This window comes from Oncorhynchus gorbuscha, linkage group LG06 (genome assembly GCF_021184085.1).
Source record: "Oncorhynchus gorbuscha isolate QuinsamMale2020 ecotype Even-year linkage group LG06, OgorEven_v1.0, whole genome shotgun sequence".
Classification (NCBI taxonomy): Eukaryota; Metazoa; Chordata; class Actinopteri; order Salmoniformes; family Salmonidae; genus Oncorhynchus; species Oncorhynchus gorbuscha.
The window spans coordinates 31174184-31246272 of NC_060178.1; positions in this window are offsets into that span (position 1 = coordinate 31174184).

The window sequence follows — 72089 nt, forward strand, 5'->3', positions numbered from 1 at the left end:
TGGGGATCATATTGAAACAGCGGATATACATTTCTATGCAGATGATACTGATACTGTTCTTTATTCAAGTGGTAGTAGATTATCTTTAGCAGAATAACTATACAACAGAATCTGTATGATTTGAAGCTGGTTCTGAATTCTGGAAAAACAAAATGCATGGTATTTTCAAATTTTCAAATCATGTTATTGCTACATTGGATGGACATACTATAGAGCAAGTCAAAGTGTAAAACTATTTGGGAGAGTGGTTGGATGACAAGCTGAGCTTCACTTTTCACGTGGACAACTTGATAAGGGAGCTCAAGCTGAGAATAGGTTTTTATTAGCGGCATAAGGCTTGTTTTCCTCTGGAGGCCAGGAAGGAGCTGGCGGCTTTAGATTTCAGTGATGTTATATACGGTGCCTTGCAAAAGCATTCATCTCCTTGGCATTTTTCCTATTTTGTTCCTAGTTTTTTACAACCTGTAATTTAAATGGATTTTAATTTGGATTTCATGTCATGGACATACACAAAATGGTCCAAATTGGTGAAGTGAAATGGATAAAAAAATAACTTATTTAAAAAAATTCTACAAAATAAGAACAGACAAGTGGTACGGGCATATGTATTCACCCCCTTCGCTATGAATCCCCTAAATCTGGTGCAACTAACTACCTTCAGAAGTCACATAATTAGTTAAATAAAGTCCACCTGTGTGTAATCCTAAGTGTCACATGATCTGTCACATGATCTCAGTATATATACACCTGTTCTGAAAGGCTACAGAGTCTGCAACACCATTAAGCAAGGGGCACCACCAAGCAAGCGGCACTATGAAGACCAAGGAACTCTCCAAACAGGTCAAGGACAAAGTTGTGGAGAAGCACAGATCAGGGTTGGGTTATAAAACATATCCGAAACTTTGAACATCCTGCGAAGCACCATTAAATCCATTATTAAAGCATGTAAAGAATATGGCACCACAACAAACCTGCCAAGAGAGGGCCGCCCACCTTAACTCACCGGCCAGGCAAGGAAGGCATTAATCAGAGAGGCATCAAAGAGACCAAAGATAACCCTGAAGGAGCTGCAAAGCTCCACAGCAGAGATTGGAGTATCTGTCCATAGGACCACTTTAAGCCGTACAATTCACAGAGCTGGGCTTTACGGAAGAATGGACAGAAAAAAAGCCATTGCTTAAAGGAAAAAATAAGAAAACATGTTTGGTGTTTGCCAAAAGGCATGTGGGACTCACTAAACATATGGAAGAAGGTACTCTGGTCAGATGAGGCTAAAATTGAGCTTTTTGGCCATCAAGGAAAACGCTATGTCTGGTGCAAACCCAACACCTCTCATCACCCCGAGAACACCATCCCCACAGTGAAGCATGGTGTTGGCAGCATCATGCTGTGGGAATGTTTTTCATCGGCAGGGACTGGAAAAGTGGTCAGAGTTGGAGGAATGATGGATAGCGCTAAATACAGAGAAATTCATGAGGGAAACCTGTTTCAGTGTTCCAGAGATTTGAGACTGGGACATAGGTTCACCTTCCAGCAGGACAATGACCCTAAGCATACTGCTAAAGTAACACTCGAGTGGTTTAAGGGGAAACATTTAAATGTCTTGGAATGGCCTAGTCAAAGCCCAGACCTCAATCCAACTGAGAATCTGTGGTATGAATTAAAGATTGCTGTACACCAGCGGAACCCATCCAACTTGAAGGAGCTGGATAAGTTTTGCCTTGAAGAATGGGCAAAAATCCCAGTGGCTAGATGTGCCAAGTTTATAGAGACATACTCCAAGAGACTCCCAGCTGTAATTACTGCAAAAGGTGGCTCTACAAAGTATTGACTTTGGAGGGTGAATAGCTATGCATGCTCAAGTGTTCTGTTTTTTTTTGGTCTTATTTCTTGTTTGTTTCACAAGAAAAATCTTCAAAGTGGTAGGCATGTTGTGTAAATAAAATGATACAAACCCTCCCCAAAAAATACATTTTAATTCCAGGTTGTAAGACATTAAAATAGGAAAAATGCCAAGGGGGTGAATACTTTCGCAAGCAACTGTATATGCAGGCCTCAACCAGTACCCTGAGAGCACTTGATTCAGTATATCATGCAACCCTCAGGTTCATTACCAATCAAAAACGTTGTTTGCTGTTTTCAGGCTTAAACACTGGTATACACTGATTTACAAGGCAATACTGGGTAAAAGGCCACTTTATCTTTGTTATTTTTTAAATCGGGTCAGTAAATACACTGCTCAAAAAAATTAAGGGAACACTTAAACAACACAATGTAACTCCAAGTCAATCACTCTTCTGTGAAATCAAACTGTCCACTTAGGAAGCAACACTGATTGACAATAAATTTCACATGCTGTTGTGCAAATGGAATTGGAAACAGGTGGAAATTATAGGCAATTAGCAAGACACCCCCAATAAAGGAGTGGTTCTGCAGGTGGTGACCACAGACCACTTCTCAGTTCCTATGCTTCCTGGCTGATGTTTTGGTCACTTTTGAATGCTGGCGATGCTTAACACTCTAGTGGTAGCATGAGACGGAGTCTACAACCCACACAAGTGGCTCAGGTAGTGCAGCTCATCCAGGATGGCACATCAATGCGAGCTGTGGCAAGAAGGTTTGCTGTGTCTGTCAGCGTAGTGTCCAGAGCATGGAGGCGCTACCAGGAGACAGGCCAGTACATCAGGAGACGTGGAGGAGGCCGTAGGAGGGCAACAACCCAGCAGCAGGACCGCTACCTCCACCTTTGTGCAAGGAGGAACAGGAGGAGCACTGCCAGAGCCCTGCAAAATGACCTCCAGCAGGCCATGCCCTCCATGTGCTCGCCAGAGGTAGCCTGACTGCAATTAGGTACCGAGATGAGATCCTCAGACCCCTTGTGAGACCATATGCTGGTGCGGTTGGCCCTGGGTTCCTCCTAATGCAAGGCAATGCTAGACCTCCTGTGGCTGGAGTGTGTCAGCAGTTCCTGCAAGAGGAAGGCATTGATGGACTGGCCAGCCCGTTCCCCAGACCTGAATCCAATTGAGCACATCTGGGACATCATGTCTCCCTCCATCCACCAACGCCACATTGCACCACAGACTTTTCAGGAGTTGGCGGATGCTTTAGTCCAGGTCTGGGAGGAGATCCCTCAGGAGACCATCCGCCACCTCATCAGGAGCATGCTCAGGCGTTGTAGGGAGGTCATACAGGCACGTGGAGGCCACACACACTACTGAGCCTCATTTTGACTTGTTTTAAGGACATTACATCAAAGTTGGATCAGCCTGTAGTGTGGTTTTCCACTTTAATATTGAATGTGACTCCAAATCCAGACCTCCCATGGGTTGATACATTTGATTTCCATTGATAATTGTTGTGTGATTTTGTTATCAGCACATTCAACTATGTAAAGAAAAAAGTATTTAATAAGAATATTTCATTCATTCAGATCTAGGATCTGTCATTTTAGTGTTCCCTTTATTTTTTTGAGCAGTGTAATATAAACGATGGTCCCATTCTCATTTGTTTTTAACAGTACCAAGATTTAGAACAGGTCATGGTAGAAATAGTTTTAGTTTCTCAGCTCCGTGGTCCTGGAATTCTCTCTTGAACATTTAAAAATGTGGTGATCTCGTCACGATGGTGGAGTTTAAACACTTGGTCGATGTAAATATCATAGAAGAGTGTAATTGCCTTTAGGATAGCTCTTTTTTAGTCTTTACGTAATATGTCATTGTTGTACTGTATGTGTGTCTAAAGTTTTGTTCGATGTTGTGTCAGTGTATGTAAGTTGTTTTGTCTGAAACTTTGGTCCCCCTGCTGCTGTTGGACCAGGTTTCTCGTGAAAAAGAGATTTGATCTCAATGAGAAAAACCTGTATAAATAAAGGTTAAAAAAAAAGATTTTAAAAAAGAGTGATGTTCCCAGAACCCGGCCTGGTGACTCAGTCATTCATTGAAATGGACTGATATCGCTCTCAGTTCAGTCATTGTTCTACAAGATTTTTCTACAACCAAAGAAAACTTCCTCCTTGCGTTTCTCAGCAGCACAATGTTCTTCATACGTGGTGGGAATACAGTATTATACAATATTAGTTGGGGTTTTTTGTAACACAAATTGAACTGTGAGATGCTAGTTATGTTTTCTATTGGAAACAGGTTTAACAAGGTACACCTGTTAATTGAAATGCATGAAATCCAGGTGACTACCTCATGAAGCTGGTAGAGAGAATGCCAAGTGTGTTTTAAGCTGTTATCAAGGCAAAGGGTGGCTACTGAAGAATCTCAAATATAATATATAGTTTGATTTGTTTAACAATTTTTGGGTTACTACATGATTCCATGTGTTATTTCATAGTTTTGATGTTTTCACTATTATTCTACAATGTATAAAACAGTAAAAATAAAGAAAAACCCTTGAATGAGTAGGTGTGTCCAAACTTTTGACTGGTACTGTATGTTTGACCTGGGTGTCTCTTTGAAGAGGGTTTCCCTGAAGTGAGGACTCCCTATGGGTGAAAGGTCAGGTGCAGAGGGAGACAGGGGGAAAGATGGGTACATGTCATGGAATCTGTATAAACAGAAGTGATGATGGCTTGATGGCTGGCTGTCATAACAATACCTCAGGCTCTGGTTACTGACTACAGAAGAGAGAGAGAGAGAGAGAGAGAGAGAGAGAGAGAGAGAGAGACCAGACACGTAGAGATAGATGGGTTATTGAAGACACAGAGATAAACCTCTGCCTTTGATGGCCCAGTATAACAGATCTGTCTCTCATATGAATTTAACATTAATATAACGGCTAAGCTAAACTATTAGTTCTATGTATTGCTTCTAAGAAAGCAGTACATGTTCTGGCCTGGTGTTGATCAGTGGGTTGTAACCTGGTTAGGTTGTTCACAGCGTGACTAACAGTACCAACACTGACACACACACACACACACACACACACACACACACACACACACACACACACACACACACACACACACACACACACACACACACACACACACACACACACACACACACACACACACACACACACACACACACACACACACACACACACACACACACACACACACACACACACACACACACACACTCAATTGTTTTACTATCCTTGTGTGGACCAAACAATTGATTCCTTTTTACAATCCTATTTTCCCTAACCCTTAACCAAACCCTAACCTTCACTCCAAAACCCTAACTGTAACCCTAAACCTAACCTTAACTCCTGACCCCAATTCTAACCCTAACCCTAATCCTAACCTTAACTCCTGACCCTAATTCTAACCTTAACCCTAAACCTAACCTTAACTCCTGACCCTAATTCTAACCCTAAACCTAACCTTAACTCCTGACCCTAATTCTAACCCTAAGCCTAAAATAGCCTTTTTTACTAGAGAGGACCGGCCAAATGTCCTCACTTCTCTGAATTTTAGTTGGTTTACAACTCTTGTGAGCAGTTATTGTACTCACAACTATAGTAAAACATGAACACACACACACACAGGTCTCTGTGGACCAAACTGGGCTACGGTACATTGGGTGTGTTGTACAGTTGATTACAACTACCTCTAGCTTGTAGGCCGGAGAAGAAATGCGGCAGAACACTAAAGAGAAGTTAATCCTTCTATCATCCCTCTGGAACCAAACGGCCTTCCTTTTTAACAGTAGTCTTCAACCCAGGGATAGTATAGTTCACCCTTATTCGTAAACATACAGTACATTAAACTCCCCGGCCACACTCATAACAGTCATATGCACACACTCAGTTGTGCACATTGCAGATGGCACTAGCAGTAGTTATACAAATAGCGTCATGAACACTTGTGGACTGTGTCATGCTGCAGTGAAGACGTTTAACTCACAGATGTTAAGACCAACAGTCTTCATCGTCAGTCAGAGTCACACTTGAGGTGTGTGTGTGCTTTTGGGTTTACTGTTCTTGTAGGGACCAGAAGTCCTCAAACGGATGGTAAAAGAAGGAACATTCCACCGGTCCCCACAAGGAAAAGGCTATTTTAGGCTTAGGGGTTTGTTTTAGGCTTAGGGTTAAGGTTAGAATTAGGGTTAGGGTTTGAATTAAGGTTAGAGTTGGGGATAGAGGTTAGGAGTTAGGTTTAGGGTTAGGGTTAGGGTTAGGATAAGAGGTTAAGTTCAGGGTAAAGGTTATGGGTTAAGGAAAATAGGATTTTGAATGGGAATCATTTGTTGGTCCACAAAAAGTCCTCACAAGTATAGTAAGACATAGATGTGTGTTTGTTTGTGTGTGTGTCTGTGTGTCTGTGTGTCTGCTCCCTCTCTCCCATTCTCTGTGCCTCTCTTTTTCTCCTTGTCGCTGTGTCCCTTTTAATGTGCTGAGAGCAAAACAAACTCATTTGCTGAAATATGAACTCTACCAAACCATAAGTTAATGGCCCATATGTTCCAGATTTCATCAACCAATTCATATTTGATCATTTATCGTTACAAGTGATTGATTCATGGTTGGTTTTCTGTTTGAGGGTGGGACCAGTGGATGGGTGTGTCAGTTCAATATAAACCAATACAATCGAACCAGGTCAAGGGAATCATACACACTAACACAACAGCCATACACACATGCTGTAAACACACACACACAAACGCACACACACGTCACGACAACTTTTAAGTACAGAACAATGAACCTCGTCCGCCCACTTCCACCTTTTCTCCCTGTCTTCCCCTGCCCTGTACTGTGCCTCTGATTCTACATTCTGTAAAGATTGTCTCCACATGTTCCTGAGGAGAAACCAGAAAACACACACACTCAGTCAGGGTGCAGAAGTCAGTCCTTTGTCAGTCCGGTGTTACCTAATACCAGCCGACATGAAGTGTGTGAACCGAGACTGGGAGTCCTTTATAACGTTACTGTAGGCCGAGTTTGACCAACTGAAGCGAGATACGACGTGTTGCTGCCACTTTTCTTTATTCATTTCATTACATCTCCATCCTTCCATCCATTCTCTCCCCTCCACCCAAACCCAGTCATCACCCTCTAATGAGAGAACTCTAAACATGTTTCTCATTTTCCAATGTTGACTTTCTCTCTCATTTTCCCCGTTTTTCAACTGTTTCAAACTAATTGCAAACATTTGTTGCTCATTGTTCCCATACATCTAGTTTACAGAGAGGAAAACAGTCCTGTGACAGGCTAGAGTTACAGGAAGAGTGGAAAGAGAGGATGCCAAGTCAGTTGCACAATTGAAATGCATTCGACCGAAATGTGTCTTCCGCATTTTAACCCATGCTCTCTGAATCAGAGAGGTGCGGGGGGGGGCTGCCTTAATTGACGTCCACGTCATTGGCGCTCAAGGGCTGAACGGCAGATTTTCACATCTTGCCGGCTCAGGGATTCAAACCAGCGACCTTTCGGTTACTGGTCCAACAGAAGGGAGGAGAGGTGTAGATAGGAGGAGAGGTGTGGATAGGAGGAGAGGTGTAGATAGGAGAGGTGTAGATAGAGGGAGAGGTGTAGATAGGAGGAGAGGTGTAGATAGGAGGAGAGGTGTAGATAGGGGGAGAGGTGTAGATAGGGGGAGAGGTGTATATAGGAGGAGAGGTGTAGATAGGGGGAGAGGAGTAGATAGGAGGAGAGGTGTAGATAGGAGGAGAGGAGTAGATAGGAGGAGAGGTGTAGATAGGGGGAAAGGAGTAGAAGTAGATAGGAGGAGAGGTGTAGATAGGAGGAAAGGTGTAGATAGGAGGAGAGGTGTAGATAGGAGGAGAGGTGTAGATAGGGGGAGAGGTGTAGATAGGAGGAGAGGTGTAGATAGGGGGAGAGGAGTAGATAGGAGGAGAGGTGTAGATAGGGGGAGAGGAGTAGATAGGAGGAGAGGTGTAGATAGGGGGAGAGGTGTAGATAGGAGGAGAGGTGTAGATAGGAGGAGAGGTGTAGATAGGAGGAGAGGAGTAGATAGGAGGAGAGATGTAGATAGGGGGAGAGGAGTGGACTGGAGGGTTAGAGAAAGGGGACACAGGCAACAGCAACATCTGGAACACCGATGGATTTTTATGTCTTGTACCAATTACACCATCTCACAGAGAGACCAGAGGGGAGGAGGGGAAGGATGAGGGCAGGTTGTTAACTAACTAACCATAACGCCTGGCTGAGTGGTTCCATTCTCTCTGACGACTTTCCAGTAGATGAGAGAAACATGGATAAAATAGTGAGTATCAGTAGATCAGAGTAAGTTGAGGCAAAAGACAAAAAACCCACCAATATAACAGGGCTTCAGATGCTGGTTCAATTTTGATATGGGGATGGTTAAGTCAAAGATACTACAGCACTGACAGTCACAGAGGCCTCCTTACCGTTCACCCCTATCAGCCCAGAGCGCACAGAGAGAGAATATACTAAAGATCAGGAAGTAATATTATTTCTCAAACCACAGATGTCAGAAGCACCGTCAGAGAGAGGAGTATGTGCGTGTGTTCACTGTCAGAGACGTCATTGTTTCTCCTCCACTCATCTGACTCACAAGTCGGTTCAACAGCAGATGATGGATGATGACTCCAGGAGATAAAGTTAGTAATTCAAGACAAAGAGTTGATCAGTCCTACATGTCCATATGTTTTACTCCCTGGCTTTACTGTGGAGCTGTTCACACACACAAGCTCCTGCAGTGTGTATACTGCTGGCCAGATTCTGGTTTCAGTTAACTTCCTGACATTAAACAACTGATCCCCCTTCCTGCCAAGAGAGTTCAAATGCACACGCACACACACACATGCGCACGCACACACACACACGTCTTACTATAATTTTGAGGACTTTCTGGGAAACAACAATTGATTCCCATTCAAAATCCTATTTTCCTTAACCCCTAACCCTAAACCGTACACTAACCCTAATCGTAACCCTAAACCTAACTAACCCTAAACCCTAAACCTTAACTAAACCTAACTCCTAACCTTAACCCTAAACCTAACTCCTAATCTTAACCCTAAACCTAACTCCTAACCTTAACCCCTAATTATAACTCTAATCCCTAACCCTAAAATAGCCTTTTTCACAAGTGAGGATCGGCAAAATGTCCTCACATCTCTGAATTTGAGTTGCTTTGTATTATTGTGACGACTTCTGGTACTCACAAGTCTAGTTTGGAAGCAGAAGAAATGCACACCTGGTTAGGTGAGGTGCTGGCTAATGGAGTAGAACACTTGGTTAGGTGAGGTGCTGGCTAATGGAGTAGAACACCTGGTTAGGTGAGGTGCTGGCTAATGGAGTAGAACACCTGGTTAGGTGAGGTGCTGGCTAATGGAGTAGAACACCTGGTTAGGTGAGGTGCTGGCTAATGGAGTAGAACACCTGGTTAGGTGAGGTGCTGGCTAATGGAGAACACCTGGTTAGGTGAGGTGCTGGCTAATGGAGTAGAACACCTGGTTAGGTGAGGTGCTGGCTAATGGAGTAGAACACCTGGTTAGGTGAGGTGCTGGCTAATGGAGTAGAACACCTGGTTAGGTGAGGTGCTGGCTAATGGAGTAGAACACATTAAAAAGAAAAGGAGAGCTGCACACTCAAGGATCTCAGATGCAATCATTTAATACCAATGTTTCGACAGCCAAGCAGTCTTCATCAGGTATCGTAAAACGTGTACGCACGCACACACACACACACACACACACACACACACACACACACACACACACACACACACACACACACACACACACACACACACACACACACACACACACACACACACACACACACACACACACACACAGCGGTAATAGCAGGGATTACAGCTCATGATCCTTACAGAGCCCCCATGAAAATCAGGCCCCCCAGGCAGCGAGGCTTCTGGGAAGGAAGAGGACCAACGCAGAGCTACTGGTCTCCACCAGAGAGAAGCGGACTGAATCAATGTGTGTGTGTGTGTGCGTGCTGCATTTGTGTGTGTTTGTGTGTGTCAAATCAAATTGTATTTGTCACATGCTTTGTAAACAACAGGTGTAGAGTAACAGTGAAATACTTACACATGAGTCCATTTCCAACAATGCAGAGTTAGGATAAATCAAAACAATTAAAGAAAACATTTAAATAGTGACAATAAATAATTAAACAGTGAATAACAATGACAAAGTACAAATAACATGGCCAAATACAGGGAGTACCAGTACAGAGTGAATGCGCAGGGGTTCGAGGTAATTGAGGTAGATATGTACACATAGGTAGGGGGTAAAGTGACAAGGCAACAGGATAGATAAGACAGTAGGAGCAGCTTATGTGGTGAATGTGTATGAGTGTGCCGTCAGTATGCAGGTGCGCGTGCTGTGTGTGTGTGTGGGCATATGTAGTGTGTGTGTGCTTGTATGTATGTGTTGACATGTCAAGGTAAGTATCTGTGAGTGTGTGTGGGTAGAGTCCAGTGTGTGCGGGTTGAGTACAGTGTGTGTGGGTTGAGTCCAGTGTGTGCGGGTTGAGTCCAGTGTGTGCGGGTTGAGTCCAGTGTGTGCGGGTTGAGTCCAGTGTGTGCGGGTTGAGTCCAGTGTGTGTGGGTTGAGCCCAGTGTGTGTGGGTTGAGTCCAGTGTGTGCGGGTTGAGTCCAGTGTGTGTGGGTTGAGTCCAGTGTGTGTGGGTTGAGTCCAGTGTGTGTGGGTAGAGTCCAGTGTGTGTGGGTAGAGTCCAGTGTGTGTGGGTTGAGTCCAGTGTGTGTGGGTTGAGTCCAGTGTGTGTGGGTTGAGCCCAGTGTGTGCGGGTTGAGTCCAGTGTGTGCGGGTTGAGTCCAGTGTGTGCGGGTTGAGTCCAGTGTGTGTGGGTTGAGCCCAGTGTGTGTGGGTTGAGTCCAGTGTGTGTGGGTAGAGTCCAGTGTGTGTGGGTTGAGTCCAGTGTGTGTGGGTTGAGTCCAGTGTGTGTGGGTAGAGTCCAGTGTGTGTGGGTAGAGTCCAGAGTGTGTGGGTTGAGTCCAGTGTGTGTGGGTTGAGTCCAGTGTGTGTGGGTTGAGTCCAGTGTGTGTGGGTTGAGTCCAGTGTGTGTGGGTTGAGTCCAGTGTGTGTGGGTTGAGTCCAGTGTGTGTGGGTAGAGTCCAGTGTGTGTGGGTAGAGTCCAGTGTGTGTGGGTTGAGTCCAGTGTGTGTGGGTTGAGTCCAGTGTGTGTGGGTTGAGTCCAGTGTGTGTGGGTTGAGTCCAGTGTGTGTGGGTTGAGTCCAGTGTGTGTGGGTTGAGTCCAGTGTGTGTGGGTAGATTCAGTGCAAGAGAGTTAGTGCAAAAAAGGGTCAGTGCAGGTAGTCCTGGTTGCCATTTGATGAGCTATTTAGCAGTCTTGTTTAGCAGTCTTGTTTAGCAGTTTTATAGCTTGGGGGGTAGAAGCTGTTCAGGGTCCTGTTTGTTCCAGACTTGGTGTATCAGTAATGCTTGCTGTGCACATGTTGGTGTACGCTTGTGTGTGTACGTGAGCATATGAGAGAGATTGAGAGAGCGAGAAGAGAGAAGAGAGAGTGTGTGTGTGTGTGTGTGTGTGTGTGTGTGTGTGTGTGTGTGTGTGTGTGTGTGTGTGTGTGTGTGTGTGTGTGTGTGTGTGTGTGTGTGTGTGTGTGTGTGTGTGTGTGTGTGTGTGTGTGTGTGTGTGTGTGTGTGTGTGTGTGTGTGTGAGCCGTGGGGTAGAATTTTTTCTGAGTCAGCGAGGGGTGGAAATGACCTCCTGGATCCAGCTGAGGTTATAGGAGACCTGTGTCTGTGTGCACTACATACTGTAATGTTGTCATAAAAATGACTTACAACTCAACACTACATCTAATGGCAGTATTAAGATACACTGAAACCATACCACTACCCCACAAATACTCTCAATTCAATTAAATGAAAGGCAATTTTACTAGTATGACATTTAGTACTCTCCCTTTCCATACTCCGTAAGGTTATGATGAGTGCTTTCCCAGAGTTCTTACCGCATTCAGAAATAATGTGTGAATCGGATCTGAAATAAACATGTGCACGTGCACACACACACACACACACACACACACACACACACACACACACACACACACACACACACACACACACACACACACACACACACACACACACACACACACACACACACACACACACACACACACACACACACACACACACACACACACACACACACACACACACCATCTAGAAGCAGCAGAGCTCTCTCTCAGGCCAGTTTGGAACACTTACTGGAACTAGTCACAGTAACAGTGTGATGCATCTGGTCAGACATGAAACCTGTACTTCTGATCAGGAATAATAGCATGAGTTGACCTGTAGTGAGGTACAGAATCTTGACTGTGTCTGAAATTGAAAAAATGAAACCCTATTCCCATAAACAGCGTTTATGTCAGTGTTTCCTTGGCAACAATCAGCAGGTGGATCAGATTTCAGACCAGGAGTGCCTGGTGGTAAGGAGAGAGGGTGTGAAGGCTGGCAGATATAGACTGGCCTGGGAAGTGTGTGTGCGTTTGTGTGTGTCCATGCGTGCGTGTATGTGTATATGTGTTTGTGTGTGTGTCAAATAAAATAAAATGTTACTTGTCACATGCGCCGAATACAACAGGTGCAGACCTTCCAGTGAAATGCTTACACAGTGTGCATGCAGTTCTGAGTGTATGCGGTGTGCGTAAGCAGGGAGCTGGCATAGTGCTCGTTATCAGTTATATATAGCATGTTTATTTGAGCATCAAAGAGGAGCAGTGTCAGTGAGATGAGACCTGCGCCAAGCAGCTTCTGACGTCTTCCTCAACAGTCCAGAACACACAACATACTAACCATGGGGATCGGCAATGGACTGCACATAGTTACTTACTCAGAGACCAAGAGAGAGACAGAGCACGCGCGAGAAAGAAAAGTTCCTGTTGATTGACGGGTAGCAGGAGTGTAAGGGGGAGGGGGGAGGGGTCTGTCTGGAACAGCTGAAATGGTGGCGTCAGTCAGGACAGGAAGCACCAGGACACAATTGTGTGTATGTGCAAGCCTGTGTGTGTGTGTGTGTGTGTGTGTGTGTGTGTGTGTGTGTGTGTGTGTGTGTGTGTGTGTGTGTGTGTGTGTGTGTGTGTGTGTGTGTGTGTGTGTGTGTGTGTGTGTGTGTGTGTGTGTGTGTGTGTGTGTGTGTGTGTCTGGCGTCTGTTGTCTCATTGGTTAAACCTGAGAGCAGTGGAGTCTACAGGACATATTACTTCCTGATTTAAACCTCATAAATTCACAGGGCAGCTTACAACATTTACAACCAGCCAACAGAGCAGCAGGACTGAAACAAGCTGTACTACCCTGTCTATTCCTAAACACTATCCTCTTCAGCACTTGATATTTCAAGGAATTGCGATAAGGTCAATGTAATTTAAGCACACACTTGTACATAGTGCCTTCAGAAAGTATTCATACCCATTGACTTACTACACAGTTTGTTGTGTTACAGCCTGAATTCAAAATAGATTAAATACACACAATACGCCATAATGAGAAAGTGAAAACATGTTTTCAGGTTTTATTTTTTTAGCACATTCATTGAAAATCATATACAGAAATAAGTATTCACACCCCTGAGCTTTCCACACCTGGATTGCGCAACATTTGCCCATTACTCTTTTCTAAATTCTTCAAGCTCTGTCACATTGGTTGTTGGTCATTACTTAACAACCATTTTCAAGTCTTGCCATAGATTTTCAAGGATATTTAAGTCAAAACTGTAACACGGACACTCAGGAACATTCACTGTTGTAACGTGTACGCTAATATTCAGGAAGGAAGTACAGTTTATGTAATAAATAAACCAACATGGAACAAAACAAGAAACACGAGTAGTGGACAGACATGAAACATATAAACAGAAACAATAACGCCTGAGGAAAGAACCAAAGGGAGTGACAGGTATAGGGGAGGTCATCAGGAAGGTGATGGAGTCCAGGTGAGTCTCATGTGGAGCAGGTGCGTGTAACGATGGTGAAAGGTGTGTGTAATAAAGAGAAAACTGGAGACAACAAGCGCCAGAGAGCGAGAGTGGGAGTAGACGTGACAACTCTCATCTTGGTAAGCAACTCCAGTGTAGATTTGGCCTTGTGTTTTAGGTTATTGTCCTGCTGAAAGGTGAATTCATCTCCCAGTGTCTGATGGAAAACAGACTGAACCAGGTTTTCCTCTAGGATTTCTCCTGTGCTTAACTCCATTCTGTTTATTTTTTATCCTTTAAAGCTCCCCAGCCCTTAATGATTACAAGCATACCTATAACATGATGCAGCCACTACTATGCTTGAAAATATGGAGAGGGGTACTCAGTAATGTGTTGTATTGGATTTCCCCCAAACATAACACTTTGTATCCAGGACAAAAAGTGAATTGCTTTGACACAGTTTTTGCAGCATTATTTTAGTGCCTTGTTGCAAACAGGATGCATGTTTTGGAATATTTCTATTCTGTACAGGCTTCCATCTTTTCACTCAGTCAATTAGGTTAGTATTGTGGAGTAACTACAATGTTGTTGATCCATCCTCAGTTTTCTCCTATCACAGCCATTAAACTCAAACTGTTTTAAAGTCACCATTGGTGTCACGCCCTGACCTTAGAGATCCTTTGTATGTCTCTATTTTGGTTTAGTTGGGGTGGGCATTCTATGTTTTGTGTTCTATGTTTTCTATTTCTGTGTGTTTGGCCGGGTGTGGTCCTCAATCAGAGGAAGCTGTCTATCGTTGTCTCTGATTGAGAATCATACTTCGGTAGCCTTTTCCCACCTGTGCATTGTGGTTAGTTATTTTCTGTTTAGTGTGTTTCTGCACCAGACAGAACTGTTTCGTTTATTCCGCTTTGTTATTTTTTGTTCTAGTGTTCAGTTTTATAAAAAATCATGAACATTTACCACGCTGCACCTTGGTCCTCTTCTTCAAACAGCCGTTACAATTGGCCTCATGGTGAAATCCTTGAGCGGTTTCCTTCCACTCTGGCTACTGAGTTAGGAAGGACGCCTGCACCTTTGTAACGACTGGGGTGTATTGATACACCATCCAAAGTGTAATAACTTCTCCATGTTCAAAGGGATATTTCATGTATTTTTTATATTTCTTTTTACCCATTTATCAATAGGCACCCTTCTTTACGAGGCATGGGAAAACCTCCCTGGTCTTTATGGTTGAATCCGTGTTTGACTGAGGGATCTTACAGATAATTATATGTGTGCGATACAGAGATGAGGTAGTCATTCCAAAATCATGTTCAACACTATTATTGCACACAAGAGTGAGTCCATCCAACTTACTCTGCAACTTGTTAAGCATATGTTTACACCTGAACCTAGTTAGCTTGCCAAAACAAAGGGGTTGAACACTAATTGACTCAAGACATTTCAGCTTTTCGTTTATTATGAATTAGTTCAACTTTTGAAAAACACAATTCCACTTGAATGTTTTAGGGTATTGTGCGTAGGCCAGTAACAAAACAAAATCTAACTGTGATCCATTTTAAATTCAGGTCGTAAGACAACAAAATGTGGGGTATGAATACTTTCTGAAGGCCCTGTACATACGCATGTATACACACTCAAACCCAGCAAGACCACTCACGCACCCACAGGGAGTTCCAATATGAATGTTTGTTTGGCTTGATCCTCTGTAGTTGTGATCAAATCTCTGTAATTACATGGTGCTTATTTCACTGAAATGGTCTGTATTTCCCAACGAGCAGCTTTGTGTAGACAGACGTAGTTATACTGTAATGTGTGGAGTGGATCATTATACTGGTCAGGATACATCCATCATTTGCTAGCAGGTTTGAGACATTTGGCAACAGCTGAAATGAAATAGTGTCATTACCTTGAAGACCTCTCTGGTTCTACGTTGTGTTTTTTTTTCATTCGAGAAAGTCCCAATAAGAAGTCAATTATCTGCAAACAGTATTTCTCAAGACGAACACAATATAGTGTAGAATGCTCATCTGGGTTACAACATCTATTGTTTGCGTATATGTGTGTGCGCGCGTGGGTTTGTGATTCCAGACACATGTTTCTGAGAGAGTCACTCCTTTAGGTGGACAGAGTTGACCCTGTGTGTCACCTGTGTGACCTAACCAGCAACATGTAGACTGACAGCTCGTCTCTTTCCCCGGTTGAAGTAAATGTAGAAAGGAAACTAACGCTCTCTCCTCTGACACACACAAACATAGACACACACACACAGGCACAAGCACACACAAACTTACTCATGTATTCACCAATTCCCTGGAGTTTAGGATGGAAAACACAATTTAACTTGGCCAGGTTTCAGACAAAACAAGGAAGTTCCTAAAGCTTCTCTGTGTGTGTATCTGTGTGTGTCTGTGTGTGTCTGTGTGTGTCTGTGTGTGTCTGTGTGTATCTGTGTGTGTCTGTGTGTGTCTGTGTGTGTCTGTGTGTGTCTGTGTGTATCTGTGTGTATCTGTGTGTATCTGTGTGTGTCTGTGTGTGTCTGTGTGTGTCTGTGTGTGTCTGTGTGTATCTGTGTGTGTCTGTGTGTGTCTGTGTGTGTCTGTGTGTATCTGTGTGTATCTGTGTGTGTCTGTGTGTGTCTGTGTGTGTCTGTGTGTATCTGTGTGTATCTGTGTGTGTCTGTGTGTGTCTGTGTGTGTCTGTGTGTGTCTGTGTGTATCTGTGTGTATCTGTGTGTGTCTGTGTGTGTCTGTGTGTGTCTGTGTGTGTCTGTGTGTATCTGTGTGTGTCTGTGTGTGTCTGTGTGTTTGTATTCATTTTTTTCCGAAAGTTTTGAGGAATGCAGCTCCCAGAAGATGTTTTCGAAACGTTAACGTCTGAAATGTCCTACCAATCTCATCCTCCCCATCCAAGACACACACACATACCCTCCCCCTCCCTCCCCAGGATGGGATGCTGTCGCCCAGTTGAGGCAACAGAGATTGCATAAGTGTCAGGTAGTGAGAGGAGAAAGGTAATTATTAAAGGAATGACTGATCAGCTCGCAGCAGACAGTGAAATCCCCCAGGGGAGGAGGGAGGACAGATTTGATGTTGTTGACTGTCACCTTCTGTAAAAGGATCCTCTACTCTCATTGTTTATCTGACTCGAAAGGGGGGAGGCAATTGTGGGAATGAAGGAGAGAAAGTGCGAGATGGGGGAGGCAGATGGACAGGGCAACAGGGGAGAGGAGTTCAGTAGATGGAGAGGGGTAGAGAGAGAGGGGGGGGAGAGACTTGCCAGACAGACCCCAACACTAACAGGAAGCTGCTCTACTGCTGGGCTCCTGAAGTTCCCATGGTGATCAGGGCATGACTTCTTTACCTTTCACCCTTGACCCCAACCCCTGATCATAACCTATATGGACCCTCAATGCTCTGAGTGTGTGAGGAATGTCTATCAGTCAGGAAACCCAGCAAGTATCAACAAACACACCACGTCATATAGTGGATATAAAGAGTTAATTGATGTGAAATAAAAGACACTGCATGGGGATGCTGTTACACGTTTATTAGATTGTGAAATAGAGTTGAAGCTATGGTATGGTATTTCATGTTGATGTTTGCTGTTGAAAGCCAAGGTTATGTGCTTTCTTATTGACTAAAACAATGCATTTTCTCTGGGAGACACATATACAGTTGAAGTCGGAAGTTTACATACACCTTAACCAAATACATTTCAACTCAGTTTTTCACAATTTCTGACATTTAATCCTAGTAAGAATTCCCTGTATTAGGTCAGTTAGGATCACCACTTTATTTTAAGAATGTGAAATGTCAGAATAATAGCAGAGAGAATTATTTATTTCAGCTTTTATTTCTTTCATCACATTCCCAGTGGGTCAGAAGTTTACATTACACTCAATTATTATTTGGTAGCATTGCCTTTAAATTGTTTAACATGGGTCAAATATTTTGGGTAGCTTTCCACAAGCTTCCCACAATAAGTTGGGTGAATTTTGTCCCATTCCTCCTGACAGAGCTGGTGTAACTGAGTCAGGTTTGTAGGCCTCCTTGCTCACACACACTTTTTCAGTTCTGCCCACAAATGTTGTATAGGATTGAGGTCAGGGTTTTGTGATGGCCACTCCAATACCTTGACTTTGTTGTCCTTTGTTGTCCATTTTGCCACAACTTTGGAGGTATGCTTGGGGTCATTGTCCATTTGGAAGACCCATTTGTGACCAAGCTTTAACTGATGTCTTGAGATGTTGCTTCAATATATCCACATCATTTTCCTTCCCATTTTGTGAAGTGCACCAGTCCCTCCTGCAGCAAAGCAACCCCACAACATGATGCTGCCACTCCCATGCTTCACAGTTGGGAAGGTGTTCTTTGGCTTGCAAGCCTCCCTCTTTTTCCTCCAAACATAATGATGGTTATTATGGCCAAACAGTTCTATTTTTGTTTCATCGGACCAGAGGCCATTTCTCCAAAAAGTACAATCTTTTCCCCCATGTGCAGTTGCAAACCGTAGTCTGGCTTTTATATGGAGGTTTTGGAGCAGTGTCTTCTTCCTTGCTGAGCGGCCTTTCAGGTTATGTTGATATAGGATTTGTTTTACTGTGGCCATAGATACTTTTGTACCTGTTTCCTCCAGCATCTTCACAAGATCCTTTGCTGTTGTTCTGGGATTGATTTGCACTTTTCGCACCAAAGTATGTTAATCTCTAGGAGACAGAACACATCTCCTTCCTGAGCAGTATGACGGCTGCATGGTCCCACAGTGTTGATACTTGGGTACTATTGTTTGTACAGATGTACGTGGTACCTTCAGGTGTTGGGAAATTGCTCCCAAGGATGAACCAGACTTGTGGAGGTCTACAGTTTCTTTTCAGAGGTCTTGGCTGATTTATTTTGATTTTCCCATGATGTCAAGCAAAGAGGCACTGAGTTTGAAGGTAGTGTCACGCCTTGGTCATTGTATCTTGTGTTTTTGTTATATGTTTGGGTAGGCCAGGGTGTGACATGGGTTTATATGTTGTATTTCGTATTGGGGTTTGTATTAATTGGGAGTGTGTATTAGTAGGGGTGTGTCTAGTTAGGCTTGGCTGCCTGAGGCGATTCCTAATTGGAGTCAGCTGATTCTAGTTGTCTCGGATTGGGAACCGTATTTAGGTAGCTTGAGTGCGCGTTGTATTTCGTGGGCGATTGTACCTGTCTTTGTGTTAGTCACCAGATAGGCTGTAAGTAGTTTCACTCGTTTGTTGTTTTGTATTCTCAGTTATTTCATGTACAGCATTTTCTTCATTAAAAGTCATGAGTAACCTACACGCTGCATTTCGGTCTGACTCACTTCAAACAACAGACGAATATCATTACAGAATCACCCACCACGATTCACAGACCGAGCAGCGTGTGAACTGGCAAAGCAGGGATTATACGAGGTGGGAAGAAATCGACAGGTGGGCGGCCGACCCAGTGCGAGTGCAAGAGCCCGCCTGGGATTCCCTACAGCAATGCGAAGAGGGCTATACACGGATGGAATCGAAAAGGAAAGCACGGCTATACAGAGCGAAAACCGTAGGTAACGGGGGAAAGCGCAGAGAGAGAGTGGCAGAGTCAGGAGTCAGACCTGAGCCTACTCTCCCTGTTAATTGTGAGGAGCAGCAATATGAGGACTTCTGGTCTTGGGAGATGATATTAGACGGAAAAGGACCCTGGGCGCAGCCGGGAGAATATTGCTGTCCCAAGGAGGAAATAGAAGTAGCTAAAGCGGAGAGGCATGAGTATGAGGAGGCAGCACTGCGACGTGGTTGGAAACCGGAAAGTCACCCCAAAAAAATTATTGGGGGGGGCTAAAAGGGAGAATAGTTATGCCAGGTAGGAAACCTGCGCATACTCCCTGTGCTCACCGTTGGGCTAGAGAGACCGGGCAGGCACCGTGTTGTGCGCTCCACGGTGTTTCCAGTGCGGGTGCAGAGCCAGCTGCGACTCATACCAGCCCTTCCTATTGGCCGGGCTAGAGTGGGCATCGAGCCAGGTAAGCTTGGGCAGGCTCGGTGCTCAAGAGCTCCAGTGCGCCTGCACGGTCCGGTCTATCCAGAGCCACCTATACACACCAGTCCTCCGGTAGCAGCTCCCCGCACCAGGCTTCCTGTGCGTGTCCTCGCGCCAGTACCACCAGTTCCAGCACCACGCACCAGGCCTCCAGTGCGCCTCGCCTGTTCAGCGCAGCCAGTGCTTTTCTCCCCTCCTGCGCTGCCGGAGTCTCCCGCTTGTTTAGCGCAACCAGAGCTGTTCTCTTCTCCTGCGCTATCGGAGTCTCCCGCCTGTTTAGCGCAGCCAGAGCCTTTCTCCTCTCCTGCGCTGCCGGAGTCTCCTGTCTGTCCAGCGCCACCAGTGCTCCCAGTCGGCCCAGCGCGTCCAGTGCGCCTCGCCTGTTCAGCGCAGCCAGAGCCTTTCTCCTCTCCTGCGCTGCCGGAGTCTCCTGTCTGCCCAGCGCCGCCAGTCGGCCCAGCGTCACCAGTCTGCCAGGATCCGCCAGAAGTGCCAGTCTACCAAGATCTTCTAGATCGGCCAGACAACCTTAATCATCCAGGTCCACCAGCCAGCCAGGATTTACCGGAGCCTACTACCTGCCTGAGCTTCCTCTCAGTACTGAGCTTCCTCTCAGTACTAGGCTCCCTCTCTGTACTGGGCTCCCTCTCAGTACCGAGCTTCCTCTCAGTACCGGGCTTCCCCTCAGTACCGGGCTTCCCCTCAGTACCGGGCTTCCCCTCAGTACCGGGCTTCCCCTCAGTACCGGGCTGCTTCGGTCCCGGGCTGCCCCTCTGTCCCGGGCTGCCCCTCTGTCCCGGGCTGCCCCTCTATCCCGAGTTGCCCCTCTATCCCGAGTTGCCCCTCTATCCTGAGTTGCCCCTCTATCCTGAGTTGCCCCTCTGTCCCGAGCTGCCCCTCTGTCCCGAGCTGCCCCTCTGTCCCGAGCTGCCCCTCTGTCCCGAGCTGCCCCTCGGTCCCGAGCTGCCCCTCGGTCCCGAGCTGCCCCTCGGTCCCAAGCTGCCCCTCAGTTATGTGGGGATCAGGGTGAGGACTATTAGGCCATGGTCGGCGGAGAAGGTGGATTATCCTAGGACGCGAAGGGGAGGAACTAGGACATTTATGGAGTGGGGTCCACGTCCCGAGCCAGAACCGCCACCATGGACGGACGCCCACCCGGACCCTCCCTATGCTCTTGAGGTGCGTCCCGGAGTCCGCACCTTGGGGGGGGGGGGGGGTTCTGTCACGCCTTGGTCATTGTATCTTGTGTTTTTGTTATATGTTTGGGTAGGCCAGGGTGTGACATGGGTTTATATGTTGTATTTCGTATTGGGGTTTGTATTAATTGGGAGTGTGTATTAGTAGGGGTGTGTCTAGTTAGGCTTGGCTGCCTGAGGCGATTCCTAATTGGAGTCAGCTGATGCTAGTTGTCTCGGATTGGGAACCGTATTTAGGTAGCTTGAGTGCGCGTTGTATTTCGTGGGCGATTGTACCTGTCTTTGTGTTAGTCACCAGATAGGCTGTAAGTAGTTTCACTCGTTTGTTGTTTTGTATTCTCAGTTATTTCATGTACAGCATTTTCTTCATTAAAAGTCATGAGTAACCTACACGCTGCATTTCGGTCTGACTCACTTCAAACAACAGACGAATATCATTACAGGTAGGCCTTGAAATACATCCACAGGTACACCTCCAATTGACTCAAATTATGTCAATTAGCCTATCAGAAGCTTCTAAAGCCTTGACATCATTTTCTGGAATTTTACAAACTTTTTAAAGGCACAGTCATCTTGTGTATGTAAACTTCTGACCCAGTGGAATTGTGATACAGTGAATTATACAGTGGGGCAGAAAAGTATTTAGTCAGCCACCAATTGTGCAAGTTCTCCCACTTAAAAAGATGAGAGAGGCCTGTAATTTTCATCATAGGTACACTTCAACTATGACAGACAAAATTAGAAAAAGAAATTCAGAAAATCACATTGTAGGATTTTTAATGAATTTATTTGCAAATTATGGTGGAAAATAAGTATTTTAATAACAAAAGTTTATCTCCATACTTTGTTATATACCCTTTGTTGGCAATGACAGAGGTCAAATGCTTTCTGTAAGTCTTCACAAGGTTTTCACACACTGTTGCTGGTATTTTGGCCCATACCTCCATGCAGATCTCCTCTAGAGCAGTGATGTTTTGGGGCTGTTGCTGGGCAAAACTGACTTTCAAATCCCTCCAAAGATTTTCTATTGGGTTGAGATCTGGAGACTGGCTAGGCCACTCCAGGACCTTGAAATGCTTCTTACGAAGCCACTCCTTCGTTGCCCGGGCGGTATATTTTTGAATTTGTTCAGAATTAGTTTCAATGAAATTGAGTGTTACTGTAAAAACAACAGGAAAGAGGCTGTTACGTGTTAGAGACAGGCATAGACAGGGCTGAGTTTTAGGGGGTTAATTTAGGGTTAGGATTCAGGAGATAGAGGTTAGTTACAGAGTGAACCTGAGGGCTGAGGTTTAGGGGGTTAGCTTAAGGTTAGGATTCAGGAGATAGAGGTTAGTTACAGAGTGAAACTGAGGGCTGAGGTTTAGGGGGTTAGCTTAAGGTTAGGATTCAGCAGATAGAGGTTAGTTACAGAGTGAGACTGAGGGCTGAGGTTTAGGGGGATAGGGTTGGAGACAGAGAGAGGCTGTGGGCTCAGTGGTCAGATTTAACCAGTATGCAGGATGTCTGATTTGGAGCAGTCCATCCATCCATGGGCCTCAGGGAGTGAAGTTTCTAAAATTGGTTCATAATTGAAGGCAGCTTTGTTTCATCCGCTCCCCCTCCCTCTCTCCTCTCTCGCTATCTCTTCTCCGCTCTCATCCTTTCCTCTCCCCTCCCTCTCATTCTCTCTCAATCTCTCTCTCTCTCCCCTCTGCTTTCATCCTCTCAGCTTCCCCTTCCTCTCTCTTTCCGCTCTTCTCTTTCCTTCTTCAGATGTCCAGCTCTATCGCTGAGCTTTCTTTACACTTGTCAGGTCAAAGCTTTGTCATAATATTAACCAGAATAGATAATAATACTTTCATTGACTTACTGTACATTCACCAAACACACTGTAGAGATCCAAGGCAGTTTTCCAAACTCAAGTTAGAAACCAAATGTCTCACATACTGAACCAACCCCCATGTGTGTGCGTGCTGCTACTATGAAAAGCCACCTTTAAAAAGCATGAAGAAATCTAAATACCTGCTGAAACTGTATAAAAGTTAGTTCTACCATGACCTGGACACAGACTTCTGCAGCAATGTTATGTAACTGAGTGGTCTTAGTGTAGCAAGAGAAAGGGTCTGTTTTCTCACTCCTAACCAGAGGGTTGTCATCTTTAATCTCTCTCTCTGTGTGTGTGTGTGTGTGTGTGTGTGTGTGTGTGTGTGTGTGTGTGTGTGTGTGTGTGTGTGTGTGTGTGTGTGTGTGTGTGTGTGTGTGTGTGTGTGTGTGTGTGTGTGTGTGTGTGTGTGTGTGTGTGTGTGTGTGTGTGTGTGTGTGTGTGTGTGTGTGTGTGTGCGTGTGCGTGCGTGCGTGCGTGGGATCTCTGTACATTGCTAAAGAGGGTCAGAGTGTGTGTGAGAGTGGAGTTTGAAGAAATGCTAAGATCATGTTTGTCTTGACTCCCTGAGCTTCCTGACCCCCAGAACCCATCTCACATCTTCAAAGGGCCTGAATAAGTGAGACACACACACATGCGAACACGCAGGCACGCACATACACTTCTTCAAAAGATCCGTAGATGTGCGAGAGAACCAGGGGTACTGATACGTTCAGTCATATATAACTACAGGTAACTGCCAAAATAAAGGAAACATATAGGGTCTAAATAGGGCACCACAAGCCAGAGCTGTTTTAATGCACCTTGGCATAGATTCTACAAGTGTCTAAAACTATTGGAGGGATACGACACCAGAAATTCCATAAGTTGGTGTTTTGTTGATGGTGGTGGAAAACGCTGTCTCAGGCACCACTCCAGAATCTCCAATAAGTGTTCAATTGGGTTGCGATCTGGTGACTGACACACTAGAGCCCTGCATGGGCATGAATTTTAAGCCTGAGCCCTACGCATGCCCGCGACATTCAGGCCCTACCCTACCCAGGCCCGATCGCTTCTGCCAAATTTAAAGCCCGCCCTGCCCGAAACCAGAAATAACTTTCTCCGTTAATAAATTCATTAGCTGCTCCTCTCTGTCTGTCTGTCTGTCACTCCCTGCATCCAGCTCGCGTTGCATGCACTCTGCTCATGGCTGTTCTTGGGCTGCAGCCCAAAAAGGCTGTGCTCGGGCTGCTCTGCCCAATGACAAGACATGAGAGAGCAGTGGGCTGTTAGCTAAATTAGCACAGGAATTAAACCATCAGCATGTATTGATCACATTTTTACTAACGCTGCAGATATTTGCTTTAAAGCCGTATCCAAATCCATAGGATGTAGTGATCACAATATAATAGCCATATAACCAAAGTTCCAAAGGCTGGGCCTAATACTGTGTATAAGAGGTCATACAAGAAGTTTTGTGGTGATTCATATGTTGATGATGTAAAGAATATTTGCTGATCTGTGCTGTGCACTTGACACATGTATGAAACCGGGATGAGGCAAAAGGTATGGCAATTAAGTCTGGCAGCCCAGCTGATTGGCAAACGTACTGCAAATGTTATTAAACTAAAGAAAAAGAAACTACACTATGAAACTGTCATGCAGGTGAAAGAGGACCCAAAAGCGACTTAACAGAAACAGAGTTTATTCAAGTCCAAACAGAAAACGACAAATCCTGAATCCTTAACAGGAAATGTCCAAACAGGGAATAACAGAAATCCTCTAGTCTGTAGAGGGGAATAACAGGAGAAGCGGCCACAGACTGCAGGTCGCTTCGGGTAGGCGCAGGCCGTAGCTGACAGAGACACCTGCTCACACGCAGCATCTGATGAAGGCAAAAACACGACAGGACAGGGCGATACACAATCACAGCACGGTGAATTCTAAACAAGGAACCGACAGGACAGGAACGGAACACAAAGGAAGAAATAGGGACTCTAATCAGGGGAAAGGATCGGGAACAGGTGTGGGAAGACTAAATGATGATTAGGGGAATAGGAACAGCTGGGAGCAGGAACGGAACGATAGAGAGAAGAGAGAGCGAGAGAGTGAGAGAGGGAGGGGGAGAGAGAGGGATAGAAAGAGGGAAAGAACCTAATAAGACCAGCAGAGGGAAACGAATAGAATGGGGAGCACAGGGACAAGACATGATAATAAATGACAAACATGACAGTACCCCCACTCACCGAGCGCCTCCTGGCGCACTCGAGGAGGAATCCTGGCGGCAACGGAGGAAATCATCGATGAGTGAACGGTCCAGCACGTCCCGAGACGGAACCCAACTCCTCTCCTCAGGACCGTAACCCTCCCAATCCACTAAGTATTGGTGACCCCGTCCCGAGAACGCATGTCCATGATCTTATGTACCTTGTAAATAGGTGCGCTCTCGACAAGGACGGGAGGGGGAGGGAAGACGAACGGGGGTGCGAAGAAAGGGCTTAACACAGGAGACATGGAAGACAGGATGGACGCGACGAAGATGTCGCGGAAGAAGCAGTCGCACAGCGACAGGATTGACGACCTGGGAGACACGGAACGGACCAATGAACCGCGGAGTCAACTTACGAGAAGCTGTCGTAAGAGGAAGGTTGCGAGTGGAAAGCCACACTCTCTGGCCGCAACAATACCTTGGACTCTTAATCCTGCGTTTATTGGCGGCTCTCACCGTCTGTGCCCTGTAACGGCAAAGTGCAGACCTCATCCTCCTCCAGGTGCGCTCACAACGTTGGACAAACGCTTGAGCGGAGGGAACGCTGGACTCGGCAAGCTGGGATGAGAACAGAGGAGGCTGGTAACCCAGACTACTCTGAAACGGAGATAACCCGGTAGCAGACGAAGGAAGCGAATTGTGAGCGTATTCTGCCCAGGGAGCTGTTCTGCCCAAGACGCAGGGTTTCTGAAAGAAAGGCTGCGTAGTATGCGACCAATCGTCTGATTGGCCCTCTCTGCTTGACCGTTAGACTGGGGATGAAACCCGGAAGAGAGACTGACGGACGCACCAATCAAACGACAGAACTCCCTCCAAAACTGTGACGTGAATTGCGGGCCTCTGTCTGAAACGGCGTCTAACGGGAGGCCATGAATTCTGAATACATTCTCAATAATGATTTGTGCCGTCTCCTTAGCGGAAGGAAGTTTAGCGAGGGGAATGAAATGTGCCGCCTTAGAGAACCTATCGACAACCGTAAGAATCACACAGACAAAGGCAGACCGGTAATGAAGTCTAAGGCGATGTGAGACCATGGTCGAGAAGGAATGGGGAGCGGTCTGAGACGACCGGCAGGAGGAGAGTTACCCGACTTAGTCTGCGCGCAGTCCGAACAAGCAGCCACGAAACGGCGCGTGTCACGCTCCTGAGTCGGCCACCAAAAGCGCTGGCGAATAGACGCAAGAGTGCCTCGAACACCGGGATGACCAGCTAACTTGGCAGAGTGAGCCCACTGAAGAACAGCCAGACGAGTGGAAACAGGAACGAAAAGGAGGTTACTAGGACAAGCGCGCGGCGACGCAGTGTGCGTGAGTGCTTGCTTAACCTGTCTTTCAATTCCCCAGACTGTTAACCCGACAACACGCCCATAAGGAAGAATCCCCTCGGGATCAGTAGAAGCCACAGAAGAACTAAACAGACGGGATAAGGCATCAGGCTTGGTGTTCTTGCTACCCGGACGGTAAGAAATCACAAACTCGAAACGAGCGAAAAACAACGCCCAACGAGCTTGACGGGCATTAAGTCGTTTGGCAGAACGGATGTACTCAAGGTTCTTATGGTCTGTCCAAACGACAAAAGGAACGGTCGCCCCCTCCAACCACTGTCGCCATTCGCCTAGGGCTAAGCGGATGGCGAGCAGTTCACGGTTACCCACATCATAGTTGCGCTCAGATGGCGACAGGCGATGAGAAAAATAAGCGCAAGGATGAACCTTATCGTCAGACTGGAAGCGCTGGGATAGAATGGCTCCCACGCCTACCTCTGAAGCGTCAACCTCGACAATGAATTGTCTAGTGACGTCAGGAGTAACGAGGATAGGAGCGGACGTAAAACGTTCTTTTAGAAGCTCAAAAGCTCCCTGGGCGGAACCGGACCACTTAAAACACGTCTTGACAGAAGTAAGAGCTGTGAGAGGGGCAGCAACTTGACCGAAATTACGAATGAAACGCCGATAGAAATTAGCGAAACCTAAAAAGCGCTGCAACTCGACACGTGACCTTGGAACGGGCCAATCACTGACAGCTTGGACCTTAGCGGAATCCATCTGAATGCCTTCAGCGGAAATAACGGAACCGAGAAAAGTAACGGAGGAGACATGAAAAGAGCACTTCTCAGCCTTTACGTAGAGACAATTCTCTAAAAGGCGCTGTAGAACACGTCGAACGTGCTGAACATGAATCTCGAGTGACGGAGAAAAAATCAGGATATCGTCAAGATAGACAAAAACAAAGATGTTCAGCATGTCTCTCAGAACATCATTAACTAATGCCTGAAAAACAGCTGGCGCATTGGCGAGACCGAACGGCAGAACCCGGTACTCAAAATGCCCTAACGGAGTGTTAAACGCCGTTTTCCACTCGTCCCCCTCTCTGATGCGCACGAGATGGTAAGCGTTACGAAGGTCCAACTTAGTAAAGCACCTGGCTCCCTGCAGAATCTCGAAGGCTGATGACATAAGGGGAAGCGGATAACGATTCTTAACCGTTATGTCATTCAGCCCTCGATAATCCACGCAGGGGCGCAGAGTACCGTCCTTCTTCTTAACAAAAAAGAACCCCGCCCCGGCCGGAGAGGAAGAAGGCACTATGGTACCGGCGTCAAGAGACACAGACAAATAATCCTCGAGAGCCTTACGTTCGGGAGCCGACAGAGAGTATAGTCTACCTCGAGGAGGAGTGGTCCCCGGAAGGAGATCAATACTACAATCATACGACCGGTGAGGAGGAAGGGAGTTGGCTCGGGACCGACTGAAGACCGTGCGCAGATCATGATATTCCTCCGGCACTCCTGTCAAATCGCCAGGTTCCTCCTGAGAAGTAGGGACAGAAGAAACGGGAGGGATGGCAGACATTAAACACTTCACATGACAAGAAACGTTCCAGGATAGGATAGAATTACTAGACCAATTAATAGAAGGATTATGACATACTAGCCAGGGATGACCCAAAACAACAGGTGTAAACGGTGAACGGAAAATCAAAAAAAAAATAGTCTCACTGTGGTTACCAGATACTGTGAGGGTTAAAGGTAGTGTCTCAAATCTGATACTGGGAAGATGACTACCATCTAAGGCGAACATGGGCGTAGGCTTCTCTAACTCTCTGAAAGGAATGTCATGTTTCCGAACCCATGCTTCGTCCATGAAACAACCCTCAGCCCCAGAGTCTATCAAGGCACTACATGTAGCACCCGAACCGGTCCAGCGTAGATGGACCGACAAAGTAGTACAGGATTTTGATGGAGAGACTTGAGTAGTTGCGCTCACCTGTAGCCCTCCGCTTACAGATGAGCTCTGGCTTTTACTGGACATGAATTAACAAAATGTCCAGCTACTCCGCAATAGAGGCACAGGCGGTTGGTGATCCTCCGTTCCCTCTCCTTAGTCGAGATGCGAATCCCTCCCAGCTGCATGGGCTCAGTCTCAAAGCCAGAGGAGGGAGATGGTTGCGATGCGGAGCAGGGAAACACCGTTGATGCGAGCTCTCTTCCACGAGCCCGGTGACGAAGATCTACCCGTCGTTCTATGCGGATGGCGAGAGCAATCAAAGAGTCCACATCTGAAGGAACCTCCCGGGAGAGAATCTCATCCTTAACCACTGCGTGGAGTCCCTCCAGAAAACGAGCGAGCAGCGCCGGCTCGTTCCACTCACTAGAGGCAGCAAGAGTGCGAAACTCAATAGAATAATCAGTTATGGACCGTTCACCTTGGCATAAGGAAGCCAGGGCCCTAGAAGCCTCCCCACCAAAAACTGAACGGTCAAAAACCCGAATCATCTCCTCTTTAAAGTTCTTGTTTGGAACTTGTTAGAGCAATCAGCCCTTGCCTCCCAGATAGCTGTGCCCCATTCTCGAGCCCGGCCAGTAAGGAGTGAAATGACGTAAGCAACCCGAGCTCTCTCTCTAGAGTATGTGTTGGGTTGGAGAGAGAACACAATCTCACACTGCGTGAGAAAGGAGCGGCACTCAGTGGGCTGCCCGGAGTAGCAAGGTGGGTTATTAACCCTAGGTTCTGGAGGCTCGGCAGGCCAGGAAGTAACAGGTGGCACGAGACGTAGACTCTGGAACTGTCCAGAGAGGTCGGAAACCTGAGCGGCCAGGTTCTCCACGGCATGGCGAGCAGCAGACAATTCCTGCTCGTGTCTGCCGAGCATGGCTCCTTGGATCTCGACGGCAGTGTAACGAGCGTCTGAAGTCGCTGGGTCCATTCCTTGGTCGGTTCCTTCTGTCATGCAGGTGAAAGAGGACCCAAAAGCGACTTAACAGAAACAGAGTTTATTCAAGTCCAAACAGAAAACGACAAATCCTGAATCCTTAACAGGAAATGTCCAAACAGGGAATAACAGAAATCCTCTAGTCTGTAGAGGGGAATAACAGGAGAAGCGGCCACAGACTGCAGGTCGCCGGGTAGGCGCAGGCCGTAGCTGACAGAGACACCTGCTCACACGCAGCATCTGATGAAGGCAAAAACACGACAGGACAGGGCGATACACAATCACAGCACGGTGAATTCTAAACAAGGAACCGACAGGACAGGAACGGAACACAAAGGAAGAAATAGGGACTCTAATCAGGGGAAAGGATCGGGAACAGGTGTGGGAAGACTAAATGATGATTAGGGGAATAGGAACAGCTGGGAGCAGGAACGGAACGATAGAGAGAAGAGAGAGCGAGAGAGTGAGAGAGGGAGGGGGAGAGAGAGGGATAGAAAGAGGGAAAGAACCTAATAAGACCAGCAGAGGGAAACGAATAGAATGGGGAGCACAGGGACAAGACATGATAATAAATGACAAACATGACAGAAACAAAGAAATTATATCAAAAATGATATTAACTGCAATACTCAACAGAGCTGCAATTCGTTTCAGAGTGGGTGGCAAGGAATAAGTTAGCCCTAAATATTTCTACAACTAAATGCATTGTATTTGTAACAAAACATTCACTAAACCCTAAACCTCAACTAAATCTTGTTATGTGGAAATTGAGCAAGTTGAGATCAAATCAAAGTTTATTTGTCACGTGCGCTGAACACAACAGGTGTAGACCTTACAGTGAAATGCTTACTTACAGGCTCTAACCAATAGTGCCAAAAAGGTATTAGGTGAACAATAGGTAAGTAAAGAAATAAAACAACGGTAAAAAGACAGGCTATATACAGTAGCGAGGCTATAAAAGTAGCGAGGCTATAAAAGTAGCGAGGCTACATACAGACACTGGTTAGTCAGGCTGATTGAGGTAGTATGTACATATAGATATGGTTAATGTGACTATGCATATATGATGGGACTACCGCCCCGTAGCACTCACTTCCGTCATCATGAAGTGCTTTGAGAGACTAGTCAAGGACCATATCACCTCCACCCTACCTGACACCCTAGACCCACTCCAATTTGCTTACCGCCCAAATAGGTCCACAGACGATGCAATCTCAACCACACTGCACACTGCCCTAACCCACCTGGACAAGAGGAATACCTATGTGAGAATGCTGTTCATCGACTACAGCTCGGCATTCAACACCATAGTACCCTCCAAGCTCATCATCAAGCTCGAGACCCTGGGTCTCGACCCCGCCCTGTGCAACTGGGTACTGGACTTCCTGACGGGCCGCCCCCAGGTGGTGAGGGTAGGCAACAACATCTCCTCCCCGCTGATCCTCAACATGGGGGCCCCACAAGGGTGCGTTCTGAGCCCTCTCCTGTACTCCCTGTTCACCCACGACTGCGTGGCCACGCACGCCTCCAACTCAATCATCAAGTTTGCGGACGACACAACAGTGGTAGGCTTGATTACCAACAACGACGAGACGGCCTACAGGGAGGAGGTGAGGGCCCTCGGAGTGTGGTGTCAGGAAAATAACCTCACACTCAACGTCAACAAAACTAAGGAGATGATTATGGACTTCAGGAAACAGCAGAGGGAACACCCCCCTATCCACATCGATGGAACAGTAGTGGAGAGGGTAGCTAGTTTTAAGTTCCTCGGCATACACATCACAGACAAACTGAATTGGTCCACTCACACTGACAGCGTCGTGAAGAAGGCGCAGCAGCGCCTATTCAACCTCAGGAGGCTGAAGAAATTCGGCTTGTCACCAAAAGCACTCACAAACTTCTACAGATGCACAATCGAGAGCATCCTGGCGGGCTGTATCACCGCCTGGTACGGCAACTGCTCCGCCCTCAACCGTAAGGCTCTCCAGAGGGTAGTGAGGACTGCACAACGCATCACCGGGGGCAAACTACCTGCCCTCCAGGACACCTACACCACCCGTTGTTACAGGAAGGCCATAAATATCATCAAGGACATCAACCACCCGAACCACTGCCTGTTCACCCCGCTATCATCCAGAAGGCGAGGTCAGTACAGGTGCATCAAAGCTGGGACCGAGAGACTGAAAAACAGCTTCTATCTCAAGGCCATCAGACTGTTAAACAGCCACCACTAACATTGAGTGGCTGCTGCCAACACACTGTCATTGACACTGACCCAACTCCAGCCATTTTAATAATGGGAATTGATGGGAAATGATGTAAATATATCACTAGCCACTTTAAACAATGCTACCTTATATAATGTTACTTACCCTACATTATTCATCTCATATGCATATGTATATACTGTACTCTACATCATCGACTGCATCCTTATGTAACACATGTATCACTAGCCACTTTAACTATGCCACTTTGTTTACTTTGTCTACACACTCATCTCATATGTATATACTGTACTCGATACCATCTACTGTATGCTGCTCTGTACCATCACTCATTCATATATCCTTATGTACATGTTCCTTATCCCCTTACACTGTGTATAAGACAGTAGTTTTGGAATTGTTAGTTAGATTACTTGTTGGTTATCACTGCATTGTCGGAACTAGAAGCACAAGCATTTCGCTACACTCGCATTTAACATCTGCTAACCATGTGTATGTGACAAATAAAATTTGATTTGATTTTATTTTATTTTATTTGAGAGTAGCAGTAGCGTAAACGAGGGGTTGGTGGGTGGTGGGTGGGACACAATGCAGATAGCCCGGTTAGCCAATGTGCGGGAGCACTGGTTGGTCGGCCCAATTGAGGTAGTATGCACATGAATGTATAGTTAAAGTGACTATGCATATATGATAAACAGAGAGTAGCAACAGAGTAAAAGGAGGGGTTGGGGGAGGGGGGCTAACAAAATGCAAATAGTCTGGGTAGCCATTTGATTACCTGTTCAGGAGTCTTATGGGGTAAAAACTGTTGAGAAGTCTTTTTTGTCCTAGAATTGGCACTCCGGTACCGCTTGCCATGCAGTAGTAGAGAGAACAGTCTATGACTGGAGTGGCTGGGGTCTTTGACAATTTTTAGGGCCTTCATCTGACACCGCCTGGTGTAGAGGTCCTGGATGGCAGGAAGCTTTGCCCCAGTGATGTACTGAGCCGTGCGTACTATCCTCTTTAGTGCCTTGCGGTAGGAGGCCAAGCAGTTGCCGTACCAGGCAGTGATGCAACCAATCAGGATGCTCTCGATGTTGCAGCTGTAGAACCTTTTGAGGATCTCAGGACCCATGCCAAATCTTTATAGTTTCCTGAGGGGGAATAGGTTTTGTCGTGCCCTCTTCATAACTGTCTTGGTGTGTTTGGACCATTCTAGTTTGTTGTTGATATGGACACCAAGGAACTTGAAGCTCTCCACTTGCTCCACTACAGCCCCATCAATGAGAATGGGGGCGTCCTCCTTTTCCTGTAGTCCACAATAATCTCCTTAGTCTTGGTTACGTTGAGGGATAGGTTGTTATTCTGGCACCACCCGGCCAGGTCTCTGACCTCCTCCCTATAGGCTGTCTTGTCATTGTCGGTGATCAGGCCGACCACTGTTGTGTCGTCTGCAAACTTAATGATGGTGTTGGAGTCGTGCCTGGCCATGCAGTCGTGGGTGAACAGGGAGTACAGGAGGGAACTGAGCACGCACCCCTGGGGAGCTGCAGTGTTGAGGATCAGCGTGGCAGATGTGTTGCTACCTACCCTCACCACCTGGGGGCGGCCCGTCAGGAAGTCTAGGATCCAGTTGCAGAGGGAGGTGTTTAGTCCCAGGATCCTTAGCTTAGTGATGAGCTTTGAGGGTACTATGGTGTTGAACGCTGAGCTGTAGTCAATGAATAGCATTCTCACATAGGTGTTCCTTTTGTCCAGGTGGGAAAGGGCAGTGTGGAGTGCAATAGAGATTGCATCATCTGTGGATCTGATTGGGTGGTATGCAAATTGGAGTGAGTCTAGGGTTTCTGGGATAATGTTGTTGATGTGAGCCATTACCAAAGCACTTCATGGCTACAGACGTGAGTGCTACTGCTTGGAGTAACACTAGATTGTAAACTGTCATGGTCAAAACATTTTGATGCAGTAGTAGCTAAGATGGGGAGACGTCGGTCTATAGTAAAGCAGAGTATAGCCTTCTTAACAACACCATCAACAAGGCAGGTCCTACAGGCCCTAGTTTTGTCACACCTGGACTACTGCTCAGTCATCTGGTCAGGTGTCACAAAAAAGGACTTAGGAAAATTGCAATTGGCTCAGAACAGGGAAGCACGGCTGGCCCTTGGATGTACACAGAGAGCTAATTAATAATATGCATGTCAATCTCTCCTGGCTGAAAGTGGAGGAGAGATTGACTTCATCACTACTTGTATTTATGTTGAATGCACCGAGCTGTCTGTCTAAACCTCTGGCACACAGCTCAGACACCCATGCATACCCCACAAGACATGCTACTAAAATTAGATTTAAAAAACAGATAAAATACACCTTATGGAACAGCAGGGACTGTGAAGCAACAGAAACATTGGCACAGACAAATGCATACACACACACACACACACACACACACACACACACACACAATAACATACGCACTATACATACACATGGATTTAGTACTGTAGAAATGTGGTAGTGGTGGAGTAGGGGCCTGAGGGCACACAGTGTGTTGTGAAATCTGTGAATGTATTGTAATGTTTTAAAATTGTTTAAACTGCCTTCATTTTGCCGGACCCCAAGAAGAATGGCTGGGGGAACCATATAAATACAAAGAACATGATTATATTCTTGTCTTATATTTGACCAGGTTGAAGCACTTCTGACACCATGTTATGATCTGAGTCAGATATGACTGTACTGGGCAGCAGAGCACGTGCAAATGGCTCAGCTTCAAAATGTTTGTGATCAATTTAGTGACACCGGAGTCTTACCCGCACCCTAGTTATTGATGAAAAAACATCTCTTCTTCTAGCCATGGTACCCAAAATAATGGGCAACTGGGCATTTTTATGTGGCCCTATGCATGATGGGATGTTAATTGCTTAATTAACTCAGGAACCAATTCTGTGTGGAATCACCTGCTTTCAATATACTTCGTATCCCTCATCAAGTGTTCCCATTATTTTGGCAGTTTCCTGTACATGTCCTATCGCTGGTCCTGGAGATTTTTTATATTTTTTATATCCCAAACTGCTGACTGAGCATGACATGTGTCCTGTGCTTTACATTACCTACAGAATGTCAAGTGCATTAGCTGAGGTATGTGTTATGCTGTGCTCGTGTCTTTGAGGTCAAGGGGTCTCCACGGTGAGGACAGTCTGTAATTCCCTTCAACATGCCATTGGTTAATATTGACTTCCATTTGAAAAAAAGGTTGTTCGCACACCTTATATAGTCCACCATGGCAAAGGTGGGCCATGTTATATATGCAGGGTGCCTCTCTTTAGGTGATTTTTATTTGAAAGAGGGTTGTTGACTTATGAAGTTCCACTATGTGTTTCATGAATACGGTTCTGACGACGTTTGGATAGATAATTTAGCGAGGTTCTGCTGGTAATCACAGTGAGATATACAGTATGGCTCTCTTTAGCTCTTCTGAGAATCACAATGAGATAGATAGTGTGACTCTGCTGGTAATCACAGTGAGATATATGGCTCTGCTGGTAATCACAGTGAGATATACAGTATGGCACTGCTGGTAATCACAGTGAGATATACAGTATGGCTCTGCTGGTAATCACAGTGAGATATATGGCTCTGCTGGTAATCACAGTGAGATATACAGTATGGCTCTGCTGGTAATCACAGTGAGATATATGGCTCTGCTGGTAATCACAGTGAGATATACAGTATGGCTCTGCTGGTAATCACAGTGAGATATACAGTATGGCTCTGCTGGTAATCACAGTGAGAGATATGGCTCTGCTGGTAATCACAGTGAGATATACAGTATGGCTCTGCTGGTAATCACAGTGAGATATATGGCTCTGCTGGTAATCACAGTGAGATATATGGCTCTGCTGGTAATCACAGTGGGATATACAGTATGGCTCTGCTGGTAATCACAGTGAGATATATGGCTCTGCTGGTAATCACAGTGAGATATATGGCTCTGCTGGTAATCACAGTGAGAGATATGGCTCTGCTGGTAATCACAGTGAGATATATGGCTCTGCTGGTAATCACAGTGAGATATATGGCTCTGCTGGTAATCACAGTGAGATATATGGCTCTGCTGGTAATCACAGTGAGATATACAGTATGGCTCTGCTGGTAATCACAGTGAGATATATGGCTCTGCTGGTAATCACAGTGAGATATACAGATATGGCTCTGCTGGTAATCACAGTGAGATATTTGGCTCTGCTGGTAATCACAGTGAGATATATGGCTCTGCTGGTAATCACAGTGAGATATATGGCTCTGCTGGTAATCACAGTGAGATATGGCTCTGCTGGTAATCACAGTGAGATATATGGCTCTGCTGGTAATCACAGTGAGATATACAGTATGGCTCTGCTGGTAATCACAGTGAGATATACAGTATGGCTCTGCTGGTAATCACAGTGAGATATAATCACAGTGAGATATGGCTCTGCTGGTAATCACAGTGAGATATGGCTCTGCTGGTAATCACAGTGAGATATACAGTATGGCTCTGCTGGTAATCACAGTGAGATATACAGTATGGCTCTGCTGGTAATCACAGTGAGATATACAGTATGGCTCTGCTGGTAATCACAGTGAGATATGGCTCTGCTGGTAATCACAGTGAGATATACAGTATGGCTCTGCTGGTAATCACAGTGAGATATACAGTATGGCTCTGCTGGTAATCACAGTGAGAGATATGGCTCTGCTGGTAATCACAGTGAGATATACGGTATGGCTCTGCTGGTAATCACAGTGAGATATATGGCTCTGCTGGTAATCACAGTGAGATATACAGTATGGCTCTGCTGGTAATCACAGTGAGATATATGGCTCTGCTGGTAATCACAGTGAGAGATATGGCTCTGCTGGTAATCACAGTGAGATATATGGCTCTGCTGGTAATCACAGTGAGATATATGGCTCTGCTGGTAATCACAGTGAGATATATGGCTCTGCTGGTAATCACAGTGAGATATATGGCTCTGCTGGTAATCACAGTGAGATATGGCTCTGCTGGTAATCACAGTGAGATATATGGCTCTGCTGGTAATCACAGTGAGATATACAGTATGGCTCTGCTGGTAATCACAGTGAGATATACAGTATGGCTCTGCTGGTAATCACAGTGAGATGGTAATCACAGTATGGCTCTGCTGGTAATCACAGTGAGATATGGCTCTGCTGGTAATCACAGTGAGATATGAGGCTCTGCTGATAATCACAGTGAGATATATGGCTCTGCTGGTAATCACAGTGAGATATACAGTATGGCTCTGCTGGTAATCACAGTGAGATATGGCTCTGCTGGTAATCACAGTGAGATATACAGTATGGCTCTGCTGGTAATCACAGTGAGATATACAGTATGGCTCTGCTGGTAATCACAGTGAGATATACAGTATGGCTCTGCTGGTAATCACAGTGAGATATACAGTATGGCTCTGCTGGTAATCACAGTGAGATATACAGTATGGCTCTGCTGGTAATCACAGTGAGATATACAGTATGGCTCTGCTGGTAATCACAGTGAGATATACAGTATGTCTCTCCTTTGCTCTGCTGGTAACCATCATCTGCTGCGGTTCTCTCTGTTCCCTCTGAGGAACCGGAACTAAGCCGGAACAGAACCCCAACTGAGTTAGAACAGCGGTGTGTGATCAGAGCAGAGTTTTAACCTCTTTAGACACAGACATCAGTAACACACACCAGAGGCCAAAAATGACACGCCTGACTCTGCTAGCCAATGAGAAAACAGTGAGGCTTTGTCCCCCACCGAGGGTCCTGACACACGTTTAGAGCCTTGCGAAACATTGTGCTCTGCCTCTCAGCCAATGACTCAAAGCAGAACCATGAAAACAAAATTGAAGAAACATCTACAGTGCCTTCAGAAAGTATTCACACCCCTTGACAGCCTGAATATAAATTTGATTAAATTTAGATTTGTTTTGTCATTGGCCTACCCACAATACCAAATAATGTCAAAGTAGAGTTATGTTTTTCAACAACAACAAAAAAGAAAAGCTGATTGTATTGAATAAATCAGAATTCAACACCTTTTATGGCCTAAATAATTTCAGGAGTAACAATGTGCTTTACAAGTTACATAATAAGTTGCATGGACTCTTCTGCAATAATAGTGTTTATCATGATTTTTTGATTAACTACCTCATCTCTGTACCCCACACATATCTGTAAGGTCCCTCAGTCGAGCAGTGAATTTCAAAGACAGATTCAAAAATAAAAATAAACTGACTAAATTGAATATTCTTTTGAGCATGGTGAAGTTATTAAGTACACTTTGCATGGTGTATTAATACACCCAGTCACTACAAAGATACAGGCGTCTTTCATAACTCAGTTGCCGGAAAGGAAGGAAACCGCTCAGGGATTTCACCATAAGGCCAATAGTGACTTTAAAACAGTTACCGAGTTTAATGGCTGTGATAGGAGAACACTAAGGACAGATCAACAACATAGCTACTCCACAAAACTAACCTAATTGACAGAGTGAAAAGAAGGAAGCCTGTACAGAATACAAATATTCCAAAACATGCATTCTGTTTTCAATCAGGCACTAAAGGAAAACTTAAAGAAATGTGGCAAAGAAATTAACTTTATGTCCTGAATACAAAGTGTTATGTTTGAGGCAAATCCAACACATCACTCTTCAGATTTTCAAGTATGGCGGTGGCTGCGTCATGTTATTGGTATGCTTGTCATCTGCTAGGACTAGGGAGTTTTTCAGGATAGAAATAAACGGAATACAGCTAAGCACATACAAAGTCCTAGAGGAAAACCTTGTTCAGTCTGCTGGGAGATAAATTCACCTTTCAGCAATATACCCGGCAGTTGCTTACCAAAATGACATTGAATGTTCATGAGTGGCCTAATTACAGTTTTGACTTCAATCGGTTGAAATGTTTTATTTGTACACTACACCCACTTTTCAAAATGACAATCATGTCCTTTTTCTCTGATCAGTGTCTGTTATTGAAAATATTTTTGTGGATTTTTGTCTCCATTTAGCTTTCAAGTGGCTGTGAACACGTTGGACAATAGTGTAATATTGCATACAGAGTGTTTAAGGAGACATAAAGAAACAGGTCTGCTGAAACGTTTGAGGCCTACTTGAATATACCTGGGCCCCCTACTCGGCACTGGGGCATTATCTAATTACACACCTACCTACTGCTTCCACTTTACTCTGTGCCTTGGTTTTACTTGGATTTACTTCTTTAAAAAAAAACTTTCCCGCAGCCCGGTGTAGCGCTTGCCTCCCTCCCAGCTTCCACTGGCCTGTACTGGAAACTACATCCCCTCCCAGGTGCTTTTCTCCTGGTTATCATACTAGCAACACGGCCTCCATTGTACTGCTGGTCTGATGGGCCCCAGCATTTAATCGCGTTGAGTAAGTCACTGCTCCCTCCTTGCTGTTGTTATGCTGGTGAGTTTTGTGTCTTGTTTGTGTTTCTTGTTGGTCCTAGTGCTGGCTGGTTTCTAGTCTGTGGTTAGGTTCTGGCTTGCTGCCTTTAACTTCGGTGATCCTACAATCTGTGTGATTCAATCTAACTAACTATCACACTGTGTGGATTGATTGACTTTTAGCTGATTCCTCACCAACATATTTTATTTGTGTGGATTTTAACGGACTATTCCCAAAATGTTGTCTACCACTTTCTACCGTATGGAGAAAATGTATTTTTCCAGATTGGCGGCTATCACCTTAAGAGACTACGGTGATCGTTTCATCCCATGTTGGAGCTGCACCTATTTTGCACAGCTCTGGGATAATATTGACCGGACAAATTTCCAATGTCTAAACTGTCAGCTTATTGAGGATTATATGTCTGAGCTGGGCATCCAGAGTAAGGACCTGAGACATTGCAGCGTATCCTGGAAAGGTCCCACTCTGATACATTTTACATTTCTACTCATCAGCCTGGTCATTGTGCCACTGCCTCGCCACCATCTCACCCATCTCAGACTGACTGGCAAGGGATGCCCTGCAGAGACACCTCCCTAATGAAGTTACCTCTCCCCTCCCATCTCACCCATCTCAGACTGACTGGCAAGGGATGCCCTGCAGAGACACCTCCCTAATGAAGTTACCTCTCCCCTCCCATCTCACCCATCTCAGACTGACTGGCAAGGGATGCCCTGCAGAGACACCTCCCTAATGAAGTTACCTCTCCCCTCCCACCTCACCCATCTCAGACTGACTGGCAAGGGATGCCCTGCAGAGACACCTCCCTAATGAAGTTACCTCTCCCCTCCCATCTCACCCATCTCAGACTGACTGGCAAGGGATGCCCTGCAGAGACACCTCCCTAATGAAGTTACCTCTCCCCTCCCACCTCACCCATCTCAGACTGACTGGCAAGGGATGCCCTGCAGAGACACCTCCCAAATGAAGTTACCTCTCCCCTCCCACCTCACCCATCTCAGACTGACTGGCAAGGGATGCCCTGCAGAGACACCTCCCTAATGAAGTTACCTCTCCCCTCCCACCTCACCCATCTCAGACTGACTGGCAAGGGATGCCCTGCAGAGACACCTCCCTAATGAAGTTACCTCTCCCCTCCCACCTCACCCATCTCAGACTGACTGGCAAGGGATGCCCTGCAGAGACACCTCCCTAATGAAATTACCTCTCCCCTCCCATCTCACCCATCTCAGACTGACTGGCAAGGGATGCCCTGCAGAGACACCTCCCTAATGAAGTTACCTCTCCCCTCCCACCTCACCCATCTCAGACTGACTGGCAAGGGATGCCCTGCAGAGACACCTCCATAATGAAGTTACCTCTCCCCTCCCACCTCACCCATCTCAGACTGACTGGCAAGGGATGCCCTGCAGAGACACCTCCCTAATGAAGTTACCTCTCCCCTCCCACCTCACCCATCTCAGACTGACTGGCAAGGGATGCCCTGCAGAGACACCTCCCTAATGAAGTTACCTCTCCCTCCCACCTCACCCATCTCAGACTGACTGGCAAGGGATGCCCTGCAGAGACACCTCCCTAATGAAGTTACCTTTCCCCTCCCACCTCACCCATCTCAGACTCACTGGCAAGGGATGCCCTGCAGAGACACCTCCCTAATGAAGTTACCTCTCCCCTCCCACCTCACCCATCTCAGACTGACTGGCAAGGGATGCCCTGCAGAGACACCTCCCTAATGAAGTTACCTCTCCCCTCCCACCTCACCCATCTCAGACTGACTGGCAAGGGATGCCCTGCAGAGACACCTCCCTAATGAAGTTACCTTCCCCTCCCATCTCACCCATCTCAGACTGACTGGCAAGGGATGCCCTGCAGAGACACCTCCCTAATGAAGTTACCTTCCCCTCCCATCTCACCCATCTCAGACTGACTGGCAAGGGATGCCCTGCAGAGACACCTCCCTAATGAAGTTACCTCTCCCCTCCCACCTCACCCATCTCAGACTGACTGGCAAGGGATGCCCTGCAGAGACACCTCCCTAATGAAGTTACCTCTCCCCTCCCACCTCACCCATCTCAGACTATAATAATAATAATATATGCCATTTAGCAGACACTTTTATGAAGTTACTTACAGTCATGTGCATACATTCAGACTGACTGGGTGGTCCCTGCAGAGACATAATGAACCCACTTCCCTGGCATTACCAATCGCCAGACTCTACCAACTGAGCTACAGGACCAGTTGAAGTTACCTCTCCCCTCCCACCTCACCCATCTCAGAGACACTGCAGGGCAAGGGATGCCCTGCAGAGACACCTCCCTAATGAAGTTACCTCTCCCCTCCCACCTCACCCATCTCAGACTGACTGGCAAGGGATGCCCTGCAGAGACACCTCCCTAATGAAGTTACCTCTCCCCTCCCACCTCACCCATCTCAGACTGACTGGCAAGGGATGCCCTGCAGAGACACCTCCATAATGAAGTTACCTCTCCCCTCCCATCTCACCCATCTCAGACTGACTGGCAAGGGATGCCCTGCAGAGACACCTCCCTAATGAAGTTACCTCTCCCCTCCCATCTCACCCATCTCAGACTGACTGGCAAGGGATGCCCTGCAGAGACACCTCCCTAATGAAGTTACCTCTCCCCTCCCATCTCACCCATCTCAGACTGACTGGCAAGGGATGACCTGCAGAGACACCTCCCTAATGAAGTTACCTCTCCCCTCCCATCTCACCCGCCCTTCCCTCAGAAATGGTCAGATGTCCAAGGACTCTCCTCTTCCTCCGCAGCCATCATCATTAGTAGCTCCATGATGAGGCACATTTCGGTTCCTGGAGCAAAAACCCTGTGCTACCCGGCGGCTGCTGCTGTCGTAGTGCATGTGGGATCAAATGATATCAATCAGGGTAAATCAGAGCTAATGAAACAGGATTTTATTGAACTGATCAACACACTGAAAGGCACTGAAAAGCAGCTGATTATGTCTGTTCCCATTCCGCCGCTGGGTCGTGGCTGCGAAGGGTTCAGTAAGCTCTTAGCTCGTCATATCTGTCTTAAATACTACCGCCACTCTGTTGGCATGACTTTTAATGACAATTTTAACACTTTTTGGAAACAATACAGTAGATGCTCTATAGAGATGAGCCTGGACCCTCTCTTCACATTTCAAGGCAGTGTTTAGATATTGACTCAGAGACAGACCAATCCCTGCTCAGGTAACACCTCCCATCCTTTCTCAGCGTTATCGACAGACTGTTGTCTATACTGCCAGGGGTGTTGTCAGTTGTAAACTCCACTCTTAGATCTGCTATGGTCTGCTCACCCAGTGCTTTTACTACAAATGTGAATTTCATAAACTTAAATACCCCCTTGGTTTTCAAATCACGTAGTGGGCTTTGGCTGTTGCACGATAGCAACCAAAGCCCATGTAAGTCAGTTTATAACAATCCGTCATTGGTTACTCTGAGAGATCCCCACATTGACATCGGCTGCGGCCTCAGGCCCTATGGTGGTAGCCTTGGAAAAGTAATTCCAATTTCTACTCCTTCCTCTGTTACTAATGGGGATCGATCAAATGGTGCAATCTTATAGCCATACCAACTATACCAATATCAACTGTCAGACAGGGCCTGCAACTGCCTATTAGCTTGTTTGAATTGGAGACTCCATGTGACTAAAAATTGTAAAGGACTTGGGTTGATGCAACTGAACATGAGGAGCTTACTTCCTAAACTGGATTACATCAAGATCTGGGCTATGCAGACGAATCCGGACATTCTGGTAATGACTGAAACTTGGATCTCTGGGGACATTCTGGTAATGACTGAAACTTGGATCTCTGGGGACATTCTGGTAATGACTGAAACTTGGATCTCTGGGGACATTCTGGTAATGACTGAAACTTGGATCTCTGGGGACATTCTGGTAATGACTGAAACTTGGATCTCTGGGGACATTCTGGTAATGACTGAAACTTGGATCTCTGGGGACATTCTGGTAATGACTGAAACTTGGATCTCTGGGGACATTCTGGTAATGACTGAAACTTGGATCTCTGGGGACATTCTGGACTATGACATTAATGTTGAGCGTTATAACATGTTCAACAGACAGGTTAGAGGTGGTGGAGTGGCCATTCTTAATAAAAAAACATTTCTCTGTCTCTTTACTGAAATCCATTTCCCAAACATGTGAGTTACTGTCTTCAAGCCTTTGTTGTGAGAGAAAAATGTATCCATAACTGTTATAGTGGCCTTACCATCCTCCCTCGGCTAACCTTTGTGCACTTGAGGTTATTATCCTGGGTGACCTAAATTATGTTTGGGAAATGCAGGCTTCAGACAATCTAAAAGACGTGTAATGATCTAAACCTAACCCAGCTGGTGACTAAGCCTACACAGCCCAACTCTAAAGATCCTTCAAAGTCTAATCTGATTGATCTTATCTTAACAAATACACCAGATAAATATGTTTCTACTGGTGTCTTTGCTCATGACATTAGTGACCATTGCCCAGTTTTTTCTATTAGAGATGTGGGAATACAAAAGTATTTTTTGTGTTACCTTGATTCTATTTCAGATATCTTCAATACTACTGTGGATCATTTAAAGGCAAATCGAATGCCTGCTACACTGCAGAATTATCAGAAGTTATTCATAAAAGACATGATGCTTGGGTCAAGGCCTGGAACACAGGCTTAGCCCTGGACGAGCAAGCTTTTAAGCAACTGAGGAATGATTGGAAAAGACAAATCAGAATGGCTCAATCTGATTATTAAGTAAACCCTCTTTCAGATTATGGGAACCTGGCTAAATTCAGGAAAACTGTCAAATCCCTGAAGGGTTCTCCTTCCTCCTTTCTGCCACAACAAATTCATTCAGACACAAATCATTACGGGAAAAAATGCCATTATTGAAACATTTAATCACCATTTTACTTCAGCGGGCCATCTCTTTGAAATATATTCTAATTCTATTCAATATAATATTGGTCTGGATGCTGTTGGGCGAAACTTGCTGAATGATCTGAGAAATGATTGTCAAAGCTTTTCTTTTAGGCTATTTACAGAAAAAGAAGTCCTGGATGCTTTGCTAGCAATAGACAACAAAACATCCACAGCGGTCGACCAACTGGATCCCGGTCTGCTTATATGTGCAGCGCCCATCATTGTTTGCTCAATAACCCACATGTTTTATTTAACCCTTGTGTAGTCTTAACATTTTGCATACTCCCCTTGTCCTAAGGGTAAAAAATAACCCGCCTTCAATAAATCCCTAAAACAATGCAGCCTAATTGAATTTTAAACCCCAAATCTATTTTGCATGAAGAAACAACCTGTCAATCATCACAAACTTTGTGAATATCTGGGTTGTCCCTCTTCACAATGCAGAAAGACTGCATTTAATCTGTGGACACCACTCGTTTTATTACAACACAGCTGTCATAAATGTTTTCTTTAATAAGTAGAGGTTTATTATTATTAGTAGTATTGCTAAAGGTACTGCATAGGTGTAAACATACATTTTGTAGCAAGAGATAGCACTTGTATAGCCTAAGAAAGTAGCAGAAACGTGCAGAAAGTAGTTTTGAATCCATTTTATTGAAGGGAACTTTTTTGGCAACATAGGGATATATTCTTATATACTGTACAATGAGAAATTCAACTATATTATACTAGTATTCTCCCATTTTTTGAACCATTGCCCCCACCCACAAGGTGTATAAACAACAACAATAAATAAGAATAAAATAAGATAATAGATACAGAACAAAAACGTGAAGATCATAAATCAATCAACTCTAATTACCACATGCAGAACAGTACGCAAGTGTGTGTGCATGGACTTAGCAGATGTATTTCTCACATGTACAGCACATACTATTTGTTTTACAGTCCTTCTTTGGGGGGCAGAATTGGCATCTCCTCCTCTTGCCTGCCCCAGCTGCAGCCTCAGGTGGATCGGGACAAGATTCAGCCCCCTGAACAGCTGTCACAAGCGCTGCAGAGGCTGCTGTGCGGGGGAGGCGCTTTCTTCTTTGAATGTGCCTTTCCCAGCTGCTCCAGGAACACTCTCCTCTTGTTCTGCTTGAGGCATCCTGGAAGGGCTGATCTTGTTCCATATCATGAAGGCATTGTATGAGGACACATCAATGATGTTATGGAAGATGACCAGTGGCCAGCGGGCAGTCATCCCCCTGCAGCTGTAAATTCCAATTCCCTTGTCCAGGTTGTCCTCGCCTCCTTTGTTGTGGTTGTAGTCCAGGATGACGGTTGGCTTCCTGTCCTCACGATCACTGACCTCAACCGTTTTGTGCAGTGTGCTCAGGAGGACCACTGTTATGCTGGTGAATGAGGACCCAAAAGCGACTTAACGAAAACAGAGTCTTTAATCCAGTATATGACAAAAGTAATAATCCTGGAACAATCAAGAAGAAAACAAAACAGGAAAAAACTTAAATCCACTCGTAGTAACGAGGACAGACTGGAGACTCGACCATTGACTGCAGGTTGCTTCGGGAAGGCACCGACCGTAGCAGACTAAGACACCTGCTCACACGCAGCATCTGAAGGAGACAAAACATGACAGGGCGAGACAAGGACACAGAACAGCGAACATCATACAAGGATCCGACAAGGACAGAAGCGGAAAACAAGGGGAGAAATAGGGCTCTAATCAGAGGACAAAATAGGGGACAGGTGTGAAAAGAGTAAATGAGTGAGTTAGGAGAATGAGGAACAGCTGGGAGCAGGAACGGAACGATAGAGAGAAGAGAGAGAGGGAGGGGGAGAGAGAGGGATAGAAAAAAGGAACGAACCTAATAAGACCAGCAGGGGGAAACGAACAGAAGGGAAAGCACAAGGACAAGACAATATATGACAAAACATGACAGTACCCCCCCACTCACGAGCGCCTCCTGGCGCACTCGAGGAGGAATCCTGGCGGCAACGGAGGAAATCATCAATCAGCGAACGGTCCAGCACGTCCCGAGATGGAACCCAACTCCTCTCCTCAGGACCGTAACCCTCCCAATCCACTAAGTACTGATGACCACGTCCCCGAGAACGCATGTCCATGATCTTTTGTACTTTGTAAATGGGTGCGCCCTCGACAAGGACGGGGGGGGGAGACGAACAGGGGTGCGAAGGGGCTTGACACAGGAGACATGGAAGACAGGGTGGACGCGACGAAGATGTCGCGGAAGAAGCAGTCGCACAGCGACAGGATTGACGACCTGGGAGACACGGAACGGACCAATGAACCGCGGAGTCAACTTGCGAGAAGCTGTCGTAAGGGGAAGGTTACGAGTGGAAAGCCACACTCTCTGACCGCGACAATACCTAGGACTCTTAATTCTACGTTTATTGGCGGCTCTCACAGTCTGCGCCCTGTAACGGCAAAGTGCAGACCTCACCCTCCTCCAAGTGCGCTCACAACGTTGGACAAACGCCTGAGCGGAGGGAACGCAGGACTCGGCGAGCTGGGACGAGAACAGAGGAGGCTGGTACCCCAGACTACTCTGAAACGGAGATAGCCCGGTAGCAGACGAAGGAAGCGAGTTGTGAGCGTATTCTGCCCAGGGGAGCTGTTCTGCCCAAGACGCAGGGTTTCTAAAAGAAAGGCTGCGTAATATGCGACCAATCGTCTGATTGGCCCTTTCTGCTTGACCGTTAGACTGGGGATGAAAACCGGAAGAGAGACTGACGGAAGCACCAATCAAACGACAGAATTCCCTCCAAAACTGTGACGTGAATTGCGGACCTCTGTCTGAAACGGCGTCTAACAGGAGGCCATGAATTCTGAACACATTCTCAATGATGATTTGTGCCGTCTCCTTAGCGGAAGGAAGCTTAGCGAGGGGAATGAAATGTGCCGCCTTAGAGAACCTATCGACAACCGTAAGAATCACAGTCTTCCCCGCAGACGAAGGCAGACCGGTAATGAAGTCTAAGGCGATGTGAGACCATGGTCGAGAAGGAATGGGAAGCGGTCTGAGACGACCGGCAGGAGGAGAGTTACCTGACTTAGTCTGCGCGCAGTCCGAACAAGCAGCCACGAAACGGCGCGTGTCACGCTCCTGAGTAGGCCACCAAAACCGCTGGCGAATAGATGCAAGTGTACCCCGAACGCCGGGGTGGCCAGCTAACTTGGCAGAGTGAGCCCACTGAAGAACAGCCAGACGAGTAGAAACAGGAACGAACAGAAGGTTACTAGGACAAGCGCGCGGCGACGCAGTGTGAGTGAGTGCTTGCTTAACCTGTCTCTCAATTCCCCAGACAGTCAACCCGACAACACGCCCATCAGGAAGTATCCCCTCGGGATCGGTAGAAGCCACAGAAGAACTAAAGAGACGAGATAAGGCATCAGGCTTGGTGTTCTTATTACCTGGGCGATAAGAAATCACGAACTCGAAACGAGCGAAAAACAACGCCCAACGAGCTTGACGTGCATTAAGTCGTTTGGCAGAACGGATGTACTCAAGGTTCTTATGGTCAGTCCAAACGACAAAAGGAGCGGTCGCCCCCTCCAACCACTGTGGCCATTCGCCTAGGGCTAAGCGGATGGCGAGCAGTTCGCGGTTACCCACATCATAGTTGCGTTCCGATGGTGACAGGCGATGAGAAAAATAAGCGCAAGGATGGACCTTATCGTCAGACTGGAAGCGCTGGGATAGAATGGCTCCCACGCCCACCTCTGAAGCGTCAACCTCGACAATGAATTGTTTAGTGACGTCAGGAGTAACAAGGATAGGAGCGGACGTAAAACGCTTCTTGAGGAGATCAAAAGCTCCCTGGGCGGAACCGGACCACTTAAAGCACGTCTTGACAGAAGTAAGAGCTGTGAGAGGGGCAGCAACTTGACCGAAATTACGAATGAAACGCCGATAGAAATTAGCGAAACCTAGAAAGCGCTGCAACTCGACACGTGACCTTGGAACGGGCCAATCATTGACAGCCTGGACTTTAGCGGGATCCATCTGAATGCCTTCAGCGGAAATAACAGAACCGAGAAATGTGACAGAGGAGACATGAAAGGCGCACTTCTCAGCCTTCACGTAGAGACAATTCTCTAAAAGGCGTTGAAGTACACGTCGAACGTGCTGAACATGAATTTCTCGAGTAACGGTGAAAAAATCAGGATATCGTCAAGGTAGACAAAAACAAAGATGTTCAGCATGTCTCTCAGTACATCATTAACTAATGCCTGAAAAACAGCTGGATCATTAGCGAGACCGAACGGCAGAACCCGGTACTCAAAATGCCCTAACGGAGTGTTAAACGCCGTTTTCCACTCGTCCCCCTATCTGATGCATCACGAGATGGTAAGCGTTACGAAGGTCCAACTTAGTAAAGAACCTGGCTCCCTGCAGAATCTCGAAGGCTGACGACATAAGGGGAAGCGGATAACGATTCTTAACCGTTATGTCATTCAGCCCTCGATAATCCACGCAGGGGCGCAGAGTACCGTCCTTCTTCTTAACAAAAACAAATCCCGCTCCGGCGGGAGAGGAAGAAGGCACTACGGTGCCGGCGTCGAGAGAAACAGACAAATAATCCTCGAGAGCCTTACGTTCGGGAGCCGACAGAGAGTATAGTCTACCCCGAGGGGGAGTGGTCCCCGGAAGGAGATCAATACTACAATCATACGACCGGTGAGGAGGAAGGGAGTTGGCTCTGGACCGACTGAAGACCGTGCGCAGATCATGATATTCCTCCGGCACTCCTGTCAAATCACCAGGTTCCTCCTGAGAAGAGGGGACAGAAGAAACAGGAGGGATAGCAGACATTAAACACTTCACACGACAAGAAACGTTCCAGGATAGGATAGAATTACTAGACCAATTAATAGAAGGATTATGACATACTAGCCAGGGATGACCCAAAACAACAGGTGTAAAAGGTGAACGAAAAATCAAAAAGGAAATGGTCTCACTGTGGTTACCAGATACTGTGAGGGTTAAAGGTAGTGTCTCATAACTGATACTGGGGAGAAGACTACCATCTAAGGCGAACATGGGCGTGGGCTTCCCTAACAGTCTGAAAGGAATGTCATGTTTCCGAGCCCATGCTTCGTCCATAAAACAACCCTCAGCCCCAGAGTCAATTAAGGCACTGCATGAAGCAGCCGAATCGGTCCAGCGTAGATGGACCGACATGGTAGTACAGGATCTTGATGGAGAGACCTGAGTAGTAGCGCTCACCAGTAGCCCTCCGCTTACTGATGAGCTCTGGCTTTTACTGGACATGAATTGACAAAATGTCCAGCAGAACCGCAATAGAGGCAAAGGCGGTTGGTAATCCTCCGTTCCCTCTCCTTAGTCGAGATGCGAATACCTCCCAGCTGCATGGGCTCAGTCTCAGAGCCGGAGGGAGGAGATGGTTGAGATGCGGAGAGGGGGATCACCGTTAACGCGAGCTCTCTTCCACGAGCTCAGTGACGAAGATCTACCCGTCGTTCTATGCGGATGGCGAGTGCAATCAAAGAGTCCACACTGGAAGGAACCTCCCGGGAGAGAATCTCATCCTTAACCTCAGCGTGGAGTCCCTCCAGAAAACGAGCGAGCAGCGCCGGCTCGTTCCAGTCACTAGAGGCAGCAAGAGTGCGAAACTCTATAGAGTAATCCGTTATGGATCGATCACCTTGACATAGGGAAGCCAGGGCCTTAGAAGCCTCCCTACCAAAAACTGAACGATCAAAATCCCGTATCATCTCCTCTTTAAAGTTCAGGTAATTGTTAGAACACTCAGCCCTTGCCTCCCAGATAGCTGTGCCCCACTCTCGAGCCCGACCAGTAAGGAGTGAAATGACGTAAGCAATCCGAGCTCTCTCTCTAGAGTATGTGTTGGGTTGGAGAGAGAACACAATATCACACTGGGTGAGAAAGGAGCGGCACTCAGTGGGCTGCCCAGCGTAACATGGTGGGTTATTAACCCTAGGTTCCGGAGACTCGGAAGACCAGGAAGTAGCTGGTGGCACGAGACGAAGACTCTGAAACTGTCCTGAGAGGTCGGAAACCTGAGCGGCCAGGGTCTCAACGGCATGACGAGCAGCAGACAATTCCTGCTCGTGTCTGCCGAGCATTGCTCCCTGGATCTCGACGGCAGTGTTACAAGAATCCGTAGTCAAGTTCAAGGCTTCCTTGTCTAGCTAAGATTCGTCAATCCTTGGTAAATGTACAGCTTTGCTCTTTTTTATCTGAGAAATGTATTTTGATTGTAAATCAATCAGGGTTTAGGCCATAGCTCTATTACAGCAATCACTTTAGTTGTTAATGATTTTGGCAATGCCAAGCCACTAAAATTACATCTGTTGCTTTGTTCGACCGTTTGATACTGTTGATTATGCTATTTTATTGAATAAGTTGTCCTCGATAAGTCTCAGCTTTGGTGCCTGTTCATGGTTTCATGATTATCTTAGGGACAGAACTCAGGCCACCGTGATTGATGGGGGTCTGAATTTCATGAAGTAGATAAAGGTGTACCACAAGGGTTGATTTTGGGACCTATTCTCTTCACTATTTATATAGACACCATTGGTCAATCTGTTAAAAATTGTAAACTCAATCTATATGTGGATGATATGTTAAAAATGGTCTACTCAATCTATATGTGGATGATATTATTATGTATGTTATTGCCCCAACTGTTGATCTGGTTGTGTCAACACTACAGTCAGATTGTATAGCTATGCAGGAATCCCTTGCTGATTTTAAAATGTTTGTTTAATACAGGCAAAATGAAATACATGTTGTTTTCAAACGGTCATGTTTCAGATTAACTACATGTTCACTCATTAGATAATTCTCCAATCAAACGTGTTCCTGCATATAAATACCTAGGCATTTGGATATAAATGGATTGGAAGTTTAAAAAACCTATAGATGAGCTGGTTAAGAAGCTAAGATTTAAAGTTGTCTTCTTCTACAGAAACAGATTGTGCCTTTCTCTAAACAGTAGCAAGCAGACTATTCAGTCAACCTTCTTATCTGTTCTTGATTATGGTGATATTATTTATCAAAGTGCAGCTGCTACTACTCTTAAACCTTTATATGCCATCTACCATAGTGCCCTTTGTTTTGTTACAAGTAACAGTTTTGATACTCATCACTGCATCCTGTGTCAAAAGGTTGGCTGGACTTGTTGAAGTATAAGCTTAGTTGCCAAACCCATTCACAGGATTGGTTAACTCTAGAGGTTTCTAGGTTTTGCATTGAGCTAGGTAAATCTGCTTTTATTTTTAATGCACCGTATTGCTGGAACAAAATTCAAAATACATTTCATCTTGATGTTCTAGTAACGTTTGGGCAATTTAAAGTATTGATTGTGGACCTATTTGTGGAGGAATGTAGCTGTTTTTCTGGGGGATTTGTGATGTTTTATTGTTGCTTCCCATGACTGTGTTTTTGTTTTTTAATGTATATATGTTTGGGTATAATGTGTATATTTCTGTAGTATATACAGGGCAAATTTGTAAAAGAGACATAGGTCTCAATATGTTTTCCCGGGTTAAAATAAAGGTTAAATAAAACAATGAAAATGTATGGCAAGACTTGGCTGTCTAGCAAAGATCAACAACCAACTTTACAGAGCTTGAAGAATTTAAAAAAAGAATGTGCAAATATTGTACAATCCAGGTGTGCAAAGCTTTTAGAGACTTGACCAGAAAGACTCACAGCTGTAACCACTGCCAAAGGTGATTCTAATATGTATTGACTCAGGGGGATGAATATTTATTTAAACAAGATATATTAGTGGTTTATATATATATATTTTTTAAGAAATCTAAGATTTATTTTTACAAATGTTAGAATTTATCTTACACTTTGACATTAGAGTATTTTGTGTAGATCGTTGACAAAAAAAGGACAATTACCTATATTTTAATCCCACTGTAACACAACAAAATCTGGAAAAAGTCAAGGGGTGTGAATATTTTCTGAAGGCACTATATACACTGCTCAAAAAATATAGGGAACACTTAATACCCTTTTGTAACTAGGGGGCAGTATTTTCATTTTTGGATAAAAAACGTTCCCGTTTTAAACGGGATATTTTGTCAGGACAAGATGCTCGACTATGCATATAATTGACGGCTTTGGATAGAAAACACTCTGACGTTTCCAAAACTGCAAAGATATTGTCTGTGAGTGCAACAGAACTGATGTTACAGGCGAAACCCAGATAAAAATCCAACCAGGAAGTGCCCCATATTTTGAAATCCCTGCATGCCAATGACTTCTTATATGGCTGTGAATGGGCTACGAATGAGCTTACGTTTTCTACGTATTCCTCTAGGTATCTACAGCATTGTGATGTCTTTTTATGCATTTATGTTGAAGAATAGCCGTAAGGGACCATATTGAGCAAGTGGTCACATGATGGCTCCCGCAGAAAATCTTGCGTAAAGTACTGAGGTAGCCATTATTCCAATCGCTTCTAATGAGAAACCAATTGTTCCAACGGATATATTATCGAATAGATATGTGAAAAACACCTTGAGAATTGATTCTAAACAACGTTTGCCATGTTTCTGTCGATATTATGGAGCTAATTTGGAAAAAAGTTTGGAGTTGTAGTGACCGCATTTTCCGGTCGATTTCTCAGCCAAACGTGAAGAACAAACGGGAGCTATTTCGCCTACAAAAATAATATTTTTGGAAAAAAGGAACATTTGCCATCTAACTGGGAGTCTCCTGAGTGAAAACATCCAAAGTTCTTCAAAGGTAAATAATTTGATTTGACTGCTTTTCTTATTTTCGTGAAAATGTTGCCTGCTGCTAGCAGAGCCTAGCATAGCATTATGCCATGATAAACTTACACAAATGCTTGTCTAGCGTTGGCTGTAAAGCATATTTTGAAAATCTGAGATGACAGTGTGATTATCAAAAGGCTACGCTGTGTCTAAATATATTTCATTTGTGATTTTCATGTATAGGAACATTTTTTAGGGATATTTATGTCCGCTGCGTTATGCTAATTAGTTTGAGGCGATGATTACGCTCCCGCATGCGGGATGGGTAGTATCAAGAAGTTTTAAACAACACAATTTAACTCCAGGTCAATAACACTTCTGTGAAATCAAACTGTCCACTTAGGAAGCAACACTGATTGACAATACATTTCACATACTGTTGTGCAAATGGAATAGACAACAGGTGGAAATTATAGGCAATTAGCAAGACACCCCCAATAAAGGAGTGGTTCTGCAGGTGGTGACCACAGACCACTTCTCAGTTCCTATGCTTCCTGGCTGATGTTTTGGTCACTTTTGAATGCTGGCGGTGCTTTCACTCTAGTGGTAGCATGAGACGGAGTCTACAACCCACACAAGTGGCTCAGGTAGTGCAGCTCATCCAGGATGGCACATCAATGCGAGCTGTGGCAAAAGGTTTGCTGTGTCTGTCAGTGTAGTGTCCAGAGCATGGAGGCGCTATCAGGAGACAGGCCAGTACATCAGGAGACATGGAGGAGGCCGTAGGAGGGCAACAACCCAGCAGCAGGACCGCTACCTCTGCCTTTGTGCAAGGAGGAGCAGGAGGAGCACTGCCAGAGCCCTGCAAAATGACCTCCAGCAGGCCACAAATGTGCATGTGTCTTCTCAAACGGCCAGAAACAGACTCCATGAGGGTGGTATGAGGGCCCGACATCCACAGGTGGGGGTTGTGCTTACAGCCCAACACCGTGCAGGACGTTTGGCATTTGCCAGAGAACACCAAGATTGGCAAATTCGCCAGTGGTGCCTTGTGCACTTCACAGATGAAAGCAGGTTCACACTGAGCAAGTGACAGACGTGACAGTCTGGAGACACCGTGGAGAATGTTCTGCTGCCTGCAACAACCTCCAGCATGACCGGTTTGGCGGTGGGTCAGTCATGGTGTGGGGTGGCATTTCTTTGGGGGGCCGCACAGTCCTCCATGTGCTCGCCAGAGGTAGCCTGACTGCCATTAGGTACCGAGATGAGATCCTCAGACCCCTTGTGAGACCATATGCTCGTTCCTCCTAATGCAAGACAATGCTAGACTTCATGTGGCTGGAGTGTGTCAGCAGTTCCTGCAAGAGGAAGGCATTGATGCTATGGACTGGCCCGCCCATTCCCCAGACCTGAATCCAATTGAGCACATCTGGGACATCATGTCTCGCTCCATCCACCAACGCCACGTTGCACCACAGACTGTCCAGGAGTTGGAGGATGCTTTAGTCCAGGTCTGGGAGGAGATCCCTCAGGAGACCATCCGCCACCTCAACAGGAGCATGCCCAGGCCTTGTAGGGAGTTCATACAGGCACGTGGAGGCCACACACACTACTGAGCCTCCTTTTGACTTGTTTTAATGACATTACATCAAAGTTGGATCAGCCTGTAGTGTGGTTTTCCACTTTAATTTTGAGTGTGACTCCAAATCCAGACCTCCATGGGTTGATAAATTTGATTTCCATTGATAATTTTTGTGTGATTTTGTTGTCAGCACATTCAACTATGTAAAGAAAAAAGCATTTAATAAGAATATTTAATTCCTTCAGATCTAGGATATGTTATTTTAGTGTTCCCTTTATTTTTTTGAGCAGTGTATATTTCACCCATTAGATTGACCCCATAGTCATGAGGTGTAGTTTATTTAAGTATATTTCAACTCAGCCATAAAACTAAGCAACTATCTTGTGGCTGTTCCATGTAAACCTGCAGGTTGTATGAAGACTGATTAGTCTGTATATCATGCCTGATTAGTCTGTATAGAGGTAAGCCTGTGAGTCTGTTGGAGGCAGGATGTTCCCACTGTTCAGGCTATCAGGGCGGAAAATGTGTTTGTCACCCGGCTCAGTCACACAGCCATACTCTATTCATAAGACCATACACATCACTCTCCAGTCAGGAAGAAAGATAAGGCTCTGTCTCTGTTCAATGTGCATAGCTCCTTGCAGCCTCCAGTTCAGCAAACTAACCGGGCTCCCTACAATAACAGGGACTTAACTGGTTAGCCCTCGCTGTTATTGCTCTGTTACAACTGTAATTCTGGTGATTAGGCTCTAGTACTCATGTTATTTCTGGAGTTATTGTGTGTTCTTCCCCATTTGATAGTTAGGTCTTTCTCTTAGCAATGACCTCAGACCTAGTTTTGGGAGAGAAAGAATGGTTTTCATGCCGTGAAGCAAATGCTGTTACAGCTGTCCGGAGTGCATGAAATATGATTGTGAAGCTGTGACATTAACAACTGTGAAACACAGTGGTAGTAAAATATGACTGATTAGTCACGTCAACCCAAAGGGACGAGCTCGTCTCTCTCGCCCTCCCTCTCTCTTTTTCTCTCTCCCTCCCTCGCTCTCTACCTCCCTCACTCACTCCCCTCCCTCACTCTCTACCTCCCAGTGGTGGAAGAGTTTTGTGTTTTTCATTCCTGAGTTATGATCGTTCCGTGTCTCAGAACTCTCTGCTTGGTTCTGTCGTCCTCTCACTGATCCCTGACCAGCACAGGAACCCCCTCTGGAACCTGGTTCCACGTCTACACTCACTCTCCAGCAGTGGTGGAAAAAGTACCAAAATATCATACTTGAGTAAAAGTAAAGATAGCTTAATAGAAAATGATTCATACTTGAGTAAAAGTAAAGATAGCTTCATAGAAAATGACTCATACTTGAGTAAAAGTAAAGATAGCTTCATAGAAAATGATTCATACTTGAGTAAAAGTAAAGATAGCTTCATAGAAAATGACTCATACTTGAGTAAAAGTAAAGATAGCTTCATAGAAAATGATTCATACTTGAGTAAAAGTAAAGATAGCTTAATAGAAAATGATTCATACTTGAGTAAAAGTAAAGATAGCTTCATAGAAAATGACTCATACTTGAGTAAAAGTAAAGATAGCTTCATAGAAAATGATTCATACTTGAGTAAAAGTAAAGATAGCTTCATAGAAAATGATTCATACTTGAGTAAAAGTAAAGATAGCTTCATAGAAAATGATTCAAACAAAAGTGAAAGTCACCCAGTGAAATAACACTTGAGTAAAAAGTATTTGGGTTTAGATATACTTGGTCCTTCTGTAGCTCAGTTGGTAGAGCATGGCGCTTGTAATGCCAGTGTAGTGGGTTCGATCCCCGGGACCACCCATACGTAGGATGTATGCACACATGACTGTAAGTCGCTTTGGATAAAAGCGTCTGCTAAACGGCATATATTATTATCATATATATATTACTTAATAAGTATCAAAAGTAAAAATGATTTTAAACAATCCTTATATTAAGCAAACCAGACGGTACCATTTCCTTGTTTATTTTATTTTATGGATAGGGGCATACTGGGGCATACTCCAACACTCAGACATCATTTACAAACAACGCATTTGTGTTTAGTGAGTCCGCCAGGTCAGGGGCAGTAGGGATGATCAGGCATATTCTCTTGATAGATGCGTGAATTGGACAATTGTCCTGTCCTGCTAAGCATTCAAAATGTAACGAGAACTTTTGGGTTTCAGGGAAAATGTATGAACTAAAAAGTACATTATTTTCTTTGGGATATATCGAAGTTAAAGTAATCAAAAATATAAATAGTAAGGTACATATACCCCCAAAAAAGAACGTAGTATACTTTAGAGTATTTTTTACTTAAGTACTTTACACCACTACACTCAGAGAGAGCAGAGAGCATGAGAGCACGAGAGAGAGATGGAAGGGGGAGAGACCCCACTGACTCTCCCTGAGAGCAGCCAGGAATATTTGTGCTGTCAAGTCCCTTATGGCACGCACACACACCTGCGTGCACACACACTTCTCTGTATTGTAAAGTCCCTTGGACAGGCCCCACATAACTTTCCTTCTTCAGAGGAGGAGAGAGGGAGATCAAGATAGAGGTAGGAGAGGAAGAGAGAAAGAGAGTATGTAGGGAAGGAAGAGAGAAATGGAGTGAGGGATAAAGTATTGTCAATTGTGAACAGGGTAAGAGACAGTAAACCTGAGACTTTTTTTTACATGACATTTTATTGATTTCCCACTGTTTTATAAGTGAGAGGACAGACCTTCCTAGGACCATGTAAACGTGTATTTGTCTCCCTCTGATGGTCGGCTGCATCATTACATCCATTTATATCACTTCACTGCAACGTTACGTCAAAGGGGTGGTCCTTAGAAAAACATTTCATCCAGCTCGACTACTTCTTGCAACGCAATCGCTGAATTTGTCTCGAGCGGATGGATCTAAATACATAACGTTCATAGCTCTACGATAAATAATGTGGCCTACACACTTCCTTTAAACTTAAATAAGTAAAGAACACATTTTGTGTGGAAGTCAAACATTTGTTTTACGTAGGAGGCAGACACGTTGCATATGCTTTACATAGCCCTTCTCCCCTTGTCTATAGGAGGGAAACACGCTGTTTAAATGGCCCAAATGTTGATTTAGAAATGTAACAACAAATGTAACAGATCTTGATTATCACTAATGTCATGATACAGTACATTTGGTAAAGTAATAAAAAGGTGAAATATTTTGGGTAGATGCTTCTAAAACAGATTAGAACTAGATATGGACATGTTATAAAGTTTGAAAATACTTATTCATTAAACTTTTTTTTTTTTGCATATTTGTATATATATATTATTATACGTTTATTGTGTACTAGACCAGATGGGTTGAAAAGTTTTTTTTTTCAGACATAAATAAACAATTCCAGGTGAAAGCCAAAGGTCAACGCTTCCTGGGGGGGTTCTACTACATAAATAAAATATTGCCCTCTTGCTAGATTGATGACTAAAACCATTGCGAAACAGTGCAAAACATCTGTCAGCTCAACTGGATTTTATAACCTGGAAAACTCCATCCGGTTTGTCAGTATCATCTTTCCATTGAGGGGTCATAATAGTTGGCCAAACCATTCGGAGGAAGATTTTCAGGATGTTTCCTGGTCTACCAGACACTCCTGTAGCTCTGCCACCTTCCGATATCTCTAGCTAGCTTAAACAGACAGATTTTTATGGGGATTTTTAAAATTTAATTAAGCTAATTAAATTTCTACGGGAGTGGTGACTTCGACTTTAGGGTTTTTTAAACAGTCTCCTGGTATCAGGAATGGTAATCCAGTCTACTGCTACTGTTTGTGTGTGTGTGTGTGTGTGTGTGTGTGTGTGTGTGTGTGTGTGTGTGTGTGTGTGTGTGTGTGTGTGTGTGTGTGTGTGTGTGTGTGTGTGTGTGTGTGTGTGTGTGTGTGTGTGTGTGTGTGTGTGTGTGTGTGTGTGTGTGTGTGTGTACAGTGCATTCAGAAAGTATTCAGACCCCTTCACTTTTTCCACCTTTGTTATGTTTCAGCCTCATTTTAAAATTTATTTAATTGTTTTTTCCCTCATCACTCTGCATACAATACCCTATAATAACAAAGTAAAAACGGGTTTTAATAAATGTTTTCTAATTTATATTTAAAAAAATAATATATATATATATATATATATATATATATAATAAAAACCATTTACATAAGTATTCAGACCCTTTACTCAGTACTTTATTGAAGCACCTTTGGCAGCGATTGCAGCCTCGACTGTTCTTGGGTATGACACTACAAGTTTGACACAGATACATTTGGGAAGTTTCTCCCCTTCTTCTCTGCAGATCCTCTCAAGCTCTGTCAGGTTGGACGGGAGCGTCGCTGCACAGGTCTCAAGTCCGGCCTCTGGCTGGGCCACTCAAGGACATTCAGAGATTTGTCCCAAAGCCACTCCTGCGTTGTCTTGGCTGTGTGCTTAGGGTCGTTGTCCTGTTGGAAGGTGAACCTTTGCCACAGTCTGAGGTCCTGAACAATCTGGTGCAGGTTTCAGTTCTCTCTGTACTTTGCTTCGTTTATCTTTCCCTCAATCCTGACTACTCTCCCAGTCCCTGCTGCTGAAAAATATCCCCACAGCATGATGCTGCCACCACCATGCTTCACCGTAGGGATGGAGCCTGGTTTCCTCCAGTTGTGACGCTTGGCATTCAGGCCGAAGAGTTCAATCTGGGTTTCATCAGTCCAGAAAATCGTGTTTCTCATGGTCCAAGAGTCCTTTAGTTGCCTTTTGGCAAACTCCAAGTGTGCTGCCTTTTACTGAGGAGTAGCTTCCGTCTGGCCACTCTACCATAAAGGCCTGATTGGTGGAGTGCTGCAGAGATGGTTGTCCTTCTGGAAGTTTCTCCCACAGTCAACTGTGTGACCTTATATAGACAGGTGTATGCCTTTCCAAATCATGTCCAATCAATTGAATTTACCACATGTGGACTCAAATCACATTTCAGAAACATCTCAAGGATGATCAATGGGAACATGATGCACCTGAGCTCAATTTCGAGTCTCACAGCAAACAGTCTGAATGCTTATGTAAACAAGGTATTTCTGCTTTTTATTTGAAATACATTTGCAAAAATGTCTAAAACCTGTTTTCACTTTGTCTTTATGGGGTATTGTGTGTAGATTGATGAAAAAAATCATGTAATCCATTTTAGAATAAGGCTGTAACGTAACAAAATGTGGAAAAAGGGAAGGGCGCTGAATACTTTCCAAATGCACTGTATGTGTGTGTGTGCGTTACATACAGAACATTGGCTTTATTTTGAGAATAATATACCACTGGAATTTAATTTGGTGATTTAATTGCTGGCTGCATCATGTGGAAACCCTGAGTACACCAAGCATCATACTTTTATAGGTGAACTGCTAAGTGGAATTATTGAATGCTTATGCACAAGTGTTACTGACATCACGTTGCTTGTTTAGCAATTACCACTTGCCCCTGATTCGGCTCATACCTGGAAAGTCAACTTCTCACACAGAAAGGCGGGAAAAGGGCTACCTAAGTATGGTTCCCAATAAGAGACAAGAATAGACCGCTGTCCCTGATTGAGAACCATACCCGGCCAAAACATAGAAATACAAAATCATAGATAACAAAACATAGAATGCCCACCCCAAAACACACCCTGACCAAATCAAATAGAGACATTAAAAGGCTCTGTAAGGTCAGGGTGTGACATGCATAGCTTTCTTCTCCTCCTCTCTCAATCTCCCCTGCCTGACCACCAGTAGAATTGCATGGGTTGTGTCTGGCTTGAAATACTTCTCAATTCTTTTTGTGAAATCTTATTTCTTCCATGATGTATCAAAGGCACCCGGGGTGTCGATCACATGAACAATCTTCCCATTCACACTTCCATTTGTTTTTTTAACAATGGGAAGTTAGAGTAAGAGGAGAAATCCGTTTGACATATTTTTTCTCTACAGAATGGTGTTTCCTGTTGCACTCTTCCTTACTCCAGTCTTACCTAGCAGAAGGATTTCTATTTCGAAGTGTTTCCTTGATTCTGGGAAACCATATAAACATTTCAAATGTATTTAATGTATTTATTTTTTATTTAACATATTGAGACATAGGTCTCTTTTTCAAATGCGCTCTGTATAATAAAACATAAATATACACAATATACACAAAATATATATACACAGAACAAAAATATAAATGCAACATGCAACAATCTCAAAGATTTTACCTCAAAACTTGAGACATCTGTGGCATTGCGTTGTGTGACAAAACTGCACATTTAAGAGCTGCCTTTCATTGTCCTCAGCACAAGGTGCAACAGGGGACCAATATACACAGGCAGTTAGGAAAGCAAAGGGTATCTTTTCAAACAGAAATTTGCATCCTGTAGCACAAACTCCCAAAAGTTTTGGGATACTGGAGAATAAGAGCACCTCCTCCCAGCTGCCTAATGCACTGAGGCTAGGAAACATGGTCATGGGTGTACCTCAGCCACGCTCACGCTAAACGATATCATAACCGCCCTGGTCAAGGCTTTCAACTCTGTCAATCACTGCATTCTTATCGGCAGACTCAACAGCCGTGGTTTCTCAAATGACTGCTTCGCCTGGTTCACCAACTACTTCTCAGATAGAGTTCAGTGTGTCTCTATGGAGATGCCACAGGATTCAATTCTCGGGCCGACTCTTTTCTCTGTATATATCAATGATGTCACTCTTGCTGCTGGTGATTCTCGGATCCACCTCTACTCAGATGACACCATTCTGTATATTTCTGGCCCTTCTTTGGACACTGTGTTAACTAACCTCCAGACGAGCGTCAATGCCATACAACACCCCTTCCGTGGCCTCCAACTGCTCTTAAATACAAGTAAAACTAAATGCATGCTTTTCAACCGATCGCTGCCTGCACCCGCCCACCCATCTAGCATCACTACTCTGGTACGGTTGTGACTTATAATATGTGGACAACTACAGTCTGGCTAGACTGCAAACTCTCCTTCCAGACTCATATTAAGCATCTCCAATCCAAAATTAAATCTAGAATCTGCCTCCTTCACTTATGCTGCTTAACATACCCTCATAAAACTGACTATCCTACCGATCCTCGACTTCAGCGAAGTCATTTACACAATATACTGCCCACCACTGCGACCTGTATGCTCTCGTTGGCTGGCCCTCGCTACATATTCATCACCAAACCCACTGGCTCCAGGACATCTATAAGTCTTTGATAGGTAAAGCCCGGCCTTATCTCAGCTCACTGGACACCATAGCAACACCCACCCATAGCACGCGCTCCAGCAGGTATATTTTACTGGTCATCCCCAAAGCCAACACCACATTTGGCCGCCTTTCCTTCCAGTTCTCTGCTGCCTATGACTGGAACGAATTGCAAAAATCACTGACTTATATCTCCCTCACTAACTTTAAGCATCAGCTTTCAGAGACGCTTACCGATCATTGCACCTGTACAGAGCCCATCTGTTGCCCACCCAACTACCTTATCCCCATATTGTTTGTTTTTTTGCTACTTTGCACCCCAGTATCTCTACTTGCACATCATCATCTGCACATCTATCACTCCAGTGTTGATGCTAAATTGTAATTATTTCGCCACTATGGCCTATTTTTGCCTTACCTCTCTAATCTTACTTCATGTGCACACATTGTATATAGATTTTTTCTATTGTATTATTGACTGTATGTTTGTTTATTCCATGTGTAACTCTGTGTTGTTTGTGTTGCACTGCTTTGCTTTATCTTGGCCAGGTCGCAGTTGTTAATGAGAACTTGTTCTCAACTAGCCTACCTGGTTAAATAAAATAAAATAAAAATAGTAATAAAAAATGTTAATGCTCATGCTGTTTAATCAGCTTCTTGATATGCCACACCTGTCAGGTGGATGGATTATCTTGGCAAATGAGAAATGCTCACTAACAGGTGTGTAAACACATTTGTGCACAACACTTGAGAGAAATAAAACATTTTGTGCGTATGGAACATTTCTGGAATCTTTTATTTCAGCTCACTTTACATGTTGCATTTATATTTTTGCTTATATTAAAATACCAAAACACAGTTACGAGAAGCACAAATAAAACATCACAAATCACCCAGAAAAACAGCTACATTCCTCCACAAATAAATCCCCAATCGATACTTTAAATTCCCAGAATGGCACCAGTGTATCAAGATGAAATGCATTTTGAATTTTGTTCCAGCAATATGGTGCATTAAAACTAAAAGCAGATTTATCTAGCTTGGTGACCCTAGGAACCTCAAGAGTTAACCAATCCTCTGAACAGGTTAGGCAGTTCAGGTGTCTCTACTTCAACAGCAAAGTTAGATAAGATGGAAGTTATGAAGTAGGGCCTTTTAAACAAAAAAGAGAGTAGTGTAGAGATCTACGAGTCTTTAGCAAAGTCCAGCCAACCTTCTGATACATGATGCAAAGATTTGTAGCAAAATTGTAACAGAAAAAGTAGGGCACTATGGTAGATGGCATCCAAAGTTTAAGAGCAGTAGCAGCTGCACTTTGATAAATAATATCACCACATATATCATTCATACTGGCTATGTTTAGTATGAAGGAGTGTCGCTGTTGCTAACAGAGAGACGAGTGGTCATTTACTCTTTTGTCTCATATTTTTTTTCTGTTTTCTTCTGTTGAAGGAGAGGAGGACCAAAATGTAGTGTGGTTAGTGTTCAACATGTTTAATAAGGACAATAAACGTGAACACTACAAAATACAAAACAACAAATGTGAAAGAAAAAAAACTGTCCTATCTGGTGCATAGACACAAAGACAGAAGACAACCACCCACAAAACCCAACACAAAACAGGCTACCTAAATATGGTTCCCAATCAGAGACAATGACTAACACCTGCCTCTGATAGAGAACCATAGAAACATAGAAATAGACAAACTAGATATACAACATGGAATGCCCACTCAGCTCACGTCCTGACCAACACTAAAACAAAGAAAACACAAAAGAACTATGGTCAGAACGTGACCATTTCGATTTAGGTCGTTAGCTTGATTACATTTATTTACGGTTAGAGATCCGTTTTAGGCTGGGATTCAAAGCAATGCTGATAAATGACAATCTGATCAGATATAAAGATATACAGGAAACCACCGTAAGTCAAATCGGTTGTAGCCTACTCACCTGTACCATATGTCATTTCACTTCCCTCCGATATTAAATGAGCTGTTGAGAAAAAATGTATAAGATTTATCCTCATCGCCCCCCACTATTTCCATGGCAGAGCCAGTACATTCACAGGTCACACTTTATTTGGATAGTCCGGATTTTCCATCTATAGATCCTTTACAAATGGTCATATTATCAACAAACTATCCATTGAAAAGCAACTGCTTGCTAAGGTTACGGTTAGGTTAAGAATAAGGGTTAAGGTTAGGGCTAGGGTAAGGGTTAAGTTTAGGGTAAAGGTTAGGGTTAGAAGATAGTTGGATGAAATGTTACTGATAGTCTGTAGAGCATCTATAAAATATTATTTTAATACTTACTCTCAGTCCCATAATATCTGAAGGATACATTGCCCATAGTCATACATTTTCTTTGTGTAGCTAATAGGACTTCGAAATGACCACAACTAAGAATCTTCCCATAGAATATGCCCTGAGTTACTTCAAATGTTTCTCCCTTCTTCCTCTTCAGACATGTATCTAGTGGGAGGTGTTTAGCTGTCCTCTAGATGGTGATTGGACATTAAAATGATGTAAATACTGTACTTATCTCTTAGATCAAAGGTACATGCTTTGTTTTGTTAAAAACAAAACCCAGTTTTTTTTTTATGTAACGATGTAAAACAAGTCCTGCATGTTTCCAGAAAAGGAAAGAGAAGCAGTATGGCTTACTGTATTTCATAGAGTGAAAATGTTGAGAAGATCTACTCAGGTTATTTCTGGTTAGGCATACAAATAAACTTGCTTTTAATCATTTGTTGTTCAATGGCTCTGTTTCTGTGATTAAGTGACTACTTACTCCCTTTATATTCTGAGGATGAACACAATCAAATAAAATGTAATTTTATTAGTCACATGAGCTAAATACAACAGGTGTAGACATTACAGTGAAATGCTTACTTTACGAGTAACCAACAATGCAGTTAAAAAAAACTAAAATAAAAGTAAAAAGCCATTAAAGAGCAGCAGTAGAATATCAATAGCGAGACTATACACAGGGGGGTACCGGTACAGAGTCAATGTGTGGGAGCACAGGTTAGTTGAGGTAATATGTACATGTAGGTAGAGTTATTAAAGTGACTATGCACAGATGATAACAACAGAGAGTAGCAGCAGTGTAAAAGAGGAGGAGGGGGGCAATACAAATACCCTGAGTAGCCATTTGATTTGGTATTCAGGAGTCTTATGGCTTGGGGGTAGGAGCTGTTAATAAGCCTCTTCGACCTAGACTTGGCGCTCCGGTACCGCTTGCCGTGCGGGAGCAGAGAGAACAGTCTATGACAAGGGTGACTGGAGTCTTTGACAATTTTTAGGGCCTTCCTCTGACACCGTCTGGTGTAGAGGTACTGGATGGCAGGAAGCTTGGCCCCAGTGATGTACTGGGCTGTACGCACTACGCTCTGTAGTGCCTTGCAGTGATGCAACCAGTCAGTATGCTCTCGATGGTGCAGCTGTATAACCTTTTGAGGATCTGAAGACCAGTGCCAAATCTTTTCAGTCTCCTGAAGGAGAATAGGTTTTGTCGTGCCCTCTTCAAGACTGCCTTGGTGTGCTTGGACCATGATAGTTTGTTGGTGATGTGGATACCAAGGAAGCTCTCAACCTGCTCCACTACAGCTCTGTCGTGCTAGGTCATCTTTCACCTGTAGTCCACAATCATGTCCTTTGTCTTGATCACTTGAGGGAGAGGTTGTCTCGCACCACACGGCCAGGTCTCTGACCTCCTCCCTATAGGCTGTCTCGTCCTTGTCGGTAATCAGGACTACCACTGTTGTGTCATCGGCAAACTTAATGATGGTGTTGGAGTTGTTCCTGGCCATGCAGTCATGAATGAACAGAGTGAACGCCGCCTCTGGGTGAGTGTTTTCCTGTTTGCTTATGGCGGAATACAGCTAATTCAGTGCGGTCTTAGTGCCAGCATCAGTCTGTGGTGGTATGTAGACAGCTACGAAAAATACAGATGAAAACTCTCTAGGTATGTAGTGTGGTCTACAGCTTATCATGAGAAACTCTACCTCAGGCGAGCAAAACCTCGAGACTTCCTTAGATATCGTGCATCAGCTGTTATTTACAAAAATACATAGTCCGCTGCCCTTTATTTAACCAGGTAGGCAAGTTGAGAACAAGGTCTCACTTACAATTGTGACGTGGCCAAGATAAAGCGAAGCAGTTTGACACATACAACAACACAGAGTTACACATGGAGTAAAACAAACATAGTCAACAATACAGTAGAAAAATAAGTCTATATACGATGTGAGCAAATGAGGTGAGATAAGGGCGGTAAAGGCAAAAAAAGGCCATGGTGGCGAAGTAAATACAATATAGCAAGTAAAACACTGGAATGGTAGATTTGCAGTGGAAGAATGTGTGAAGTAGAAATAGAAATAATGGGGTGCAAAGGAGCAAGATAAATAAATAAATACAGTAGGGGAAGCGGTAGTTGTTTGGGCTAAATTATAGATGGGCTATGTACATCGTATACAGCGTATAACCAGCCAGCTGTATGTTGATAATGTTGTTGTTCAGCGACGACTCCGTGAAGCATAAGATATTACAGTTTTGAATGTCCCGTTGGTAGTTTAATCTTCCACATAGGTCATCAATTTTATTTTCCAAAGATTGCACTTTTGCTAGCAGAATGGAAGGATGTGGGGGTTTATTCAATCACCTACGAATTCTCAGAAGGCAGCCATCTGGCTCCTTTTTTCTCCACCTTCTCTTCACACGAATGATGGGGATCTGGGCCTGTTCCTGGGGAACCGGTATATCATTCACGTCGGGCTCGTTAAAGGAAAAAAATGATTTTGCCAGTCCATGGTGAGTAATCGAAGTTATGATGCCCAGAAATGATTTTTGGTCATAAGAGATGGTAGCAGCACATTATGTACAAAATATGTTTAAAAAATAAGTTACAAACAATGCAAAGAAACAAACAAACAAAACACAATTGGTTAGGAATACTCAAAATGCCTTGTTCTCCGGCACCATCAACAACATGTTTGGGAAATATATGTCGAAGGAATCACTGATAGGAACACAACCCAGCTCTTTGGTTTTGCCCCCTCCCCTCTGCATTACAGTAATGAGTTTATCCATACTGTGGCCTCTAATTCAATACAGATGGACTAATGTCCATGTTTGCTTTATATATGCTCTGTCCAAAAAGGACCTGAGGGGTGTGTGTGTGTGTGTGTTTTATAAATACATTTGATTTGATTTGATTTGAGGTAATCTACCCCCGATTGTCCTCCTTGCCATGGCTCTCCCTCTGGCTCTAGTTCAAGCAGCCTGGGCATGAAGACTAATTGTCAGTCTTCACCATGCACTGTCCCCATTTTCCAGTGTGTCAACCACAAATAACAAAGTACTGCTGTATCCAGGTGTCTTGCTAAGGACACAGAGCAAAAAAAATAAATTGAAAAGGACATTTGCTCCATTTCCACCAGAGGATTCTTCAGCACTAACGGTGAGCGAGAATCTACCGACCTGTGGACTACTCGCCACCAGAGCAGGAAACCAACCCTGGGTCTGGTCCACAGTTACGAAGGTGTACAGACTGCAGTTCGTTCTGAGACAACACGTTTTCAACGTCATTTTGGAATCAGAAGCAACTGGCGACTCAGCATGCATACTAAAGCAGGAAATCTCCTCTCTATTAAGCAAAGGGGCTATCAGGGCAATACCAGTGGCAGAGAGCCCCCTCGGCTTCTACTCCCGGTACTCTCTGGTTCCCAAAAGATGAGAAGTGTTCATCCCAATCTGGACCTACAGGGCTTCAACAGCTATCTGACAAAGTTCACGTTCATTATGCTTAAGTTCAATGTGCAGTCTTGCTCTATTTGTTGAGGTGCCTGGTTCACAACAGTCGACCTGCAGGACACCTGTTTTCACATAGGCATCCAGCCAGCACAAAGGAGGTTTCTAAGGTTTGCTTTTCAAGGCACAACCTACGAATACCTCACCGTCTCTTTCAGGCCAGCGCTAGCTCCCTGACCGTTTAGCAAGTGTGTAGAGGCAGCCCTCACACCCCTTATTAGGCAACATTCTCGAGTGACCGCATCACCAAATTGATAGGTAGAAATACATTCAACATGCAACATTGGCTTCAGAAACCGCTAGAAGCTTCTGTTTCCTGGCTGGCAAAGTACTAGGATGTTGTAAGCTGGTTTTGAATCTGAATTAGAGAGTTGCAATTTTAAAACTGAATCTGAGTGCATCTGATAAACTTGAAATAACCGTTTATTGGTGCCTTTAGTAGTGGTTTATTTGCAGCAATTCAACCATGACAGCCTGATTCACACAGTCTCCTCTTAATAAATCCTGTTGCGACTCTAGGGGCAGTATTTTCATTTTTGAAAAAATAACGTTCTATTTTGTCAGTACAAGATGCTAGAATATGCATATAATTGACAGCTATAGAAAACACTCTAACATTTCCAAAACTGTAAAGATATTGTCTGTGAGTATAACAGAACTGATGTTGCAGGCAAAAGCCTGAGAAAAATCCAATCTGGAAGTGCCCCATATTTTGAAAGCGCTGCGTTCCAATGAGTCCCTATTGAGCTGTGAATGTGCTATCAACCAGCTTACTCTTTCTACGTATTCCCCAAGGTGTCTACAGCATTGTGACGTAGTTTTACGCATTTATGTTGAAGAATAGCCGTAGGTGGTCACCTGATGGCTCCCAGGGTGACTCTCGTGTAAAATACAGAGGTAGCCATTATTCCAATCGCTCCTACTGAGAAACCAATTGTCCCGGTTGATATATTATCGAATAGATATTTGAAAAACACCTTGAGGATTGATTATAAACAACGTTTGCCATGTTTCTGTCGATATTATGGAGCTAATTTTTAATATTTTTCAGCATTGTGGGGACCTCAATATCCAGTCGATTTCTCAGCCAAACGTGAAGAACAAACGGAGCTATTTCGCCTACAAAAATAATATTTTGGGAAAAAATGAACTTTGGCTATCTACCTGGGAGTCTCGTGAGTGAAAACATCAGAAGTTCATCAAAGGTAAACTATTTAATTTGATTGCTATTCTGATTTTGGTGACAAGGTTGCCTGCTGCTAGCAAGGCATAATGCTATGCTAGGCTATCAATAAACTTACTCAAATGCTTGTCTAGCTTTGGCTGTAAAGCATATTTTGAAAATCTGAGATTACAGGGTGATTAACAAAAGGCTAAGCTGTGTTCCAATATATTTTACTTGTGATTTTCATGAATAGGAAGATTTTCTAGGAAGATTTATGTCCGTTGCATTATGCTAATTAGTGTCAGTCGATGATTACGCTCCCGGACCCGGGATGGGTAGTCACAAGAAGTTGAACTCTGTGAAGCATTTATTTGGGCTGCAATCTGAGGTGCAGTTAACTCGAACGAACTTGTCCTCTGCAGCAGAGATAACTCTGGGTCTTCCATTCCTGTGGCGGTCCACATGAGAGCCAGTTTCATCAAAGCGTTCGATGGCTTTTGGAACTGCACTTGAAAAAACTTTCAAATTTCTTGAAATGTTCCGCATTGACTAACCTTCTTGTCTTAAAGTAATGATGGACTGTCATTTCTCTTTCCTCATTTGAGCTTTTCTTGCCATAATATGTACTTGGTCTTTTACCAAATAGGGCTACCTTCTGTATACCACCCCTACCTTGTCACAAAACAACCGATTGGCTCAAATGCATTAAAAAAGAAAGAAATTCTACAAATTAATTTTTAACAAGGCACACCTGTTAATTGAAATGCATTCCAGTTGACTACCTCATGAAGCTGGTTGAGAGAATGCCAAGAATGTGCAAAGCTGTTATCAAGGCAAAGTGTGGCTATTTTGAAGAATCTCAAATATAAAATATATTTAGGTTTGTTTAACACTTTTTTAGTTAGTACATGACTCCATGTGTTATTTCATAGTTTTGATGTCTTCACTGTTATTCCACAATGTAGAAAATAGTAACAATAAAGAAAAACCCTGGAATGAGTAGGTGTGTCCAAACATTTGACTGGTACTGTATATTCAAATTTTCCCTCTCTCTATTCCCTCTGCACCCCTCCATCTCTCTTCCTCCCCTTCTCAACCTATCTGTCTCTCTCTCTCTCTCTCTCTCTCTCATCCCTCTCATCCCTCTGTACTCTGAGTCATCTGCTAACCTGATTACTCATCATGCTGTTGGCAGTTTTAATGAGCCCTTCAAGAAACCTCCACATTACTACTTACTGTTGGAGATCATGACCACAGATCAACCACTCGCTGGCCATACACACTGACCAACATCAACCACATCCTGGGGAGTGATGAGAGAATATGGACCGCATGGTCATCTGTGTAACCTCATCCAAAAAATTAAACGGGGGGGAAAAAAACTAGGTGAAACTTGTCCAAAAAGAAACACTCGTTTTTTCCCCCCACATCGTGTCCTGCTGACCACACCCAGGTCACACAGCACAGTTGAGGAGGAGGAGATTCTCAAGGGAACAAGCTTGTCTTTTTGCTCTGTGGTGTGGTTCTCAAAGAGGTCAGGGGACCTTGAGGATTTAAAGACACTCAACTCGAGCAGTTCAAGAATTGCCTTCATTTATGAGCACAACCCACTGGGCACAGACAACAACTCAAAGTCTATTCCACATTGGTTCAACGTAATTGAATTGGAATGACGTGGAAACAACATTGATTCAACCAGTGTTTGCCCAGCGGGAAGCATCTCACTCTGGAGAAAGCTGCAGTCGTTGCAGATGAGTTTGTGTTGACACAAAACTACAAACAAAGCACACAGTAGTTATCCCTTACACACGAAACAATCCAGAGTCACTTCCTACTTTGAGGTTTCAGACTTGTTCCGCCCAAAGTGCCCAAAGATAAGGATTGGCAAAAACAGTTTTTTTTTGTATCTGCCAGTTTGTCATTACTTACGAGAGAAAGGACACATTGTCTCTCTAAGTTGAAACGGAAAAATGAGGGAGAAAAAGCTATTTCTTGTTGTGGGAGCCCTCCAGACAGTTAAGGCTCTGGTTTGGGAATGGATTCTCTCCTAAACAAGATTTTGGATCAGATGTGTCTGAAGCCTTAGTTTTAGACGGGTTCGTGTCTCTGCAGAGCGGTGATGCTGTTGAACAGCCTGTGAAGATACTGCGAGACACTTGGGCAGCCCAATCCTTGAGTTTGTTTATCCTTCGTCTGACACTTCAGCAACTGGTTACAGTGTGTTAGTTCAAGGCGTGGAGATGGGTTGCATGGAAGATCCTTTCTATAATGTCAAACTCAAATCGGGTCTGGCTACTGGGTCGGTCTGTCGTCATTGGAGTGAGTGAAGGGAGTGTCTTTAATTTTGGGCAACGATTTGGCTGGTGGGAAGGTTGTGCCAAGTCCTGTTACCTGTAAGGAACCCAGAGTAGAGGAACCTGAGGTGTTATCAGAAAAGTACCCTAGAGTGTTCCCTGCGTGTGAGGTTACACATGCTGTCTAAGAAGAGCAAGTCTAGAGTTGAGGAGGACGTCAGCGATCCCACCATGTTCGATCTGTCTGAGACATTTATGTGTGGTTCTGATTTTGGTAAACCTCCTGAGTTGACCTCTCCTTTGAAAACACCAAATGTCAGTGAGTTTCTAGGACCTCTAAAAGAAGAGAGGGTCCCTACAGTTAACACTACAATGTCTAGGAAGCAGCTGATTGCTGAACAGAGTAAAGATGCTTCCCTATCCCCTCTTTTTGCTGAGATGTGTCCAGAGGAGGAGTTTGATGAAATCCGTGTGGGTTACTTTGACAGAGATGGTGTTCTGATGAGGTGTTGGTGAACAACAGGACAGTCTGCGGCTCTGCTGGAAAAGGAAACATGACGTCATATACTGGACATTACAACAACACAGCAGACAAGCTGGAGAATGGGTTATTGATAGACATGTGGCTCGCTCATGTGTTTCTGAATGGTGAAGAGAGATTGCCCAGGAAATTAAGTGATCAAGGGACGGAGGAGGGAGCAAGAGATGCCAAAGAGGGGCAGATAACTCAGCCTTTAGTGTGGTGGGGAGAGAGAAGGGGGGATGGAGGCGAAGGGAGAAGGGAAGGGGAGGTAAATGAAAACCACATGCAGGTTGAATCTCTCTTATTGTCTTCAACTCAAACCAGCTGTCTGCTCCTGGCTTATCCTTCAATATAAACATCCCTGCAGTCTCCCTTGCACAAACACACATATACACACACATTTACAGTATACATACACACACATGCACTCAGTGTTCTCCTGAGCAGTGAACTTAAACAGCCAAGATCATATACTGCCTCATGTACCTGCATCCTCCTACACACTCTCTCTCTCACACACACACACACACACACACACACACACACACACACACACACACACACACACACACACACACACACACACACACACACACACACACACACACACACACACACACACACACACACACACACGTTGGGGGGGGGGGTTGTGGAGGCAGGAAATAGCCTCTT